Source organism: Medicago truncatula, chromosome 3, assembly GCF_003473485.1.
Source record: "Medicago truncatula cultivar Jemalong A17 chromosome 3, MtrunA17r5.0-ANR, whole genome shotgun sequence".
NCBI lineage: Eukaryota > Viridiplantae > Streptophyta > Magnoliopsida > Fabales > Fabaceae > Medicago > Medicago truncatula.
Window position 1 is genome coordinate 53,838,401 of NC_053044.1, and position 60,948 is coordinate 53,899,348.

Here is a 60,948-nt window from a genome sequence, read left to right on the forward strand (position 1 = left end):
GTACGAGAACGAGCACTTTAGTACCCTACACATACCCTATCCATTGTTATCCCTAGCTAGTACCCACGTTGCTTCACACCCGCATATATATATATATATATATATATATATATATATATATACATATATTTTTATTAATGTATAAATAAATAAATATAATTATTCATTGAAAAATATATATAATTATAATAAATAAAATTTAAATATTAAATTAATCAAGCCATATTTTTAATAAAATATTTTAATAATATTTTTATCTTTTGTGCACATCGTTCAAAAATAAAAACAGCAAATTATAATTCTATATTTTCTATATGTCATTTCATCTCACATTGCGTGAACTTTTTCTTCTCTTCATAGGAGAAAATTTGGTATACAGCATAATGAAACTCACCAAAACTTGTTGACCAACAGGTTAATTAAATTTTTGGTCCTATAAATATCTGCTGTTTTGTTTTTAGTCCCTATAAAAATAAATCACACTTTTTAGTCCTTACAAAATTTTCTGTTAGTGTTTTTAGTCCCTGTTAAATTAAAATTTGTTTAATTATGCTTAAACTTCTAAATTATTGAAAGATTTTTTACATACATATTCATAACATCGTAATACACTCTTTTGTAAAAAAAAAATTAGTTTTTTAACATGTAATGAATTAAATATGAATTTTTCTAAAAGCCAAATTTTCAAGATTATATTAATGAAAATTTGGACTTAATAATAAAATTTTAAGTTACTTTTTTGCAAAGGAACTTTGTATAATATTCTAAGTAAGTATGTGAAAAATATGTTACAAATTTAAAAGTTTAAGCACAATTAAGCAAATTTTAATTTTACAAGGACTAAAAGTATGTGTTGGTCTCTGTTAAATTAAAATTTGTTTAATTATACTTAAACTTTTATATTTTTAAATGATTTTTGACAGACATGTTAAGAACATTATAATAATCTCTTTTATAAAAAAATTAGAATTTTTTAACATGTAATGAATTAAATATAATTTTTTTAAAACGCCAAAAATTCAAGATAAAACTAACGAAAATTTGGACCTAAAAATAAAATTTTGAGCTAATTTATTGTGGCGGAACCTTTTATAATGTTTTAAACAAGTATGTAAAAAATCATTAAAAAATTTAAAATTTTAAGCATAATTAAACAAATTTTAATTTAATAGAGACTAAAAACACTAACGAAAAATTTTGCAGAGACGAAAAAGTGTAATTTATTGGTGACGGAAGTTGTTTGCGATGGAATTTTGTTAAGCTAGTAACGGATTACTATCGTCTCTAATTTTTTATTTTTTTATTTTTAGTGATTAATTAAATGATATTGTTGATGATGCTGAAGTTGAAAAGCATAATATCCACAACTCACATCCCTCTGTGTCCCGTATGAATTTGGAGATGGGGATTCATGAAGATGATATTCGGGATGAACTAGAGAATAAAATAAAAAGGAGTTGCATGTGCCGCACTTAATTTGATATATGAAAGCCATTGAATTAATTTAATTTAATGGTTGAGATTTGGTATAAGTTATCATCAGAAGTTATATATTCTCTCTGTCTCTTAATGTAACCTCTCTTTGTTTTTTTCACATTTTTTAAGAAAAATTGTCAGTGTAATTAATATGTCTGTTTTATGTATTAATATTACCAAATTGTCATTTGTTTGTATGTGTATTAAATTTGACTTTTCATATTTCAAGACAAGTTAGTAGTATTAATTAGGGGTATGTTTAGGAAAAATAATAAATGTATTTAGTAATTTGAAAAAGGTTTTACATTAGGGACAAAACTAAAATCAAATGGATGCTCGCATATAGAAACAGATGAAGTATATAATAAAAGTTTAAATATTCAACTTTTATAATTCATTAATTAAGTTCAACGATTACTTGCTGAGTTGAATTTCTCAAGTTAACTCAATTCATTACAAGCCCTATGTGGAAAAATGTGTGTGACAATGCAGACAAGAAACGAGACCGAGGTGTACTTTAGTAGCCAAAGGAAATGAGAATTTCAGAAATAAGAAAATCTGCTGACTTTTCTTTGCCCAAAATAAAAAATTGGCTACAACAGTCAACAAGTGAATTGGAAGTTCTAAGTTTGGAAATGTGCATATCAGAACACACAATAAGCTGTTACTTTTATAGTTTTTTGGGGTTGAATTATTTGTATAGTTAATTAAATTAATATTAATAACCCCTTTAGAATTTACAAACATAAATATTAGAATTTGAATATATAAAATTAGTTATAAAAATTTAAAATTATTTTCTTAAGTATTATATATATAAAGTTGGTGGTACCCCTTCCCGAATTTGTATATGCAAGAGTTTTAGTGCAACAAACTATCTTTTTCTTTCTTAAGTTAATCGAGTCAGTTTTATAAACAAACTTAATTTTTAACTAAAATTCAGCTCATTTGATCCAGAAACCTAATGGAAGTGAAACTTCAATTTCAATTTATTTACATTTTATGATGCTACATGAAAAAAGTTGATTCCAAATTTTAAAACAAAAATTAAAAAGCAACTCCTCCATAGGAGAATTTCTTTTGTTTGATGAACATACTTTCTGTACGAGATGATTACTGAGATTGATATTGATCTGATTGAAATATTGTTGCAAGGCCAGATAATTTGCTCAGACTTGAGACTCACACTTGATTTGATTGTGTAATTCCATCTCGTTGCTTAAAGGTTTTTTTTTTTTTTTAAGGAATCTCGTAGCTTAAAGATTAACATTTTAAAAAAGGTTTGTCTAACATGTGCAGTATTGCACATGTAAAGGTAACTAAAAGTAGTAACTTATAATTGAAAACCAACAATTATTGATTAAAAGTTACATATTTAATATAAAAAACACAAGTTCCAAGTCAAAGTTACTACTTTAAACTTCTTAGCATGTGCAAAAAACTCTTCCAAAAATTGATGTGAATTTACTCAAATGGGGCACTATGGGAAATGAAGGAATCCAAGCAAGAAAATAAAAAAATATGATCACGGTTGAAGAAAGGAAAAGATTTCCTTCAAATTTTGTAAGCGACGAGAAAAGGAAATGGAGAGGAAATTGCAGGCGCCACACTTTTGATTTCTTTTAATTTAACTAATGTAAATCATTATACACACACATTTGCTAACTTAGACCATCAAAGAACATCAAGGTTCAAAATAGCAAAAATGTATTTTTATTTGAACAAAAAAACTAATATCCACTAATGTAAATCAATTTAAAGTAAGAGATAATTTAGTAAATATTCCTCAAACTATCAGTTATAAAATAAAAGTGGGTCTAAGTTAGCAAATTGGTGTAATTTAACAAATATGTTTTAATCATAAAAAAAAAAAAAAACAACTATGTTTTAATGAAAATTACTAGGTCAAATGAATCTAAAGGTCTTTTAAGTTTTTCATTTTTCCCAAAGTGGTCATTTAAGTTTCAAAAGTCTCAAACAAGTCCTTTTTGTCTTGCATTGTAGATAACATAGTTGGTAATTGCTTCCTTGAACTCATCTTTGGTACCAAATTTGGCTCCTAACACTCACTTAAAATCAGTAATCTTTTTAGGCATGGCAAATGGTGGGTAATGCTCTTTGTTGCTATAATCTGAATCATCACCATCATCCTCTAAAAGGACTTGTTTGAAACGATTCAAAAACTAAAAGGACTTGTTTGAGACTTTTGAAACTTAAAGGATCACTTTGGAAAAAACAAAAAAAAACTTAAAAGACCTTTAAATGCATTTGACCAAATTACTAAAGTAAACCTCAAGTTATTTGTACTAAAATAAAAGTGGGTCTAAGTTAGCAAATACGTTTAAATGAAAATTACTAAAGTAACCCTTAAGCTATTAATTTTAAATAATAAAGATGAAAGACATTTTTGTCCAAATGAAAATGTGCACTTTGCTAACTTGAATCTTCATGTTTCCCGCTCAAAAACATGAAGAAGTTAGCAAGTCTACTTCCACTTATATATATATATATATATATAACTTACTCCCACTCAAAATCATGAATAAGTCAACAAGCCTACTTCCACTTGCTATTGATAAAAAAATCATGTTCTACCATTTTGAACTACTATTAATTGAAGGCTAGTTTTGTAAATTTGTTTTTAAAAACCATAATTGTTTTTTTAAATTCAATTTACTATATCAATTGGACATCGTTCGTTAGACATTGACAATAAGATGTGTTATCCTGTAAGGGCGGATGTATTTATCTTGTAGGCGTAGTTTTATGAAACGGAAATAACTCTTTTGCATGACTAATCAGCATGTGAGAAAGACTCGTTTTATCGGCACCATAACCAAATTCAACATCATCTCAATCTGATAAATGACTTGTCAACATTTGATTGGATTCGTCATGATAGAGACGACACACAATTGATATTAGAAAAATCACTGAATATATATATATATATTCCAAAGATGGATGAGTTTAAATGCTCTGATCTTGCATTACTCTTGACCAATTGCTATTTGTGCAAGAAATTTGATAGGTTTTTAGGATTAAGGTTTAGGATTGTTGATTTCCCATTAACTTTTGAAACATTAATGTGGATTGTTAGCTTATTTTTGGCTTTCTTAATCGCTAGTACTATTGATCTCATCCTTCAAAAAAAAGAAAGTACTATTGTCTCAAAATATGGATGAAGAATGTCTTAACACATGATCCCTCTAATGAGCAATGTTATGGGCAGACGCTTCAACACTCTCCCTTGGCCACCCTCTCTTTGATTGGGCCATGTCTCATACATGTTTTAAACTACTATCATTTTTGGCTACCGGTTCTATACCTGCTCATTAATATATATTTGATTTTTTTTATATTTTTTTTACTGTTAATTTATCTTTTTCGGCTTTCATCCAGCAACCCACAACCATTTGAAGGGTCATTTCAATTAAAAAATAATGTTATAATTGATCTTTGTACTGCTAACAGAGCAAGAAATAAAGCTTCCATTGTCAAAAGGGTGGTTCAGGTTCACCTTTGAAGAACCTGCATCAAATTGGATTCATGGGGAATTTACCAAATCAAATAAATAGAGCACAATGATCACCTAGTAAACAAAGAACCCATTTTTTACACATGCATCAATTTGGACTTTGAAACTTGCTGAAAATTAAAAGCAAATTTCATATGGGTGTGGGTTTTAATTTGCAGATGAGAGAAAGAAAGAAAAAAATACAAAATCCAAAAACCCAGAAGTTAGATGTTGTTTGATTTGGTGTGGGTTTTAATTTGTTGTTTTGGCCTCAGAAGTTAGATGTGGTTCATATCAATTACGTACTTTTTTTTTTTTTTTTTGTAAATAAGGATATAGTATTAAAAAAAAGGATATTGCATTATTCCTCTAAAAATAAAAATATTCTAAACAAAAATATAAATTATAAATCATAATAATATTCAAACGATATCTTATTTTAAATATAAACTATATTTTAAATCTGAAATCTCAAAAAAAATATTTAGCATATTATTAAACATTGTTTTATATTAAAAGTAAAGACAATATTCTATTGATTTTCTTTCAAAATTGAATCCAACTTATCTTGAAGTGAAAGTCTTTTTCTATATATAACGAGTGCAACACCCTCCAAAATAGAAATCAAAGAAATTAATTTTCCTCTTAGTGGTCATGGCACCATATGAATGTTATAGGAATCATGAGCATCCAAGTCCCACAGATTTGTTCAAATTCAATGTCTGTATTCGTTATTACTTTGCTAACTCAAATCACATACACCATGAAATTACCTTCAACAACCTTCCAACCATTGCATGCCGAAAATTCTTCAGGCAAGAGGGTCGACTTTACCTACTGACACATTTATCTAAGGAACCCTTAACCTTAGATACGCTTGATTACATAATAACTCAAATGACATATGCAATTCAACAATCATACAATATTGATTTTGATTATGATGATGATGCTGATGTTGAAAATCATTCGGATAATTCACAACCACGTGAGTTTTCTATGAGCTTGATATTGGAGATTCAAGAATGTGATATTGGTGATGAACTAGAGATGGAACTTGTTAACGATGAAGAAGGATATGAAGAATCCATAGAAGAATTTGGAACTTGTGCTATATGTATGGATGAGTTTGATCATGTCGATATTAATAATGATATTGGCACATCAAGGATATTCAGGATGCCTTGTAATCATGTGTTTCACCAACAATGCATTGTGAAGTGGCTACAAACTAGCCATACATGTCCCTTGTGTCGATACCAAATGCCCACTACTCTCTCTAATAGAAAGAATTGAAATTAACCTTATCGAAGATGAGAAGGGAGAACAAGGAGAGATATTATACTATATTTTATTTTACTTTTTTATGATTTGTAATTTTTATTTATTTTTTCATGGATGCTAAGTTATTTTTTTATCACTTTGATTTTCTTTTTCTTATCTATTTTATTAGTTTGATAGGATAGTGAATACGATATGATATTGATACGTGAAAATTTTAAAATTTAAGATACGATTTGGTTGGAATACTTTAATAAAAAATTCAATTTAAAATAACATATCTTTTTTTTTTTGGTCCAATTTAAAATAACATATCTAAATGCATAATATTAGATTAATTTTTTTTATCTAAAAATTCAATTTATATAAAGTTCATAGAGAATGCACGTTATTTCTCCTTTGGGTGATGGCTCTTTGCATCCCTTTTGAATTGAAAAAAAGAGAATGTAAAAAGGTGCAGTTCTTGAATTTTATAATGAATGAATTGAGCTCGTGACTTACGGTATAGATGCAAATTGCAATCATGCAAATACCCACAAATCTGATATCTAGTACCGTCAAAAGAGAGAAACAGCCAAAAAAAATAATTGATTGGATCTACTCTAGCATGCAATTATTCATTATTTTAATAAACGTGTTTTTGTTGATTAATTTTATTTAAGGGAAATGTTATACGGTATCTTTGGGGCACTTTTTAAGAACCATAAATAGTAGTAAGTATTTATAAAAATATATAATCAATGCAATAGAAATCAAAATATTTGACTTTTTTAAAGAATAATTACTTATTTTAAAATCTTTAAAGAATGCCCTAAAGACACTCGTTAACGAGACCGATTATTTAAAGACAAGTTTAAATCCAATTCTTTTCTACAAACCAAACAAATTTATTTCACATTATGATTTATTGGGATCAAGCACCCAGGTGAGACTCACACAACACTACAAAAAGAAAAGAGATGAATTACAAACACACATGACAGAACACATACATAAGGATAGACACCTACCTAAATCTTAGATGCCATTTGGAATCTTCCAATCCTAAAATGTTTCAAGTCAACCTCATTAGTTTCCCCATCCACCACAAGTTGAGTCAATATCTTACCAATAACTGGAGCCATCTTAAACCCATGACCCGAAAACCCAACACCCAAAACCACATTTTTTCCAAACTCACCACCCAAAAAATCAATCACAAAATCCTCATCTGGTGTCATTGAATACATGCAAGATTGTTTCACCACTGGCTCACTTGAATCAACAACCCCACCAAATATCCCTTCAACCCATTCCTTCAACTCATTCATCATCACAACTGAGCCCCACGGTCTCTTATCCGGGTCACACAACCGACCACCATGGACCGCGGCTTTAATCAAACCCGGATACTCCAAAACGGGTGTTCCGTATACATAAGCCTTACCAAAGCTAGCAAAAGTTGGAAAATCACCACCAATTACGAATTTACCTTCATGCCCTTTTTTAATCCTCCAGTAACAAACATGAGTCTCCACGGGTTTTATCGGAATTTCAACTCCGCTAATTCTCTTAACTAACTTATTCGCCCACGCTCCAACAGTTACCACACATTTTTTACCGCGAAACTTTTCACCATTCGCGGTAAAAACTACAACACCTCCATCGTTTTTGATATCAGTCACCTTTGTGTTGTCTTTCAAAACAGCACCGTTTTTGTAGGCGAGTGTCTGAAACATGGCAGTGGCTTTCGTGGGCTTCAGTATGCCACCGTATTCAGTGGACAAGCCCACCCAGTTTGCCGGTAAGTTAAATTTCCCGGAGAATTTCTCGGCAACTTGCTGGTGGTTGAGGAGCTGGTGAGGGATTTTATGTTTCCGGCAGTTTTCGACGACGGAATGGACGACTGGGTCGTTGAATGGGCCCATGTCAAGGTGCTGGGCTTTGAAATAAACGTTGTAGCCCACTTGGGCCTGGGCTTCTTTCCAAAGTTTGTATGATTCCATCACCATAGGGTAGTAATGGTTTTGAATATAGGTAGCACGAATTGTGCGGGATTCACCGTGGGAAGAGCCACGGTGGTGGAGAAAGTCAAATTGTTCAAGCAAGAGTGTTTTGAGACCCCTTTTGGCTGCTTGGTAGGCGGTGGAACTTCCCATGACGCCGGCTCCGACAATAATCACGTCAAACTGAGAATCCTCCATGGATAGGATCAAGTTTTTAACAAGGGAAAAGGATTGAGGGAGTTGAGTGTTGGTGATGCTGATGCAGTGTGTGTTGGCATTTGTTTAATTGTATGTCAATATATAGAAAGGGTGGAATCTCTTTTGCTGCGCATGGTACTACACGACATATATTTGTTGTTTTTTTTTTGCGTAATTTATAACTAGTGGAAGCCATGCATGTGGTCAATTATTTTCACGTTACAGAAAAGAAAATATGACAATTTGAAGTAATGAATAATAATGACGGAAGTCTAAAGTCTTACATATTCAAGCAGAAAACTAACTTTTGACAGATGAAATCCAAACTCATCAAAGTATATGTAACAAAGCCGAGTAGCAATTGAAGTTGTATTGGAGTATCCTATTCATGATTTTTTTTCCCCATGTGAATAGGTTTTTTTTATTGGAGATTAATCTCTCAATTTAGGTAGTTTTGCAATAGATGACACAATTTTTACTTAAGGGATTTAACACTTCAAGACTGAATTTGATCCGAGATTTTGAGTTAAGTTGAAAGAGAGCTCTTACCATATTATTATATTGCTTTTGTAGACTCTTGAACAATAGAATGTATACATGTTGCTGAACTTCGTCTTATGAGATAGCTCAGGGCCGTATCTGAGGTAAGACGACTGTCCTAGGCCTAAAAAAATAAGTGTGAAATTTGGGCCCAACAAAAAAAATTGGGGCTCATTAAACCCTAAAATAATTACTTAAATTCTAATAGAATGTGTGGTTGTTAGTAATAGGCTTAGTTCTTTGTGACCAATTTATAATTTATTGTGATGTTATAAATTTCTAGCCTTCTATCATCCTAAACTCTTCCGTCAAAATCACTATAGAAATTTGATTAAAATTGTAGGTTCGTCATAGGCCACCAAATTCTCATAACCGGCCTTGAGATATCTATACACATCATTATAATTAAAATAAAATATGAATATCATTTATAAAAGATATCCTTATTTACTTATAAAGACTAGAATGTGTTTTTTTTTACATTTGAGGGACTAACTTTTTTTTTTAGAGGATGCGAGGGACTAACTTGATCATTTTAATTTTTTGGGTATATATAATCCACGTAATCGTTTAAGAAACTATTCAATTCAATTATCAATTTTTTGGTTCAGAAGCTGATTAATGTGTCCCACTGGCCGATTAAAGTTGTATTATTTTTTCAGAGACTAATATGTTCGTATGCCAAATATTAATGAGGTACTAATACTAACAGCTAGCTGTTTTCAATGGTGAAAGGGATATGATATCATAGGGCCCATTATTTACCTCTTGCAATGCTCTTTGTCTTGATGAGAAGAATTGTGGGGAGAGAGTAACATGGTTTTCATGTGCCAAATGAAAGGTAAAGTCACCATCAACTTAATTTAAAGACTATGACATTTGCTTGAGTTACGTACACTTCTTAGCGCATGCATCATATATGTTGGTAAAGAACAGAAATTAGATTGCTGGCCTTTTCTATCTCTTTCATTTTTTTCTCTCCAATTAATCTCATTCGTAGATCATGAAGAGTCTATGCAAGGAAGGTGACATCCACTTAACTAGTTCCTCACATAGAAATAGTTAATGTATGGTGATTCGCATCTGTGTAGTTAACATAGGAGTATATACCAAAATCAATACAGAAAATAAGAATAAATGAATGAAACTGTGCAGTTAGATCATAAATTCAGAAAACTAGTTGTGAGGGGTTTGAGTAATATAATATGCATGATCGAAAATCCAAAGTTCAAATCACACTGTTTCCATTACACAAAAAAAAAATATCGCAGACTGAAAGTATATTTTAACTAGGGTATTATGATTCAATTGCGGTGATATTATATTTTATCCACAACGTTATCATTGTTTGCCATTAAGAAAAACACATCTACGCATGAAGACAAAAGACAAATATTTAGGACATGGCCGTATACGAGTACTAGTACTGATTAGTTTTGGAGGATCATTTTCTAATACCAACACATTAGACGTTGATGGTTTAATTGATTAGGCAGGACCACACAGAAAGCCAAGACAATACCAAGCACTACACTGTACACACACTAGTCATGACACGTAGTAGGTTGAGAAAGTTATTTCATCTATTTCACTGCATTCTAAAATTACAAAAGGCCAAACCCTTACATTTTATTGAATCAAGTTAAAATTAACTTTATACAAATGTCACAAATTCTCCTAAAAAAATATGTCGCAAATTATTCTAGGTGTGTGCTTATATTAATTAATATATCTATATGAACAGATAAGTTTCAATAAAATAAAAAACTATAACCAACCTCCATGATCAGTGAAAGGAAAGAAAAGAAAAAAAAACGAAGGGATTTTACACATTGGAACAATTATTATTTTCAAAATAATATTAGCATTTGCCATGATAATGGAATACCAACTATGCTAACATTTGTCATAAAAATTAGAATTATAATTTACACTAAGCTTTAACCCATGCCCATGCAACTGAGTTTTGTTGGAGTTATTCTAGCTAGTCCTAGTTTATTTTGGTTCAATTACAGAGACGACGGTAACTATGATTACCGTACCTACACTTTCTGTTGTTATTCCCTTTTCACTAAGAATTCAGAATGCTTTCCTTTGTTCCTCTTACATTTCCTTCAATTTCCTTTGCACTGTAATTTTTATGAACCAAAACTTTGACCTTCCAAATTCCTGCAAATATAACCAATATCAACTGAGCTAAGGAAGAAACAGAGCATTCAAATTGAATTAGAATAAGAAAAATGATAATAATAGAATAGAAAGCGGGAACTATAACAAGAGGAAACAAATTCATTTGACCGTCCCGTTATAAAATCCTAGTAATACAGTCTGGCTGGTTTTCAGAATAAGGTTCAAATGTGCTTAAAATTCAAATATTAAATTAGCCTAGAGCATAAACGAGAACAACTTAAGCTATTCTCAATAAAAATGTTGCAGAATGTAACTTTTTAAAATGCAATTGCTACAAGTAAATGTGTCAATGACCTTTGATACAAACACAATTTATTTATTCATCGAAAAAGATTATATATATGTATACACAATTTATTTATTCAAGTGAACAGAATCAGCAAAAGTAACAGCTTCATAAAGCGTAATCAAAGAAAACGGTTAAAGCAGAACCCCTGGGGTGGTGATTTTCAAAGCTAAACCTCTTGTTCCAAAGAAACAAAGTAAACGTTAGAATGATGAGAGCCACAATCCAATTTGCAGAATGATGAGAGAAAACAGCTTAACTGCACACTAATTCTACTTTTTACGGTCATCTATACATTTTAGAAAGTTAGTGGAAGCTAAACACTTCAATCCAACCTAATACTATGTGTGCTTGCCAACTAGCGCCTAATAGATAGTTTAATAGAAAATCCAGTCGTACACATTCATCGTTAACCATTTTTTCTTATTTTTGGAGTTAAAGAGGATTCCAAACGAACAGTTCAGAGATATAAAGTCCCTATAGAATCCACAAAAAATAAATGACTAATTTGAGCTGGAGCTTGGAACCACTACTATATCCCAAAGCTGCTTAAGCATGTGCACAGGAGTTAGCTTCACAATATGTGCGACATATTTTCACTTCCCAATCTAGCTCCAACAAACCTATTCCCAACACCACTCACTGTCAGTCACTGGTTTACGGCTACACAGGGTCTGCACCACAACCTTTGACTTTGAGTCAACACTTAACTCTACTTTCCGAAAACCATATTGCCTTGCTAATTCCAAACTTTCCAACATGCCCTATAGCTCATCAACATACGCAGTGCAGCTTCGAAAAATCACTTAACCATTCACCTTCATCTCTTCTTAATAGTCCTCCCTCCCACCATGACTTTCGCTGTCTGAATTAATTGTAATCTATCCTGCCAAAGGTGGCTGCCAACCAACCTGAATTTGACTGTTTTCTGTCGCAGCAGATAACACATCAGCAGTAGCAACCTGCTTATACTGTCGCGGCGCCCGAGTGACGATCTCAATCCACGGAGTGGCCTTCCAAAATTGTCGCAGTGAATCTCCAAGTTCATCCACATCCTCAATGAGTGTCAAGCTATAGCCCACAAAGAGGACCAATCTTTTGGCTCTGTCATGTTCCTATGGGTTAAAATTAGATGAATCCACTCATAAGTTTACAGAAAGAAAAAGAAAAAAAACTGGTTCCTGAACTCATCTTCTACTAGTCGGATCCACACCCTCAAGCACGTGTAAAGTAGTCTCAAAAGTATCACCTCGGCTCAATGTTTACGAAAAGCTTCTCCCAAATGCAATGTATGCTTCCTATAGTTAGTTCACAAATGATCATGACTAACTAACTATCCGCATAAAGTGTCAAGGACCTGTTTGAAATGCTTCTCAAATACTGTTTTTTTGTTTTATAAAATTGAAAATTTTAAAAACTTGTTTGATGAACGTCTTTCAAAATTTGATTATTTTAAAACTGTAATTTGTTTGTTTTAAAAACTGAAATATGGAAACTGCCGAAAGGTGTTTTGGTTTTCAAGTTTTCTCTCAATTGAAGAAAAACACGGAAAACTTTCATTAATGGCATTTTAGTAAATATTTAAAAAAAATTAAAATACTGAAAACTGATTTAAAAATAGGATAATCAAACATGTCTTTATTCTTAAATAGTGTTTTGTAAAAGTGATTTATAAAATAAAATTTAAAAACTAAAAAGCAAAAGTCAATCAAACAGGCCCTAACTCTTTCGGGCCAACCGCCAAACTTTTCTCCAATCACCGTGTTCGACTAGATTATCAAATCCACACAGCAACTGGTATGTTGTTGATACCTTATATTCCCCTTTTCTTGATCCCAACCAAATACATGCATGCTATCAGTCTCATTGCTCAAAAATCAGGCAAGTTTAGATCTAACGGCGTAAGAGTTGAATTAATCACAAAAGTCTATAATCTTTATAACAAAGTGTTAAATTGCTGGTAGTCATTGAATGAATTGAACTCAAAGCTAACCAGAAATATGGATCGTTGGAGATGAGTTTTGACGAATAAAGGTGCGTTCACAGTCGTGTCTTCAACCTGGTCATTCAAATTCTTATCCTTATGCTTAAAAGCTTTATCACTTGCTATGGGAACATGATTTACTATTACATTTAATTGATGGAGGTTATTGGGTGATAGATCGATGAGCATTAGAACAACCAGCTCCATCAGCATCACTAACTAAAGTAGCATTGCCTTGAATTGTTTTGGAGCTTGAGAGAGAACCCACGCTCCAACAAATCATGAGCTCACTCTCGAACAGACCAAATACAGCGAAGGTTCTTTTTCAGATGACAACGAAAACTTGTGGAAATTTTCCCACACAGAAATCATGACCTATTGATCAAGACACTTCCATAAAGGAGAGAGCTTGATTAAAGGCAGGCCATAAAGATGGTTTATACAACCTTATAATTCACTTGACATTCTTCTTAAGAATTTTTAATAGCAATCTCAACCCCCTTCGTGCACAGGCGCACGAGTTGATTGCTGAAAATATGACATGAGCTATTTTGTCACTCAAGAGTATGAGTAACCATCAAAGGATCAAAGGAGGTTAAGAATGAGACACTAATGTATATAACAAAACTCCATGGTGAAATAGTGGCAGCCATGTAGACGATGCAAACTCAAAAATCTAAGACCCCTCAATCACAGTAGCAAATAAAAAATCCAATAACTAATCAAACGATATTCCTGCAAGAATCATAATCTAATCCAGAAGGCAAAAACCAAAGAGGATCGGTCGCAACTAGATGTTATGCTTGAACATGCATGGTATATCATTTTTTTAAGTAAACTTTGAAATAGTCAAATCCAAAATAACTAAACAAGAGGAATGCTTTTAAATAAGCCACCAACAGGCTATAGAATGTAAATATGTAATAAGGTACGTTGCGGCCTTCAAAAAAGGTTCCCCAATAGTTGCATAAAAATACTAAGCCTGTTGGCCCAAATTTCTAAGAAATGTTTTGCCTCAAAACAAAATATAGATGTAGACATTGTACATATAAGTCAGAACAGAAAGAAACTGCTCAAAAGTATGTGGCAGGTATATAAATTACTACAGCAGGGACCAAATCCGCCATCTCCATACAAATAATACCTACCAAAAAAATATGATCTAATAAGGTAAGATTTCAGAAAAGTCATGTATTGCAATTGATACGAATACCACACTACTTAAACCATCACATCTAATTTATTCACATTGCCGACTGCATATCATTATGATTACATTTACAGTGTTGTCAATTGCAGATCGTAGAAAATAGCGGTTTGTTCAAACTATACTACAATGCTATAGCCGCTATTTGACAACATTTTGTACTAAACGTACCGCAGAATAATAACGGTTTGTTAAAATTCCGCTATGCTACAGTGCTATAGCACTGCTGTAGCTGCTATTTGACAACAGTACATGATTATAAACTTTGTGAAAGAGAAGGATTGCACAAGAAAAACTAGGAATTTATTTACGGGCCAAGAGAGGATGTATCTTGCAGTCAAAACCTTTAATTCAATGTCTATCATACATTTTCAGAACTGGCATCCCAGACCATGAAAATGGTCAAAAATTTAAAATATATACAAACCAATTTTGTAATTTACATTCTATATGGTTGGAATTTCAAATTTAACATTGCTTATCAGCACACGCAGAACAGTGCATTAATATAATCCCTCAACAGTATATAAGTGAGAAGGTCTTATAAAGCGACACAATTTATTGAATGAAATGTTTAACTTATGAATTATGATACAAATGACTTTCTTCAATAAGACTATGAAACTATAAATAAATTGAATAGATATCGAGTTAGCCTGCCCTCAGCTTCAGACATGAAGCTCTGCATCAAGGCACATAAATAAGAAACAACAAATCAAAAAGAAAATAAAAATACATTACTACCATTCTCCGACGCAGGAGGCATGACAGCAAAAAAATTATGCAGGACATTAATTGGAAGCCAATCAACAAGCAAACCTTCATTCCATTCCTATCCACTAAATCCGCCACCATACAGTTCTGCAAATTACTTGGAATGTTGACCTGCATGTTGTCAATACACAGTCCCGGTGCTATCCACTTTTACAGGCGCGTACCAACTGTCCATTACCGATAGACCACGTCACATATTCTTTTAACTTAGGCCATGACTTAAAAAGAATTCTCACAACCACTAATGTTATATAGCCTATAAGGAATTATTCTGAAGTTTAATGCTCAAGTCTCTTATCTAGTCGATGCAGTGCAAATTCGCAACCACTAATCACTCATTTAAAAAACCTAATGTTATATATAGCCTATAAGGAATTATTCTGAAGTTTTTTAACCAATACATGGCTATGTCCTTTTGTATAAAAACTTTGATTTGGACCTTCACTAACATATGACGCCTACCAAAACCTTCCGTGTATCCAGCCGCCGGTCAAACTAAAGGCCCTTTAATTTGACAGATATCTCTAAAGTCATTCTCGGGATAAATCAATCTACAATATTATAGCTTATAAAAAGATGGCAATCTCATGCAACTATCAACAAGTAATACAACCATATACCTCGATTCCTCAAGCACTATATTCCGAGGACTTGCCCTCAGTGACATATGATGCCTAACCAAAACCTTCCGTGTAACCAGCCAGCCAGTCAAACTAAAGGCCCTTTAATTTGACAGATATCTCTAAACTCTAAAGTCATTGTCGGGATAAATATCAATCTACAATATCATAGCTTATAAAAAATGATAATCTCATGCAAATATCAACAAGTAACACAACTATATACCTCAACTCCTCAAGCACTATATATTGTGAGGACTTCCCCTCATGAACACTTCATCAAATAGCAAGGAAAGGAAAATAACGTAGTTAAGTTTACAGTCACTGCTTAATGCGGTGCACAGAAACTCTTAGAATCTTGGTTAGAGGAGCCCCAACCTCAAAGGCGAAATCATGTCTGCCTGAGGGCATCTAGGTTGCACTAAAGCATAGATAAGCATTTCAAACACCATTACAATCTATTGTCAGGCATACAAATGAATACTTTATCCTCATACCTCCCTCAAAAGTAACTATAGCAGGGCACTGAGGGACAAGGTTTATGAAATTCAGTAAGTGTAGTTTTATGGCAGATGTGACACTGTCTTGCTTCATTCCATAAGGATTTCTACATCAAAAAACCTTTAAATCTAATGCAGTTCATGGAAAAACTTCAAAAATTTCCGTACTCATACAAGCACTCATAGACTTGTAACAAGCAACAGCCTTCATAATTTCATGCGGGTTTTACTCATGTAAACAAAACCTCAAATAGCAAGGGATTGAGCAGATAATTCAGGTATATATATTTCTTAAATTTTGTAGACCTAAAATTCAAAATAAATTATTATACCAATAAAAGAATTGAAAATAACGGGAAAAATAAAATAAAGAAGGAAGACCATAAACTCAATTTATCCCTTACTAAAAGAAATTCCGTCCTAAAAATGTATCTTACTTGAGTTGCGCTGTACCATTGCCGATATAACTATTATGACCTTGTAACCTCTAACTGGTGATAATTAAGAATTGTCAAGTGATGTTTTCGTTTTTCTGGTTCATATTTATTCAAGCAGCCAATGAGAAAGTTGTCATAACACACTCAACTATCTATCCCAAAAACAACCACACCTTTTAACTCATGAACTTATTATATCCTCTATAAAACTTTGAATACTATTACTACCGTCATAATTTCAAGAGATCAATCCAACATCAAGCTTCCGATAATACATTTGCAGACTCCAATTGCAATTAACTTCAATAACTTACTATTCCATCCAATAATCACAATTATAACAGATGTATTCACATTCAACACAGATTTTCCTCAATTATTGCATTAGGTATAGCCGAAACATTAAATCTTAATCTCAGAAGAAGAAAAAAATGCAAGACAAGAAAATTACCTAAAGCTTAGAAGTCACTTTTGAATCTTCCAATCCTAAAGTGTTTCAAATCAACCTCATTAGTTCCCCCGTCCACCACAAGCTCGGTCAAAATCTTCCCAATAACAGGAGCCATCTTAAACCCATGACCCGAAAACCCGGCACCCAAAACCACATTTTTCTCAAACTCACCACCCAAGAAATCAATGACAAAATCCTCATCCGGAGTCATTGAATACATACAAGCCTGTTTCACAACAGGCTCGGATGAATCAACCAACCCACAGAATCTCCCTTCAACCCACTCCTTCATCTCATCCATCATCACACCTGCCCCCCACGGTCTCTTATCCGGGTCACACAGGTTACCACCGTGAACTGCCACCTTAATCAAACCTGGAAACTCAAAACTTGGCGATCCATACAATAAAACCCTACCCAAGCTAGCAAACGTTGGAAAATCACCACCAATTGTAAACTTCCCTTGGTGCCCTTCCTTGATCCTCCAGTAACATAGGTGAGTTTCCAATGGTTGAATCGGAATTTCAACCCCACTTATCTTCTTTACTAGCTTGTTCACCCAAGCTCCTACTGTCACAACACATTTTTTGCCACGGAATTTTTCACCTTTCGCAGTTAAAATAACAACGCTACCACCATCGTTTTTTATGTCTACAACTTCAACATTGTCGTTTAACACAGCACCGTGGCTACGCGCCAGTGACTGAAACATCGTTACAGCTTTTGTGGCTTTGATAACACCACCGTATTCTGTTGAGAGACCAACCCAATCATCTGGAATGTCGATCCTGCCGGAGAATTTCTCGGCAACTTGTTCACGGCGGAGGAGTTGACAGGGGAGATTGTTTTGGCGGCAGTTTTCGACGACAGAGAGAATCATTGGATCGTTTGAAGAACCCATGTCAAAGTGATGAGCTTTGTAATAGACATTGAAGCCTGCTTGAGCTTGAGCTTCTTCCCATAATTGGTAGGATTTCATGACCATTTGGCAGTAATGTTGTTGAGGATAAGCTGCGCGAATTGTGCGGGATTCACCGTGGGAGGAACCACGGTGGTGAAGAAAATCGAATTGTTCGAGAACCAGGGTTTTGAGGCCTCGTTTGGCAGCGTAGTAGGCGGTGGAGCTTCCCATGACGCCGGCGCCGACAATAATGACATCATAATCGGAACCTGAAGACTCCATCTTTTTTGATTGATTGATTGGTGAATGTGGTGAGTGATCGTTGATTTGATATTGTTAAGATGAGAAATTGAGAATGAAGTGATAGAATATAGGCTTAATTGCACTTTTGGCCCTCTATGTTTTAAGAAGTTGCGATTTTGGCCCCCTAATTAATTAAAATATAAAACAGCCTCTATGTATTGGATTTTTGGCAGTTTTGGCCCCCTAGATCAATTTTGACTCGGTCACGTGACACTTCAAAGCCGTCAGGTGTGCATTGTTTTAATTAAAAATAAATAAAAAAAACACATAAATTAAAATAATTAAATAAATGAAAAAAAACAACAAATAATTAAAAAAAAAAAATGAAGGAAATCATGTTTCAAAATCTGATAATCCCTCTTCTTCCTCTCATCTCTTTCTAAAACACTGATATTCTCTCTCTCCAAAACCCTTTGTTCCAAAATCTTGAAGCTTTATCACCACCATGGATTTGCTCCGATTGAATATCTCTCGTATTCGAATTGTGACCAGAAACACGAGGAAGTAAAATGGCATTCTAATTTTTCAAACACAGGTAAACTAGTTGTAACATTCAGGAACAGAGTTGATGAGGAAATATAAATAGAAACTATCATTATACTTTTAATAATGTAAACAGTATGCAATTGTTTCTAAATTTTTGGGAGATCATCAAATTGATAATACAGAGAGTTCTTATTCATGCATACAAGGTAACATGTAGGAGTTATTGTGTCTCGGATGATGAGTTTTAAAACACTTTTTAACTGATTCAAGAATATATATATATTCTTACTATTAAAGATTATTCATATATTCTTGCATTATTCATGCTGACACTGATAATATTGCATTTATAACTGCAAATTAACAAATAACTGAGCAGTTTATAATAGATATACAGATAGGAAACGACGGAGTAAAGGAGGAAAAAAAAGAATTTATATGATAAATATATCATGCTATTGGATTGTTAGGGAACAATGGAGGTGTAATTCTTATTCAAGTTATGTATAAGCAACATGCAACTAATATAGTTGCCTTGTTTTATGTCATTTATATATGTCAAAGTGCATGTGATATGCTCCTTTTTCTTTTGATAAAAACGAAACTTTCGTTTCGTTCCGTTCAATAGAACATTATTTTATTATCGTGCTTGCATTGAGCTACTTATCTTTTTTCCATGCTTCTGTCAATGGAGCAGATTCTTGAATCAGTGTTTTAGAGAGATATGAGAGGAAGAAGAGCTATAATCAAATTTTGGAACACAATTTCCTTCCTTTTTTTTCTTTCCTTTTTATTTTTTTTAATTATTTGTTGTTTTTTTCATTTATTTAATTCTTTAATTTATATGTGGCTTTTTTATTTTTTTTTAATTAAAACAATGCACATGTGGCGGCTTTGAAGTGCCACATCAGCGTTGACCGAGTCAAAATTGGTTTAGGGGCCAAAACTGCCAAAGATCCGATACATAGGAGGTTGTTTTGTATTTTAATTAGTTAAGGGTCCAAAATCGCAACTTCTTGAAACATAGGGAGCCAAAAGTGCAATTGAGCCTAGAATATAATGTGAACTGTTTTTTTTTTTTTGTTTAATTATAAACCTTAATTGACAGCAAAAACATAATTTCGTCATAAGTAAATGTCCCCATGAGCTTAACTCATTTGGTAAGGGATAATGCACAATATATGCAGGGGTCGGGGTTCGAATCCCGGACACCCCACTTATTCATCTTTAAGGTGAATTTCTCTAGCCATTAGGCTGCTTGACCAAAAAAAAGAAAAAATTGAGTAAATAGGCAAAAAAAAACCCCGAAATTGTAGCATTTGTCAAAAACCCCTCTGACATTTAAGAAACTTCAAATCCCCTCTGAAATTGTCAAACGTTAGTCAATTACCCCCCTCTGTTTGTTTTGGCTGTTAAACCATATGACGTGGCAAATAAATGTACATGTGGCACCTCCACATTGGCTGAATTTTATGTCACGTCATGGGGATAAATGACTTTTTTTCTTTCTTTCTTCATCTTCCACTTCTTCATCATCTTCAACATCACTTTCATCAATGTTCATAAAAAATGCAGAATTTGTTTTAAGAAACAACATCATCGTCGTCATCATCTCATTGCTTCACTCTATGTGATGGTGGCTTATATCATGTATCATTTTTTATGGTAAATTCAGTGTGGTAAATGCATGCATCATTTTATGAAAGGGTGGAAAAAATTCAGTGTGGTAAATGCATGTATCATTTTATGAAGCTTCATCTTCATCCTTTTAATCTAAATTTTCAGAGAGACTGAGAGAGAAAGAATTGTTTCACCATCGTTCTTCATGAGATTTAAAAAAAAAATAATAATTGAGTTGATGCAAATATAGATCTTGTTTGAGAACATGATATTGGGGAAGGATGGCTCCATTACTTTAGTTTTGAGTTTGCTTGGATGATGGTAAATTTATATTATTGATAATGAGATGATGATGATGTTCTTCGATAGGTTGTAGTTTTTCAAAATAAATTATGCATTTTTTATAAACATTCATGAAAGTGATGTTGAAGATGATGAAGTGGAAGGAAGAAGATGAAGAAGAAAAAAAGTCATTTACCTCTATGATGTGGCATAAAATTCAGCCAATGTGGAGGTGCCACGTGTACATTTACTTACCACGTCATATGGTTTAATAATCAAAACAAACGAAGGGGGGTAATTGACTAACGTTTGACCATTTCATGGGGGTGTTTGAAGTTTCTTAAAAGTCAGGGGAGTTTTTGACGAAAGTTACGATTTCAGATTTTTTTTTTCCTATTCACTCTATTATAATTATTTGATGTCTCGGCATTATTTTACTCTTGTGTTTGTTATTGAACAAAATATCCTTTTAACAGATAAAAAACAACTGATAAAAAGAATGGTTGTAATTTTGTAACAAACGTTTCTTTTATATAGTTTTATTCAAACAAACTAAGTTATTTTTTAAAAGAAAAAAATTTAAGAACAATTTTTTGGGTGTTTTTTGTATGGTTAAAACCGAATTAACCGTGATTTTCTCAAATCCATATCCATGATTTTCTCAGAGTTTATTATATTTAGAAAAATCTGTATTTTTAGTTATGAATCATACGAAAAGTATCTAAAGAATTTATACCTAAGTTTTGTCCTTTTAAAAAAAATAAACAGATTTTTTATAATGTTACGTGTATTTTAATCCGTAAAAAAAGGGCTTTATGAGACCATCTGTTATAATTTTTTAAGAAACAAAATCATTTTTTTTACCACTAAAAAAATCACTTTTTCAGAAAAATATATCACTTTAAATAAAAAGTAGAGTAAATTACACTCCTCTCCCTTCAAAGATGTTTGAATTACACTCCTCTTCTCTCATCTCTTATGTTAAAATATACACTCCTCTCATTTCAAAAGTAAACTTTATACTCCTCTCCTCTGTAAGATGTTTGAATTACAACTCTCCCTTAATAATTAAATATGCACTGCACTTTAATCTATTTGAACATAAATAAATATTTTTATGATATATACTATACTAATTTTGAACCAACATTTAAGAAAAACAAATTTATTTCTTTATAATTTAAATGTTTTCTTTATATATAATATAGATATTAAAAAAATATGGACGGAATATTTATCACCAATGCTTAACAAAATACGAGAAACATATTTTCATAAGACAAATTAACGTCATCTTTGTAATTTTGACATATTTTTAGTTCATCGTTGTATCATTTTAGGAAATATCATACGAGATCCTTTTAAGTTGTATGATTGTAACAAGTGAATATAATTTAACAAATAATATTAAGGATAGTAAAATTGTTTGCTAAACAAAAAAATGGATTTGTTTTTCCCATCTTATCCAGTTCTCAAGCCCCCTATAATTTTTACAAAAATGCCCATGGAATTTCGGATTATAAAATTCGAAAACATCCAAACTGAGTTCTGATTTTATAATCTGAAATATGCTTATATATAATCAAGAATCAAAATTTCTCCAATTTCAGCAGTTTTGAATTTTGCTTTTAAAAACAACCAAAAAATAAAGTAAAAGTAATAAAAACCTGTCAAATAAAATCATTAAAATACCACTAAAAAATTATAGAAATCGAATATAGCTAATGCAATTTTATTTTTATTTTTATGAGAATATGAAAAATTAAACAAATGCAAAAATGAGTCTAAACGATTAAATATTTTGGAATTTGTGGGACGGAGTCTCGTAAGAAGTCCCTTCTAATGGAGTCTTTATCCTTGATTTTTTTTTTATGATTTTTTGGGGAAGTTTCGGAGCAATCTGATCAAGTGGACCGAAAACTGCATTTTTTTACTAAGAATAACTAACAATGACATAAAACAGAAGGATTAGAGTTATAAAGATTAATATGTTCCTTAAACTGATTATGTATGTTACAAACAAACTCATAATTTATGCAGATACAGTTCGTATTATATAATCTGAAATGTTTTCCCTCTAAAAAATGGTGTTATGGGATGTTCATAATAAAAAAATGGTCATGTTAACCGGTGCCCGGACACTGGTTAAGGAAGTTAAAAGAGAAAGTTTTAAATTAAAAATGTCACTTTTTATACTTTTAAGACCTTGAATGCACAAGTTCCAATGTAATATTACTACATTTGACTTCCCTAGCTAGTGCCTCGGAGGCACCGGTTAACATTTCCAAAAAAAAAATCAAGGAACACGCCCTACTTTTTAAGGTTTTCGGATTATACAATATGAATTGGTGATAAACTCATTTTTTTTCATCCCACAGGAAAGAAAAAACTCAATTCGAATCATAAAATCCCAAAATCACGTGATCATTATCGTAAAAAAAAATAAAAATAAGGCGAGCGAAAATTGGTTAAAGTGGAAATAATAACAACCACAAAAAAATTGGTAAAATTGTCTAACCCCGTTCATCCAACCCTTTTTGTCAACTATACTATTAATCAGTATGTAATGATGCGGGCGGCGAACCAACTTGGATAAGCGAGTTAAAACTTTCACTCTTTTCCATTCTATTTAGGGGTGGGAATAGGCCAGGCCGCTCGTCAGGGGCCTATGACCCGACCTACTTAAAGCTCGGCTCGACCTAACTCGTTTATTAAATAGGTTAGACTCAAGTTTTTTAAAAAGCTCATTAATTTAAATAGGCTAAGACTTATAGAAAAACCTATCAGGCTATGTGTAATTATATATACTACTATATTATATAATACACGCGTATTAACCTCTATAAAATACATTTTATAGTATACATGTATTAGCCTCTACAAAATGGACGTGTTAGCTCCGTAAAATTTTAGTGGATATATATGTTAATAAAGTGGGGGAAATGAATGTACATGCTTTACAAAATTTTATTGATTTATTAACCTTTTAGAAAATGTATGTTTATTAGTCTTTTTTGTAAGTATGTCAAATGTTATATTTAAAATTGTTAGTATAAATTAGACTTTTAAACAGGCTAATAGGCAGATTGAGCTTTTAAAAAGGTCAGGTCAGGCTTAAATAAAGTCTTTGACAGGCTAACCTTAGGCTTTAGTTTTTTCAACTAGGCTCGACCTATTTAAGTAAAGTCCGGCTCGACCCGGCTTAATTGATAATAACAAAACATTTGTACAAAAAAAAACACAATTTTGTCAAAAAAAATATATAGAGAGAAATGTGATTTTTAAGAACATGGAGATTGGAAAAAGAAGCTCATTTGCATTAGTGTTTACTTGATTGTTTATGTTTAGATTAGATGACTATGTATATGTAATGCAGGACACGAGCAGGGGCGGATCCACACTGAAACATGGTGTGGCAGTTGCCACACCAGATTATTCCCTTTTTTTTCATATACTTGACTTAAATTATTATATATATAATATAAGTCGCAAACATATCAGAACTTCTTTCTTGGCTCAATGGTATGTGCTGAGTGAGTTCGATTCCTGGCGTGTTGCTATTTTGATGTTTTTTTTTAAATTATTTGTATTAAAAAAGGGTGTTGCTGGGAATCGAACTAGTAACAACAAGGTAAAACGCAATCACCCAAACCACTTATCTATAGCATTTAAGGTATCAATGTTTTACTTTGTTAATATATATAGTTGCTTTGAAAGTTTTGCCACACCAATATCAAATGTCTAGATCCGCCCATGGACACGAGTTGGTCTTTGAGAAAATAAAACACAATTTTACTCTTTCAAAAATTAAATAAGATTACATTGGTCTTTACGTTAAACTTTATGCAAAATTTTATGGGTGCGTTTGATTTGCTAAAAAATGAAGGACAGGACAGAACAACTCCAGTTGTCTAGTGTTTGATTTGTAAAACTGTTTCAGGTACAGGACAAACTGGAGGCAAGAGACATGACAAAAATTGATATTTTTGTGCCTCAACAAACCACAGCACAACTTTTTGTCCTACGTACAAGTTGTCTAAAATATCAAAATAGCATTTTGTTCCCCAAAAATTGTATAAAACAAAAAATTATTCAATGTGATAAAAATTTGTCCTGTGCTGTTCTCCCTTGTATTGTGCTGTTCTTTTTTGTACTGTTCTGTACTGTACTTGCTGTTTTGCAAACCAAATGCACCCTATAAGTGACAGAATAGGAACCTCTTGATAATATATAAGAAACTTGATCCTAACCGCGAAAGTTATCAAATAAAGTGTGACTTTAATCGCGATATATCGATAAAATCAACATTATAAAAGTTCATGATCCAAGAACAGAGAAAAATTTCTCATAATATAGAAAATTGAAATTGATTAGTCTTCAAATTCTAATCTGAGAATTACATGAGCTTCTTATTTATATCCTAAGCTTGAAATACTATAAATGAATTCTCACTACCATGCATTTACCAAATATATTATAAGTGCATGTTTATTACCTACAAAATAGACACTAATATGATTAAAACTCCCATTAGTCGAATATTCTAAAATGGAGACGTATCTGTATCAGATACCGATACTCCGCGATGCTCGCAGATATGTACTCACAGAATATCATAATTAATTATTTTAGTTTAAAATATATATTTTATCGAATACTTATAAGATATTTGACATATACACACATATACTTATAAGATAATTCACAAAGACGTAAAAAAAAAAACGAAAAGTAAAAAAATGAGTTTGTGTTGTTAAAATTCAATGTATATATGATTCAATTTAAAATATGAACCACTATAATTATTTTTATTAACCAATTAAAAATTATGTTTTTGGTGGATGAAAGTAACGAGAGAGGAGATTCAATCAATCAACATTAAACAAACTTTATCTGAGTTCCTTTATTGATGTATTTGTTAATATTCTAACATATAAATGAAAATAGAATATGATTTATACGAAAACTTTACATTTATTTTTATTTTGATCACATATTATTTTTTGTAAATTATAATTTTAATGATTATATAGTATTTAATGTTTAAAAAAAAGATTATATTTTTTTTTTTGTGTCTGGGGTTCGAACCCGAACCACAGACCTTGCATATATTATTATGTATTGTCCTTACCAACTGAATTAAACTTACGGGGATAAATAGTATTGAAGAGTAATCCATGCTTATTTTTTTTAAATATTTTACATCCATATAATCATTAATATAAATATTTTGTTAAATTTTAAAAAATTATGCGTATATGTATCACATCGTATCCACATCCCTAGCACGTATCGGGGCTTCTCAGGTTTGTTCTTACCGAGTAGGAGTTAAGTGGATGCTGTTGTTTTAAATTTGTGTACGTTCAAAAAACACAAACAGTTAACAAAGAAACGTGCTACTGCAGCAGCTGCTGCTAGGGTTTTTCCTTCATTTTTCAATCTTCACCTCTTCGTCTTCAGGTTCAGAAATTTTGTGTTTCTTGAAAACCTTTGTTAATTTCTTAACGTTTTCTTCTATTTTCTCATTCCCTAATTTATGTCTGGGTCGCTTTTTCAGCTGAAACGATGACTCGCGTGTATATTGGAAATCTCGATTCAAGAATTTCTGAGAGGGATCTTGAAGATGATTTCCATGTTTTTGGAGTTATACGAAGGTAACTCAATCACTTTTTTATAAATTTGAATTAGAATCTCCGCATTACAGTGAATTAGGTCAACAAGTAATTTCATACTTCCCAATTGGATTTTTGAATTGTCAGCTTGAAAATTATATTCAAATTAAATTAATGTAACTTCCTGTTAAACTATCATTTATACTTTATAATTATTTTGATTAGATCATAATTTAATTTTGTGAATTTTGTCTGTGTAGTGTGTGGGTTGCAAGGAGGCCTCCTGGTTATGCTTTCATTGACTTTGATGACCGCAGAGATGCGCTTGATGCTATTCGTGAATTAGATGGTATGTTTTGAACCATTTTGACTGGCATTGTTAATTTGTCAAAATTTTCTCACTAATTGATTATTATTTTGTTTCATGCTCATGTACTTTTGTGCTTAATTGTTTAATCTGTTTATGGTGGATGTGTTGAATTTGAAGGGGATATTTTCTCCTTATTTTGATTTACTTTTTTCATTTAAAGAAGCTGTAAGCTTATGAGCAAGTAGATACTCCCTTTCTTCTACTCATCACTGAGAAAACCTGTCCGGACCTATAACCAGTTTGATCTGTGCATCAGATTGGACATGCTATTGAACTGGATCTATGACTGGTTTGGTGTGGCTCAGCTTTTTGCAGTTGATTGATTTAACCAAATGAAATTATGAAAATGTTCCCACTAAGATTCAAACACAAGCTAATATGTAAAAAGAACACGAACCACTGTGCCAGAATATTTTATGTATAAACTTGCAGTGTTTGTTATTTATACAATAATAAAACCAATGCAATGTTAAGGGAACTGGCTTATACTGTTAATCTATATTGAGTCTTACTTTTTTTTCACTATTCTCAATTATTTTTGGCATGAAAGTTATTGAAATCAATGTATACCAGTTCAGCCATACGATTTCATCAGTGTGCTTTATTTTTTTGCTAGGAATGCTTTTTTGTTTCAATTCTAAAATATGGATTGGTATATCCTTCCACTCTATTCAATGGGGAGGCACCTGGGTTGCTTAATTTTCCCTACTATTTACTGTGCCTTTTCATTTTTCTTCTATGGAGCAGGTAAAAATGGTTGGAGGGTAGAGCTTTCTCACAACTCTAAAACTGGAGGTGGAGGGGGAGGCAGAGGTGGTGGTGGCGGTGGTGGTGGTCGTGGTCGGTCTGGTGGGGGTGGTTCTGATTTGAAATGTTATGAGTGTGGTGAACCTGGTCATTTTGCCCGCGAGTGTAATTCTTCTCGTGGTGGCTCTGGACGACGTCGGAGCCGCAGTCCACCTCGATTTCGCAGGAGCCCAAGTTACGGGCGAAGGTGAGATTGCTTTATTCTGAATTTATTGTGATGAAAATAAGATACAGGCTATTCTTCCAAAGTTAAAAAAAAAATGACATTGTTCCTTTATTTTTATTTTTATTGGGCATAACTTGTACCGAGTAACGTACTTTTTCATGATTTGGTGGTAATATTTGTTTTACACATGTTTAAATAAAAGTGTTTCATTTTCACACCTTTAATTGAAATGCACCAGGAGTTACAGTCCTCGTGAGCGGTCCCCTAGGCGGCGCAGCCCTTCTCCTCGTCGACGCAGCCCTTCACCTCGCCGGCGCAGCTATAGCAGGTCACCACCTCCTTACCGTGGGCGTGAGGACGCAACACATGCTAACGGGTTAGGTTCCATCTCTCTGCCTGGATTTACCTTGGTATCACTAGATGGTTGCCTGTTTTAAACTTGTGTTTTCTTTTACTATCTTGATTTTTTTTATCTTAATATCTCTTTTATTAATGTTATATTTAATTTAATGATTTTAGTAAACCTTGTTTTGTAGAAGTCTTTTATATTGTGTGTCTGAGAGGTGTGTTCATATGATAGGTTTCTTGAGCTTTACTCCAAAATGTTGCATTTCTCAAACCTAATCTCTGTTGAAGTGTTCTTTGGTTACATGGAGTTTGATGCTCTGGCATTTTCCCCTCCTCTCCTTTTGTTCCCTCTTTACAAAAATCTTGTGTTTGCTCTAAATTTATGGCATCTTCTTGTCTTTATATGTCTGTTACAAGAAGATTTGCATGGAAAATAAAACTGATGACCTAGAAGATTTGCATGTTTGATTTTTTAGTATGCAATGTTTATTATTCAACTTTAAGGTGCATAAGTCATGTTGTGACAACTTTTTGTTACCTGCTGTCGCAACCAAGATCGCTCTGCAACCCTCGTGCCAAATTATTTGAATTTCTAGATTTTGAATTCTATAAGTGTTACTATGCATTTGTGCTAACATACGATGATGTCCATATTGTTCAGAAATGGGATAAGGGCTGCACATCGAAGCAGAAGTTGATTTTTCAGAGTTGGTAATCGTGATCGCTCAGAAGATAACGGGAATTTGTTAATCTAGTGTTTTCAACTGCAGTATGCATCTGTTTTGTTGGGCAATGCCCTGAGCTTCTACCCTAACCGGTTTAGTTACTTTCTTGATTTAATGTCTTGTGTTTTTTTTTATCTACACCGAATTTTCTAGTAATTTTGCAGGTAAAACAATCTTTTCAACATGATTGCTGTTAGTTTGTTAAAAAGTGTTCCGGATATTGCTAAAATATATGCTTTTTTCTGTGTTGAGGTGTCTTCTGGTACTGCCGCCTTGGTTTTGTGCTTCCACATTCCCTGGAATATCCTCCCTGGACCCTGGCTGTCCTTCTGTGTGATTTTGAATGGTTGTTATTCCAGGGTGGCCACAAGCTTTTTGTTTCATTGAATCTCACCACTTGTGCACACCTCAGACTCTATTGGCATGCTTTTTTAATTATATTATAAGTGAACGACGACATCAAATACTTCGGGCAGGTAATTATATCTATTCTACCGAAGTTAGGCTCATGAGTTTGCCTGCCCTATACACGTGATATGAACATAAATATCATTTGATGGAGCACCAGAAATAAATTGAGTAATTATATTACTGAATATGGAAATCACAGCAATACACAGTTACACATTCCGCGATCACATAGACTCCTAATAAACGACTGGCAGTTATTTTCTTACCATGATTGCCATTTGGCAATTCTGTTACTATTTCATAATTGTACCATGAAGCAGTTACTCATGCTGCTTCCCATGCTTCTCAAAACGGGCAGTTAGTTATATTATATACCAATGGATCAGCCTCTTAAATCCCCAACCCTCTTAAAGATATGCTTATTCTAATGTTGCATTGACAGCTGAAAGTCATTTTAATGCACCAGAATTGTTTGACTGTTGTATTTCCTTTCATAATGACTCGGCTATCTAAAGTTACGTCTGGTTCCACATCATCCGGTTGAGGCTTAAAGTCTGCAGAAAGCCTGGGTTCCATGGTATTAGATCCAACGTGCTTCTCAAGTACGACAGGAAAATTTTGATGTAGGTGGTCAATGCATGTTGTAGAAACTGGTCCTTATTTTTCTATAATCTTGAAAGGATCATAATAGCGAGCCAATTTATGGTCGATGGGCTTAACAATTGATTGTTCTTTATGAGGTCTCAACTTTAAAAAAAACCTAATTTTGTAAAAAAAAAAAAACAGGTGATCATTCATGTTCATCCATATAGAACAATGCTATTTACAGTGAAAACTATTATATTATCACGAACCTAACGCGAATCAATTATGAGCGTTGGATATAGTTAAATGATTCTTGAATTTAGTGAGAATCTCTGTCCCTTTATGTTAAAACTTTTGCTTTTCCTTTAATGACCAAACACCCGTTGGAGGGATTCGTTCTATGAACCAAATGAAAATGTGTACCAGTACCAGTAGTGGCTTGAAGGGGTGTTAGACCAAATAATTCAAACGAACAATTAGGTGAGTTGGGATATATAATAATACATGATAAAAGAAAAAAGAAACTACCATAAAGGATAGAACAAAACATTTCATTTCATTCTATCTGCAAACTAATATCTACATGTTTAAGAAAGTAACTTTAGAAAATATCAAATACCATAAACTTTTATGTGAAGCTTATAAGCATAAAATTTTGTTAACTTGAAGTGACGTCTACATTCGTTTTTGTCTTAGTGTGTTTGGTTCAGCTTTGGATAAAATTAATTCTGACAGAATTGATTTTGATAGAATTGATTTATGTTTGGATACAATAATGTAGAATTGATTAAACAAATTGAATATTGTTTGGATAATTTTGATCAAAATTGATTTTGAATGTATAATTACTAATATGGACATAGCTAAATACAAATAAATGGACATAGTTGAATGTATATATAGAACAATACTAAATGTAGATATATTATTTACTCTAAATAAATAAATTTTCTATATTAATTTAAAAAATAATAAATGTGATCATTAAACCAATTTTATTTTACATATTTGTTCATATATTTTATATTTTTTGATAAAATAAATTAAAGTTAAATAATACTAGAGTTAGTTGCCAAAAATGATAAAATAGAGCGTAAAAGAAAGGTAAAAAAAAAATACAGTAAATTTGAAAGGAATACGGTAAAGGAAAATCCAAAACTTGGTAACTCATACCATAAATATTTTATGGGGGCTAATTTGGTTCGTTAAGTTTTCTGATTAAATTTGGTTCATCAAATTAAATACAAAACAAAAAGAAGGAGAAATGATAAAGAGCAATAAAGGAAAATAATAGGTTGTAATAATAAAAATATAAAATTTATTAGAGAATTTATTCTAGCTAACTTAAAAGCTAGGAATTGTAGTTTCATCCAGAATTACTTTTGGAGATGAGAATTGATTTTGAGAAGTTGAACCAAACATGTCGGAATTGCAAGTTTTCACTTTTAAAGCTACCAGAAGTGCTTTTAAGAGGTATAGAAGTTGAATCAAACACACTCTTAATTAATGGAGGATAATGCGCATCATTGATAAGTGATTAGAGGGTCGAGGGATATAACCATTATTTCTCTTTTCTCTATGAAACTTTTTTTTCTTTAAAATAAACTGGGTAACATATCATTTTTTACTGGAGCTAAAAAAAATATGAAAGAAAAAGACTATCTCGATCGAAAGAGGAAAATTTTTAACCCCAAATCACTGCATAGTGAGCATATGATGATAATAGGTGTAAAACAATATGAATCCCTAATGAAAGAAGTTCGATTAAACTCTTGCTCTGCCTGCTTGCTCCCATTCCATATAGCGATATAGTATAGTAGGCTAAATTACCTTTTTGACCCCTTAATTATTTAATTAGTTTCGGTTTGATCCCTTAACTAAATTTTGATTTATTTTGGTCCCTTAACTTTCTCTCTGTTACACGTTTTGGTCATTTCCGTTAAATTTAATTAAAAACATTAGGGTTTAATAAAAAAATATTAACTGCTGTACACATGTCATTATAACATTGGTTCTGGGAAATTTTTATTATATTTTTTCCTTATCTTCAACTTCTTCATTAAAATTTTCATATCTGTTTCACATTTTCCAGATCTTCATCTTCTCACAGCAAAAAAAATCTCTTTTCTTCTCTTCTCTTTTCAACAACAACATATACCCAATCTCAATTTCAACAACAACAATTCCATCAAATCATTTCAACAAATCATTTAAGCAACAACAATTCCAACAATTTCTTTCTCAAATCGTAAATTGTTAAATTCGTTTTTCCCAATTCTGGAACCCTAATCGTTTTTCCATTTTCCCCAATTTAAGAACCATAATCAATTTCGTTTTCCCCAATTGATATGTTTTCTGTGTTATGATTATTGAGAGTGTAATTTGTGTGCGGTTTGCTGTGTTTATTGTTTTCCTGTGTTTGCTGTCATGGATGTGGTGCAATTTGTGTGCCTCATTTGTTATTTTTCTATTTGGTCTTTGGACTTATGGTTTTGGATTATGATTATTGAGAGTTGAAAGATGATGATGATTATGATTTTTGTTTATGCTTTTGGAATTTGTATGGAAAAGATAATTGGAAGATGAGTAATTAGAAATGATTTTTCTTGTTTATGGTTTTTGTTATAAAATTTGGATTTCTTTTTGTTTATGAAGTTCTGGGTTTGTGAATGAATTTTATGAGTTTCTGAATTTTTTTCTTGTTGCTGTTGATGGTGTTGTTGCTGAGTTTTTAAACCCTAACGTTTTTTAATTAAATTTAACGGGAAGGACCAAAATGTATAACGGAGAGAAAGTTAAGGGACCAAAATAATTCAAAAGAGAAAGTTAAGGGATCAAAATAAATCAAAATTTAGTTAAGGGACCAAACCAAAACCAATTAAATAGTTAAGGGACCAAAAAGGTAATTTAACCTATAAAGTATAAACTAATAATATAATAATGTACATCAATAGTTTATTTTATACAACATACCCTTTAGTTGCCCACATTTCCATTTCCAACTTAGACGTGACTCACGTTTTTTTTTTTCTTCCTTACAATTATAGTGTAAGAAATTGGTACAATATTATAAAAATTAAAAAGCATGACTAGATACATATGCTGCAACTGCAAGTATGAGATTAGACTTTAGAGCTCATGTATTTACCTAGTATTGATGATGATACCGGATTTATGTTCAAGGAAAATAGTATCTTGTGCCTTAGAAGGCAGAAGCCTAAGCTGGCACAATCGATCACATTCTTCCCGTTGATTGAGGCTCAGATATAGCTAAGTGGAGGAGATTCTGGACCCACTCAACTATACATATCGTTATTTTATTTTGATAAGCATGTACCATTATTTTATGGGAAATGTTAAGGGCATTAGAAGCTTAAAGTGTTTGAAACAATAAAAAAAAAAGTAACTTTTTCATTATAAAATTTATCAATTATTTTTATTTTTAATACTTAACAAATGCGTTAAGGACATTTGTTAACATAACCCTTATTTTATGTTTTAATCTGAAGGAGAAATCAATGTCGTCTTAAGTTAGGGGTATAACAATGATCTCCTGATCATAAAAATAACAAGATTTTTTTAGATAAAGAGCATTTACTAACCGCAACAATAATCAAGTCTTGCCTCATCTACATGGATCAAATTACACTATAATATTCTATTATAAATTATGTTTTAATCCAACTTAATAATTTCTCTTACACTAATTTTTTTTAGGTCTTTTTCTATCTATAATGTTTAGATTAACGTCAATTTAATCTACTCTCATCAAATTTGTATGTTCCCTTTACATGTCAAACCATCTAAAATTTTGACAGGTGTACACACTTGTTTGTGATATCAATATCAATCTTTTAACAAAAAAAAATGCAATCATATGCATGTCATCTACAATTACTGGCTCATATTTTCTCAATTAATATGAAATGGTTGTTTATATGATCCGTCAACGTCCTCCTTTTGTGCCGGTAACAATTTACACGGACTGCCTGTTTCTTTTCTCGTAAAGTAACCATTAAACTTCATTAAAAAAGAAAAAGATAGAAATGTTCTCATTTTTTTTAAGGGTCCTGCTAATCGGTGTCTCCGGTGTACTGATTAATCATATCATAAAAGAGAATTATTACCATAAAAGGAAATTGTTTTGACTTTATTATCAATTAATTACACAATTTCTATGCATTAACTACTGTATAATTTTCTTTTTCATATCCCTAACCAGTGTCCCGGGGGCACCGGTTAGCACAAAAGGACTGTGTTTTTTAAACTAATTGATTTTACTGTTTATTTTTTATTTTATTTGAATGACCTTTTTTTACCAGTAAATATTTAAGAATAAAGTTTTATTTTTTTTTGAAGGAATTTAAGAATAAAGTTCTAATGGTAATGTTCTGTAGAATATATATTTAAATAAAAGATTAAAATATAAAACACCAAATTCAACTCTCTTTCCGCATGTTCTAAACTAACATGAAAACCGCACAATCAGCATTGTAAGAACTACAACTAAGTTGTCTTAAAAATTTATCCATAACCCTATCTATATATGTGGTGATACCAATGTTTTTGAGTCATGGATCAATTTGTGTAATTTAAACAATATTTTAAAAATAAATAAAATATATTAAAACCGGTTGAACCGACTTAAGTTTAACAGGACTACAATGTAATTGAGATCAAACAAACCAGCAAATTTGTCGATTCCCGGATGAACCGGCTGGTTTTAAAACAATGATCCATACAATAATAACATAGATGGATAGATAGATAGATCCCCATTGAGCTTAGAATGCTACTTACTTCAATGAAAATATTTCTAGAAGAAAATAAGTGAAACAATCTAAGGATGGATATGTTTTTCCAGCTATATATATGTATTTAAATAAGCAGTTTATGATGGTATGCACGTTGCTGAATACTATTGTAATGTATTGTATATATCTTGAATTCAATGTGCATTATAATATACACACATAGCTGACTATTTGAGCTATGTTAGTGGGAGTCCGTTTTGTTGGTTATTACTTTTTTCATTTTCTTCAATAACCTTACTTTGCCTTCATTGGAAGAAGTTCATAACACGTTTTGTTGATCCAACAAGTAATGTACTAATAAAAAGGAAACAGTTGACTCCATTATGGTATTGCAACATTCCATTATGTTTGAGTGTGAGCATTTCAACAATAATTCTTCTTAAGAATTAATGGAGCTCAAAAATGAGAAACTAGTCAGGTTAATTCTCTACTACTATTTGATTTCTCACTCTCTTTTTTTTCCTTTCAATTTTCAATGCAACTTTGCACTGATTTGATTAGTTGTTTTAAAAATTTACAGGTTCTCCATTGATGGAAAGCATAACCTTGAGAAACCAATGTCAGTTTACAAGATTCAGAAAATTCTTAATCCGGAAGGCAAAATTAGTAGCATTGTTGATACTGATAAGAATGGAATGAATATCAAATTTCCAACTTTTGAAAAGTTTAAGGTTTTCCAAGAAAATCATGAACCATGGAAGAAGAGAATTCTTGATCCAGGAAGCGATATCTTTCTGGAATGGAAAAGGGCTTTCCTATGTTCTTGCATACTATCACTATTTGTTGATCCATTGTTTTTCTATCTACCATCTGTAGCAATATCAACTAATAAGAATTCATCATGCATGGTTACTGATTTGAATTTAGGAATTGTTGTCACATGTTTTCGGACATTTGCCGATGTTTTCTATCTGCTGAACATGGTCATAAAGTTTAGGACAGCCTTTGTGTCACCAAGTTCAAGGGTTTTCGGAAGGGGTGAACTTGTCATGGATCCCAGGTTGATTGCGAGACGGTATTTGAGATCGGAGTTTTTCCTAGATCTTTTTGCTGCATTGCCACTTCCCCAGGTACTATATCAGCAACTGAAGATACTGATTTTGATATGATTTATGTATAGGAAATTTAAGACTATCAATATTTTGTTTATGCTTAGAGACACTTCATCGTGGCGTGAATTGTGAAACAGTTCAAGTTTTAATACCCCATGAGTAAATTTAATGATGAAATAGATTTTTTTTTCTTATTCTAATTAATGGTATTAACAGAATGCCAAAGTTATGTAACTTATCTATTCCTTTTTTGGAGACAATAACCAATCTATTCTTCTATTCTTATATATACAAATGGAATACAAGATTTTGCTGTAATATTTTTTTAACAAATTTTATCTTATCAATGGTTACAAATTATAAATAAAAAACAAATGAATGCAATAGTTAGAAATTTGCGCACAATTCATTAGTTTCGACTTCCGATGATAGTTTCATTAGTTACCAAAATCTTTTGCTTTTATTTTTTGTTGATATTTTAAATTGAAACGAATATTATACAATGAATGTCATAAAATAGACACACTAAACACAATAGAAATGCAGATAAACCTGAATGTGAGTGACAGTTAGGCTAGAGCTTTATGCAACAAGCAATTCATACACATTTTTTGAGTCTATTTGCTTGGTTTTGTATGGTCTTTATATTTTGTCCCTTAAAGAGATGTTATATGATATTGTTAACGCTTGCTTTTCTTTGTTGGCAGATTGTGATTTGGTTTATTATGCCAGCAATTAGAAGCTCCCATGATGATCATACCAACAATGCTCTTGTACTGATTGTCCTGCTTCAATATGTCCCCAGATTGTATATGATTTTTCCATTAAGTTCTCAGATAGTTAAAGCTACTGGTGTTGTCACAAAGACGGCTTGGGCCGGAGCTGCTTACAATCTTTTACTTTACATGTTAGCAAGTCATGTATGTTGAGTTTTCTTCAATCACAAGTTTCCTTTTTTATAATTTAAAGTTAGTTATCGTCTCTGAGCATTCCTGGATATTTTATTTACATTGTTACAAAAAAAATCCTATACTTGTAGGTCTTAGGGGCATCGTGGTATTTGTTGTCAATTGAAAGGCATGCTACTTGCTGGAAATCTGAATGCAGAAATGAAAACTTACCTGTGAAATGTATTCTTAACTACTTGGATTGCAGTACTATAAACGATGGCGATCGCGTGAAGTGGGCAAATACTACTTCTGTGTTTGGTAACTGCAATCCTGAAAGTAGCAAAGTTTTCAACTATGGAATTTTTGGAAATGCCGTGCAAAATAATGTTCTCTCCTCTATGTTTATAGAGAAGTATCTCTATTGTTTGTGGTGGGGGTTGCAGAACTTGAGGTTTGATTTTAGGATTTGTTATGCGATGTTTTTTTCTTTCTCAATTATCTTCCCTTAGAGATGAATATTTGACATGAAAGTTAGTTGTACATCACATTTTTTTATTTATTCACATTCACATTTTACTAATCTCTTCCTTTGTGTATTTTCAGTTCTTATGGCCAGAGTTTGACTACAAGCACATTTGTTTGGGAAACTGCATTTGCAATACTCATAGCTATCTTAGGTCTGGTTTTGTTTGCTCACTTAATCGGCAACATGCAGGTAATTTGAATTTTCAAATCTTCAAAATGTGCATTGTTTCTCAATTGTCTTGTCAAGAACAGGCTTCCATGTAGGCTATAGACATTGAGACATTTCAATCTTTTTGAAATGTTATGTGTATATAAGCATGCTCAACTCAACGCAGACCTATTTGGAATCTATTACTGTGAGGCTTGAAGAGTGGAGGCTCAAGCGACGTGACACAGAAGAATGGATGAAACACCGGCAACTCCCACAATTTCTCAGAGAGCGCGTCCGAAGATTTGTTCAGTACAAGTGGCTTGCAACTCGAGGTGTTGACGAAGAAACAATCCTGAGAGGCCTCCCTACAGACCTTCGTAGAGATATCCAACGCCACCTTTGCTTAGACCTTGTTCGACGTGTATGTTCCTCCCAACAATTAATCTTTGTTCAGTTAATTTGTCATTTTCTCAGCTACTTACGTCTTGTTTTGGAGAGCTTATGAAACAACTTTTGTCATGTTCATAAGTTCTCAAACATAACTCTCGAAAACAACTTATAGTTCAAAACAGTTTCTTATGCTATAAGCAATTAATTAAGTTGTTTATCCAAACATGACTTTGATAGAAAATGTGTTATAATAGTTTCCTTGCATTTGAACTATAATAGTTTATTGTAGTTTATGACACACACACACCATGTAATGACTTTCTCTACCAATTACAGGTTCCCTTTTTCTCACAAATGGATGATCAACTACTTGATGCAATATGCGAGCGATTGGTATCATCCTTGAGTACTCAAGGCACATACATTGTCAGAGAAGGAGATCCAGTTACCGAGATGCTTTTTATCATCAGAGGGAGACTTGAAAGCTCAACCACAAATGGGGGCAGAACTGGTTTCTTTAACTCTATTACCTTAAAGCCTGGTGATTTCTGTGGAGAAGAGTTACTTGCTTGGGCATTGCTTCCAAAATCTACTCTCAACTTGCCTTCTTCTACGAGAACAGTTAAAGCTCTTGTTGAAGTTGAAGCCTTTGAACTTAGAGCAGAGGATCTTAAATTTGTCGCAAATCAGTTTCGACGTCTCCACAGCAAGAAGTTACAGCATACATTCCGTTTCTACTCTTACCATTGGAGGACGTGGGCTGCTTGTTTCATTCAGGCTGCTTGGCGCCGGTTCAAGAAGAGAGCATTGGCAAGTAGTCTTAGCTTGAGGGAATACAAGTCCTTCATTGATGAACAAGCAATATATCAAATGGAGGAACACGAGGAAGAAGAGCACCGCAGTTTGGTGAATTCAAACACCGCACAAGTAAAACAGAATCTAGGTGTCACTATACTGGCTTCAAGATTTGCTGCAAACACAAGGAAAGGGGTTCAGAAGATCAAGGATGCAGAGATGCCCAAGTTGCAAAAGCCTGAAGAGCCAGATTTTTCGGTAGAGCCTGAAGATGATTAAGCTCAATACTACAAGGGCCAACACCTGGAGTTTGATATAATCTTCATGAGTAAAAAGTATCATTCATCTTTTGAATGAGAACAGTCTGTTATATATCTATAATATGTGTGCATCAGTTGTTTGTTGGCGGAAAAGCTCTCAGGTTGTCTTTTTTGAGTGATGATTTCCATCACAGTTAACCTAGTTGAAGGCTTCTTGCAACCAGTTGCTTTTGTTCACGTGGTCAGCTTGTAAATCTCCTTCACAGAATCATTTGTCCTCCTGTATATTAGAATTTCTTGACATACCATGCCACTTGTATATTACACTGCACTATTGTTAGCATATTTATACTTTATGTTCCTGTCTTAAGACATTTTGTGTTTGATTAATGTTTTTGTCTTGTAATTTAAACTTTTGGTGGCATTTTGAAGATTACTTTATTTGATGACTAAAAACGTTATCCTGAACTTTTTTTTGTAATGTTCAGATTAAAGTTTTACACTGTTGTTATTGGTAAACTACTATTTCCTTCTAGGTCTGTGTGACTGGTTAACTATTTGTACAACTGTGAATGCAAACTATATTATCATGACCGACATATATGTCCAAAGAAATGGGGCAAGCCCGTCCCTTAATCATAATAGTGAGGGGCAAGTTGTGACATACCATTGAAGCATATTGGGTCTGGGGTCAGTTGGGAAAATACAATTGATTAATCAATTTTAAGCGCATGAATTAGTTAGAGGGGCCACATTAGTGCTATATGATTATGATCAAATCCACTAGAACTTTTCTCTACTATTTCCTGCCGACACCATTTTATTTACTTAACTCATGTTCACGTAATTAAAGTACAAGTTTAATTGCCAAGTAACAACAAAAAACAGAGAAAAAAACAAAGGGGTCAAACAGAAATGAAGGAATAGAAGCTATTGTTTATATCAGATACTAATAGAATGTACAGAAAGATGAACTTTGCTCAGACATTTGGAATGGTGAAACAGGAAACTAGAATCAGAACTTAAATCCCAAATACAACCAAAGAACAAAATAAAGAAAACTGAAGATTTTATACATCTAAATGTAACAGATTAACATGAATTCTATATCTGTAAAGAGTCCAGTGACCAGTGCCTATATGGAATACTTGTGATGAATCGTTTGAATGAATGAAAAATCGATAGGGTTGAATAACAGAGAAACCTTGTTTTGGTACTTAAAATAAAATATGTTTGCTAGAGCTGTTCTGAGAGTTTCAGAAAGGAAAAAAAGATCGAACTTCACTTTGTTGCTCATTGTATTGCTGGACTGCAACTTATAGTGTGAAAGTGTGTGGAAAATAGAAAAGTCATGTGTCAGCGCACGATTGAATGGAAGCTACATATAGTTGATTCAACACGGGTTCAGCATCCTTGGAACGCGAAACATGCTATTGGATGATTAATCAGCAGAAGATGTGGTGTTCTGAATGAAAACTAACTAGCTCATCTGCTCTCCAATCAAATCAAGGCCTACAAGGAAGAATGTCATCCCTTGGAAAAACAGAAAGTAGAAATGAACTCCTTGTGCAGATAACAGACTTCTGACACAAGCTGTGAGAAGAAGGAATGCCAAAGTCAGTTCTTTTTTATATATCTTGTTAGCTTTCTTAACAGGTTCTGGAACTGCTTCTTTGAGTTCCTTCAATTGCTGTAACTCAACAAGTCCACTGTCAGAAGCTCCTCTATGAATCTTTTGATGTTCTATTGACTCTGTTTCTCTTTCTGCAGCAGCAAGTAAGTCAGACTCTGACGACCTTCCAGCTTTCTTTGTGACAATCCATTCATAAGAGCTTCCCAATTGGAAGAGTCCAGATACCATTGCATTGAATTTAGTCACAGACATGGTGTTTTCAAAAAGGAGGTAAGGAACAATAAAAGGAAAAGATTTAGGTGCAGGAAGAATGTTAAGGATTGACATGCATACAGGAACATAGCAGATCAACCATAAAGGAAGTTCTGCCTCTGGAACAAACATGGTTAAAGGAAGGATTATGCAAAATAAGGTGAAGGAATAAAAGGGAAGGATTAGTTTCCTTAGTAGAAAAAATAGCAGAATTAAGTTTGCTTTCTTCCACGGTGACACCTGCAGTTAAACAAAATTTAAGACCCTTTAGGCAGTACATATTATAACCAATCATTGCAAATACTTAGTACCAGTGTTGTCAATTGCAGATCGCAAAAAATAGTGGCGTGTTCAATTTCTGCTATGTTGTAGTGCTATAGCGCAGCTATAGCTGCTATTTGACAACACTTTATACTAAATAGCATATTGCGGAACAATAGTGATTTGTTCAGATCATGCTATGCTGTATAGCCGCTATTTGACAACACTGCTCAACACTTGCTTGTGTTCATCACTATTCTATTCATTACATCAAGCTGTGTATCAGATGTACCTTAGATTTCAAAATTGCTGGAAGACACAGCCTAAAAAGTTGCATAGGCCCTGAATGCCAGCGGTGTTGCTGCTTCCTGTAAGCTTCATATGACTCAGGAACTTCACAAAGTACCTGAAATTTGAGAGTTTTTCAGGGATCTTTGGTCTTAACACAGAAGTTCGATTTCATGAAGGCGACATAACTATCAGTATTATGCACTATGAAAGAAAGGAGATAAAAGATACGAATTGAAAATAAACTGTCATTTATGATCACCTTGACATCATTTAGGAAGATAAATTTCCAACCATTGAGGTGAGCTCGGACAGCAATGTCCATATCTTCTACAGTTGTTCTCTCCAGCCAGCCCCCAGACTCTTCTAGGGCTTTGATTCTCCAAACACCAGCAGTTCCATTGAAACCGAAGAAATTAAGAAACACCCCATTGACCTGCTGTTCTACTTCAAAATGGAAGCATAAATTTATGTTTTGGAGACGAGTCAGCAAATTCTCATCCTTGTTCACAAAAGACCATCTAGCTTGGACCAAACCTAATTCAGGATTATCCTGTAATAACAAGTCATTTGCAAATCTTAAAACATGTTAACACTTATCGATAATCATATCTGAATATATATGTCATGATCTTCACTTAACCTTGAAATGTGGCACAGTTTGCTTAAGAAAATCAGGGTTTGGTTGAAAGTCTGCATCAAATATTGCAACAAATTCATAGTCATTCACGTAGTCACAGCTCATTGCAGAATTAAGATTTCCAGCTTTATATCCAGTCCTGACCAAGCGATGCCGATAGATTATGTTGATTCCCTTTTGGTTCCACTTAGAGACCTCAGCCTTAATTAACCACTGTATGCTCTCATCATCAGAATCGTCAAGTACTTGAATCAGTAAACGATCCCTTGGCCAATCCATTTGACACACTGCAGAAATTGACTGCTCATACACCTGCATAAAGTCAATTGGTGCAAGATGAACAAAAGATGAACTCCATATTTTGTCAATGTCATTGATTGCTTATAATAGTTAAAAATTCATAAAACAACACAACATCAAATGGAAAGCATTTGTGTTTCTGAGTTTAGGAGGTTGCAGAAAATTCATAAGGGAGTTAAAATCTTAGAAGTATCAGACTCGACGCACACTTTTCTATCTTCTTGTGACATTTGCAAAATCTAAGTTTGACTTAAAGAAATTAGTTAACACTATTACATTGAAACTGACTGGTAGCGTACACATCAGATATAAAAACCTCATAGCAAAAATGGAATGCAGAAGTTCGGTGTCATACCTCTTTCTCATTGCACATTGGAATTTGAACCAAAACCATTGGATAAATGCATAAAGATCCTTCAACATCATCAACCTTGAATGGATCCCCATTGATCATTGGCTTAACCTTCTTGAATTTGATCCAAAACCACCCAAAACAAAGAAGCATACGGTCCACGGATTGGATAAGAAACAAAACAATACAAAACTTTGAAAGAGCCTGAATCGGTGGAGCAATGTAGTCAGCACGAAACGTCAACCAAGCAACATAAACCATATGGAACAACCTTTGGAAATCAGAAGTATGAGGAATGTGCAAATTGGTATTCCCAAAATGCCAACCTTGAAAGTAAGCAACAACCTCAAAAGCCAAAACGGCCAATGAAATTAACAAAAACAAACTAATGATTCTAAACAACAATTTCCCTTTTTCAACCGCCACTCCCTGTCTACGAACCAACCTTTTCTTAATAGCTCCAAGCAAATCCCAAAGAACAGTTACTAACCAGGTAACACAACCAACGGCACGATGAGCTTTGAGAAGCAAAACCCACCTAACTTGTTTAGCATTCTTGCCGCGGTTTTTATCTACTGGCCTAAATGCAGCATCTGCGCCATTAATCTTCACAACTGAGAAATTGGGGTCCTCCATTTTCACCACCACTGGTGTTCCTTTCTGTGAATCCTTCATCCACCAACTTGAAAAATCCAATCTTGGAGCCATTGTAAATCACAGTTTCACACAGACAATTAAACAAACAGTTTGTGTGTATAATATAATATAATATATGAAACAAAAACACTAAATTGATGAATCTTTTCAAGTACACATCATATCATAGTAAAGTAAAGACAGCAAAGAGTAAAGACATGGATCTGAAAAAAAACACAAGTTAAGATTCGTAGTTGATGTTATTGGAACAAAAATGCAGAGTGGAAAGAAAGAGTGAGGATGTTTTTGAAGATACCTAACATTGGAAAAGACACATTATGAGGGAAGCAAAGAATAAGACACAAACTTTCAAGGAAACAAAATATTTACAGTGATCAATCATGGAATCTGTTAATTAAGATAACCAAAATTAGTGACACTGAAATGGGTACTAGGAAATAACGCACCTGAAAAAAACAGTGTTGAAATTGATAGTTTTTTTTTTCTGAAGAATTTAAGATTGATAGTTAAAAATTATTAAAAAAATTCAGTTGTGATTTAAAAAGATATCTATCCATGTTACTACTAGTACATTACAAAAAGATTATTATGTTATGGGTCTACTACAGTAACAGTACCCACCCACTTGTTAGAAGGAATTCAGATTCGGACAAGTTTGGTTATCATTACAGTAATCTTCATTTAGTCAAGATAGCCAGAGCATGTGAAAAGAGGTTGGTTAATTTTTTTAGTTAAAAAAAAAGATAGTTCAATTTTTAAATTTTGATTGAATTCGCTTGGATTAAAAAATTAGTTAGTGACACAATAATTGTCTTAACTCACAATAAAAATCAGATTTTTTTTTCTTTTTGCACCGGTTTCCGACCCACCAATGGTGGGCGACTAATCCGACTCGTGCGTAGAGGCATGCGCACTGGTCAAGCGTTGTTTCCCCTCGGAATCGAACCCACCAATTTTTAATCAGGATTTTCTTTGTACCAAAAAAAAATTGCTTCCAATATTAATGTTAGTTAAATTCATTGAATTTGGATTTGAATCTTTTATGGGATTTCATTTGTCTTGCAAAAGAAAAAGAAAAAGAAAACTTGAAGTACATTATATTTGAGAATAAATGTAAATTGAATCTGCAATGATTAAAATTAATCCAATATTACCATAATAGATTTGGTTATGAATGGTCAAACCCAAAATTACGTGGAAGTATTAGTTCACACCCAAAAGATACCGATAAGAAGAGTAAAATAATTTACTAAAAAAACATAGTAAAATATTACCAATCCACATATAATGGTGTAAATGACCTAAGCTCTCACAGACTTTAGACTTAAGGTCTGTTTGGAACCACAGATAGTATATGGAAAGAAATGGGAGAGGACTGAAAATTTATTGAAACTCGAGCTTCCGTCGTTTGGATCACATGTGATTAGGATAAGAAAGATCATTTTTTGTGGGGGCCACTCCCATATATGTTTCCGCTCAAAACTGAAAAGAAAGTGATGGAAGAGCATCATTTTAGGGAATAGTCAAATATTAACCTTACTTTGAAAGGTTTTCTTTTTTAATGTTACTTTTTTTAAGCATAACTTGATAGTGTAATGCTAGCATGTCCTATAAATATACAAATACATAGTATAATATAATTAAACAAACTTATTGTTCCGGAATTACTACGTTTATATAAATGTTTTAATTTTGTAATTATATATATTATATTAATAGTCATATTAATTTTCCGAGGTGTAATAGTTATATATATATAAGGGATAAATGCATATATTTTTTTAAGGGATAAATGTGTATATTTATTGGCACATACGTACACAAATTTCATATTATATAAGAATATTTTCTTTCACCTTTATATTATATTGTATTTTACTTAAGGGCATGTATGTCATTTTACAAATATATCTCTTTCTTTTCTCTCATTTTCTATTCTCTTTCACTTAAACCAAACAACCACAAAATCATATCACTTTCCACTCACTTTCATTCCTTCAACATTCTTTCCTTATACTTTCTTTCCTTTCACTTTCTCTTCTCATCCAAACAGACCCTTAGAGCCTGACTAAACTATTGCTTTAAAAAAGAAACCTATATTCGGATGAGTAGAGTTCCCTAAGGATTAATGTACATTATTATTACATATATCGATATCAATGTAGAACATTATTTATTGAGAAATGGCAGCTTCTTGGGGAATATACCTTTATTCTTTTTATTACAATATATTACCTGATGCCAAAAAAAATATACCAAGGTACTGCACACAAGCTGTGATAATGCAAACAGATTATATGGAGTTAAACAAAGTCGAACTCCAATTAGTTTTTTTTTTTTTTTTAAAAAAAAAAAAGGAGGAAGAAGGTTCACGGAGACACTAGTATAACTTCCTCCTTGGTGGTGGTTGCCTCTCTCTAGAAGAACTGTTTCAATCAATGCTGCCTAATCCTAAAAGAATAATAAAGTGCCACACCACCATTTTATGTTAAGCAAATAACCAACTAAGTATTACACTTGCTTAGCTTTTTCATCATAATTAGGTTCATAAAAGATGGATTTTGTTAACGAGTTTCGTGTGGCATTATTTAAGGATTTCAAATTAACTAACTAAGTAAAGGTTTATTTCAAAAAAAAAAAGTGCTAAGGTTTAGAGAAACACTTATTATAGATATATTTAAAAGTATTCTCAAAAAATAAAATTACGAGAACTTTATATCGATAACTAGTGCAATTGTAGAGTATCTATAAATCAATTGAGTACTTACGCAATTGAACCAACCTTTATTGACATGAGATAAATTATTAAACATTAATTTTGTGATTTTAAAAGATTTATATTTTGCCACGATGTTTTTCCCCTAAAAAAAAAGAGATAACGTTAATAGCAAGCGGGTGGACAAGAGAAGACATGGAGTTTCCAAGTAGAATTGACGTATTTTCAATACAACTCTAATTATTAAGTAGAGTCAATAATCTTAGAGATTGAACTGATCTCTCTTCGTGCTGTGCATGCATGCATGTGACCACTTAGATTAGATTTCCTCCGACAACATAAAATCTTGACAGACGACAATATTATAGCTGGATTTCAAACGAGGGCAAGCGTGTATATTGTTTCATGCAAGTTTTGTTTTAGTCATCACAAAAAAACATGAAACTCAACTTTTGTTTCTTACGGTATATAATAACAATTATTTTTCAATCATAATACAAGGTGAAACACAGGTTCATCTTAAAGAGTAAGGAACAGTGACGAAATACTTTTCCCCTACACAAGTAAATGGGTATGACTTGGATAATTCTTATCTTCAGATAAGAGGAAAACCTGTTATCGGTTTTAACTCAAAATTCTTCTTCTTCACTAAAAGGAAAAGGAAAAGTGGAAAATTCGATGGTATCAACTACCAACCAACCAAATACTCAAAACGATTATTATTATTATTATTATTATTTTATTTTTTTTTATATTTTTCAAAAAAATATGTTCGATATTTTTATTGTGCTAACACGTATAAACTATGAGCAATATTTTTTTTATAAAATTTTGATTTTTATTAAATTATAGGTATTGATATTTGTGGTTTTCAACTTGTAACAAATGATGTTTTGTTATCTTTTTCAATAACCCAACAATATAGCATTCTAGACAAATTTATTTAGGGACATAATTGAAATTAAAATAGACACCCAAAAATCATTTATTCTATTTATATATTATAGATTATCTATTAAAAATCAAAATGATGATCTATGAACCAAACACTACCAGAACATCAATTGAGATTTTGGATGTATGTTGCTCTACTAATTATCTAAATAATATAATTATATTTTCATTAATAGTTTGCTCTAGTAATAGTTCTTTAAAATTGTTTTCGTCGATAAAAATTGAAAAAATACTCTCTTTTTTTTTTTTTTATAAGTTATAAACATTGAATGTAAAAAGTGAAGAGAAGTGAAAAATAGTGCGTTCGATAGATGGTTTAATGAATGAGGCGCTCAAGTTTCTATCCTATTTAATGAAAAACAACAGTTTTCAGCTGAGTTAAATTTCACTTTTATTTCCTACTTTTCTTTTAAGGGAATTATCTACCTTTTTGTGTGTTTAATTATCTGAATATAAAATAAATTAGTATAGTGACCCGTGCCAAGCACGTGAAATAAAAAATATTTTTGATCAAATGTATATATTTTATATTATGTTATCTTAAAGTTATAAGTGTGGTTATAATTTAAATTTGATATGAAAAAAAATATCATCTTAATTTTGTTAATATTGTATATATTTTGAAATATATAAACATTGCACATAACGATTAAAGTATTTGAATTTATACTTATACTAATTATTTGTAGTATAAGATGTACTCATTGTTAAACTTAGCATATGTAATATTTTTGAAAAAATACGCCAACGTACTATATATTATTATTAGTTGACATAATGTATTTTATTTATCATAAAAACTAAAAAATTTGTATTTTTTTATATAATAGTCAGTGTCAGATGTATATACCTAGTCTGTGAATGCAAACGTTAAATTTTTTTACGGGTGTGTATAAATATAGTTTGGGCTACAGAAACGCCGATTGTTATTTGTTTTCATTTTTTTACAAAACCAATGGTCTAATGTAAATATTGTATTTTAAGGTAACAACGATGTAAAAAAAAAAGTTTTGCATATTTTTATACCTGAAAAGTGCACCAGTTAAAAGTCAATGGCAGGAAGATATGCTTATATATAAATTGAATGTCCTGTAATGACCAGTACGCCTTACAAAGAAATTAAAAAAAAAAGAAAAAAGACTTCCAAACAATATGCAACTTTAGTTTTCTAAATTATAACAACAACAATTCTAAAAATAACCAATGATCATACTTTTTGAAAAACTTCACAATACACAACATTTGTGGTCTCCTTGCAAACATTATTATATTTATCCAAGATGAGCAGCTTCAAACCTTTTCTAGAAGTAACTCGATTGACAACGACATAGAGTTGTCCATGCGTGAACACGGGCTTAGGAAGATAATCTCCCACTCGAGATAAAGATTGACCCTGACTTTTATTTATTGTCATTGCAAAACAAAGCGTCAATGGAAATTGTTTGCGCCTAAATTTGAAGGGTAGTCCTAGATCACTCGGAATAAGATTCATCTTGGGAATGAATACCCTGGTACCTGCCCTTTTTCCTGTAATTATGGTAGCAGCTATCGTGCTCTTCCCTAGATGTGTAACGGTCAGCCTCGTACCATTACTCAGTCCATTGGTCTGATCGATGTTTCTCATCAGCATAACTGGACATCTCACCCTTAGTTTCAACCAGCGATTTGGAATTCCAGAGCTCTTAATACCATTTAGAAATTCCGCTGTGAACCACTCTCATTGGACATCAGAATTTTCACCCGATCGACAAAGAGAATCAGAGCTTAAATACTCTTTCTCTTCACCTGGAATCAGTGACATCATATATTTGTTAACATGCTCGACTGAATCAAGCGTTGGTGCGAGTATTCCCCTTTCTTGAAAAAATAGTGGGTCGCCAAGGTTATCATTCAAATCGGGATACACAAAGTCTATAAGTGACATCAGCGGATTTGTTGTGTCCGATATGAGAAAATCTTCAGGAATTTCTTCATTTCACCATTCTCATCCAAAGCGTCGTTACCGTCTCTAATTGAGAGTATCCACTTGCCAAAATTAGCAATTTATTCCTGCTCTACAGGTACCGAAGATGCACTCAATCTCATATTAACAGTAAGCCTCAACACATTAGAATAAGCCAATATCTTTGATGAATTGATTGAGGCATCAAAAATATCGTGCCTCGTTGCTTTACGGACAACAGGCAGTATCTGCCTGAAATCACCACCTAAAACTACTGTCATTCCACGAAAAGGTATAAACTCGTTTAGGGGATCATTCTTGGACATGATATCACACATTGATCGGTCAACTGCCTCAAAACACCATTGGTGCATCATTGGAGCCTCATCACAAATTATCAACTTTGCAGCACGCACCAGGTCTGCCCTAGGACTATCCTTTTCCATCGTAAGCGATGATGCCTCCTTAATCTCAATAGGGATTGCTAGTGTCGAGTGCGCGGTTCTTCCACCTGGTAATAGAAGAGCTGCTATACCGCTGGATGCAGCATTCAATACAATTAACCCTTTCGATCTAACAGCAGTCGACAATGTTTTCCATATAAAGGTTTTTCCAGTAACACCGTAACCATATAAGAAAAAGAAACCACCGTTGTCAGAACCAACAGACTTTGCCGTCTCGACGAAGAATAATATTTGCCGTCTAAAAAAATAGTGAAAAGCTCTCTGGTGTGTTTACTTTGTTAGGTAGCCTTGAATTTATTGCGTTTTTTTTTTCTCAAAGAAATATGTTCGATATTTTTATTGTGCTAACACGTATAAACTATGAGCAATATTTTTTTTTATAAAATTTTGATTTTTATTAAATTATAGGTATTGATATTTGTGGTTTTCAACTTGTAACGGATGATGTTTTGTTATCTTTTTCAATAACCCAACAATATAGCATTCTAGACAAATTTATTTAGGGACATAATTGAAATTAAAATAGACACCCTTATTCTATTTATATATTGTAGATTATCTATTAAAAATCAAAATGATGATCTATGAACCAAACACTACCAGAACATCAATTGAGATTTTGGATGTATGTTGCTCTACTAATTATCTAAATAATATAATTATATTTTCATTAATAGTTTGCTCTAGTAATAGTTCTTTTAAATTGTTTTCATCGATAAAAATTGAAAAAATACTTTTTTTTATTTTTATAAGTTATAAACATTGAATGTAAAAGTGTTGAGAAGTGAAAAATAGTGCGTTTGATAGATAGTTTGATGAATGAGGCGCTCAAGTTTCTATCCTATTTAATGAAAAACAACAGTTTTCAGCTGAGTTAAATTTCACTTTTATTTCCTACTTTTCTTTTAAGGAAATTATCTACCTTTTTGCGTGTTTAATTATCTAAATATAAAATAAATAAAAGACATCAAATCCAAATATATATCCAGCATTGGTTTTCAAGAGAACTGCAGACAGTACACGAAAAAGAGAGCATAGATGGCATGGCTGAAGTGCTGAACCTTAATCACATGTAATGTAATGTTATGTTTTCTTTTTTTGAATCAATATCATGTGTTCATTAATTGCTACTTTGTGCTTACTGCTTTTTGTACTCCAGCCTCCTTGGCATCACGGGAGATGTCCCTCCCTCCCTCCCAATCCCTTTGCATAATAATTTCTTAGTAATAAAATAAGGGAATTTATACGGTACACTCACAAAATGAGGTGTATCGGTACTCTTTCTTCATAATTTTATAAATTAATGATATTTTTTATGAATTAAATAATTATTTATCAATATTTATATTTTATAGAATATCATTTCATAAGAAAAAACATCAGTTCATTGTTTATAAGAATCATAGTAATTTTTTACATATTATCGTAAAATATAATCAATATTCTCAATTATGAGTGCTAAAAATTCAAAAAAAAAAAAAAAAAAAATTCATTAACACTTTTGATGAATAAGATTTAGTTATTATAAATATAAATGATAGAAAATAATATTTTTCTTCAAAAAAACAACTCATTTAACCATTAATTTAAAAAGTAAATGTACCGGTACACTCAAATATATTGGGTGTACCATAGAATTTGCCAAAAGTTAAGACATTAGTTAAGAAAGCGAAAAATAGATATTTTAAATTGGAAACAACAACATTTGACTTCCAAAAAGTTGAATACAACATTTTCCAACATAATTTTTTTATATTTGTATTCTTAGACAATATCTGAAAGATACTTTTTTAGTATTTTTCAAAACATAAATATGAAGAATAAGAAGGATGACCTACTTAACAACTACTTAATAAAGGTGTCAATAACATTGGACTGTAAGGGACAGGACTTACGAGATTTGGCCCAATGCATTGTATATCTCACGTTCCCTTGCTATCAATTGTCAACAATGGGTGTTGAACCAGGATCATGCATGATCCTACATTTAATTCCTATAGTGATAGAAAAATTATTCATTTTCTGCTAAACATGTATTAGAGTGAAGTATTCTTCGTCGAAAAATCTAATTGGCCACTTTTAGTGTAATTTTCCTTTCCAACAACATTTTTTCTTTTACAATGTTCGAACTTAAAACTTTTCTTAAGGGATCCTAATTTAATTCAGTTCCATTCGTATCAATTTAAAGTTTGAAAATTCTTGTAGTGCTGGAACAAACTGGGTGATTGATATTTACTTGAAAATTATTCATTTAAAAGGTTTTCTAAATTAATTATTGGAGTAAGTAATAAATACAAAACATTATATTTTTTTGGTAGAAATATAGATTTTTTTTGGTAGAAAAAAACATTATATGTTTATATATTTTGAATAAATTCTACATGCTTACACAAAAACGTAATTATAGTTTTGGGTTTTTAGTTGATTAATAACTCTTACGTGGTCTATTGGTAAATTAACGTTTTGAATCTGGGGAATTTTTTTCTTTTACGGCATTGGATCTGGGATACGTATACAAGTTTAAGTTAAGGAGCAACAAAATGGATTCTCTCCATCGAAAATAATATTGAAGAAATGATGTGGTGATCTTGACCATTATTCTCCCTCCTCATTATTTTTTCAACAAAGAGAATCTAGGATCAAAATAACCCTACGAACAAACTTGGTGAAAGGATGGTTTTACAAAGCTAACAAACAACATTTTCTCTTCTCCCTTTTTTTCCTTCCAAATTCATTCCTCAACTTTTCTTCATAAACATAGGTGGAGTCTAAGTTATTGTGATGACATCAGACGTGCAATCCTCCAGAAGTCAAATATCACTTTTTGCCATAATGGGTGCTTGCATATGTGCCCCACAGTTTTTTCAGAAAAATGATGAATTTTAGAGTGAGGGTTCTAACAATTCCCTCACTAGTGAACCACATAAACAACAATTGATATCCATTAAATTGATGGATCATATCATACACCATACACACTATATTGCAACCCTTCTCTCTTTCTTTCTCCCTCTTGTGTCTTCCTCCCCTTCTTTCTTTTTCATCATGATAAAACCTCTCAAAAATCAAAATCATATTTTCTTTACCCAAATACTAAACCACTTTGACTAAATCTTCAATAATCTCAAAAATTAATTCAACCAAAAGAGTCTAATAAAAACATAATTCGTGATTGTGAGGGATTTCAACCCTAATCTAATGGAGATTAATGTACCAAGTTGATAACGTTGCTGGAAAGTTCATTCCCAAACATCATCAAGTAACTAAGGAGTTATATTTTACAGAAGAGAGTTGAGTTTGTATGGATTTACTTTTATGGATGAAAATCAAACATCCAATCTTACTTGCACTTGCAACTTAACACATCGAACTTATATATTTTAATAATTAATTTTTGATTGGGATATGATATAAATTTAGATCATATACAATAGTAGTAATAATTTTGAAATGGTTTGTCAGGTCTTATGACTCTCTGCTTCTGAGTAACTGGAATGGTGGTGCGACGGAGAATGGAAGAAAAAGATAATTAAAGAGGGAAAATGAAATGTGTTATCCGGTGTATTTGGTGTACAATAAGACACGTGAGTTTGATCAATCCTAATGGATCTTAATTATTATTCATTATGGTCCACTGATGAGGGACTTGTTAAAACCCTCACCCTAAAATCCACCCAGAAAAATATAATAAAATGGATCAAGAGATAACCGTCATCCAGCTGAGCTTCCTGAGCAGATGTAATATTCTCCAACACTTTTATTAACACTCCCAATTGTTAGATGGAATCATTGTAAGTTTCACCATTTTGAAAATAAATGTCATAAAATGATGGAACCCACATAAAACTTACTCAATATGAGAGTTATTGCAAGCTGTTCTCATGTATCAGATTAAGCATTTAAAAATCAACAAACCAAAACCACTGATAACTGTCAAAATTGGAAAGAGGAGCCACGTTTTAGTGTTTTACTACAAACCAGAGAATTGAATAATTCACGTTCCAAAGTCGAGATAAGGGCATAGACGTTAAGAGTCCAGACAGACAGGAATGAAATTAAGTTGATAATACCAAGAATGAATTTGAAGGTAAATTAATAATGCCAGAGATGCATTTGATAATGGATCCAGACATAGACTAACTTAATTGACATTTTATAATTTTAAGTGTCATTATGGAACGTTGATGATGTGAGGACTAAGTTGATACATCCATACAATTTCAAGGACCAACTTGGATTTATTCATAATGCCCTAATCGACCATGTACAATGGCCTATTGAATCTGACATTCAATAGGTTGAAACCATTGCAATGCCTTGTTGAATATGAGGGAAGAGGAGAGAGGTGATTAATGGATTCAACATGTTTAATATCTGACCGAGGGGCCACGCGGCGCGTTTTCATTTGGCCACGCACAGCGCGTGCAATACACGCGCCGACAGGGCGCGTCGCTGAAGGAAGACGCGGAGAGAGAAACGATTTTGGGATAAAGTGGGACACGTGGTCCAATCTGATTAGCTGGCTGGATTTTTATCTTCTTAATAATTTGGACTCAATTATTTCATTGCAAATATTATTATTATTTTTTTATTTTTTCACCAAAATTCATGATTTTTTTTTTCCTCTATAATAGAGATTTGGATCATTTGATTTGGACACAGAAAAAAAACCATAATTTTCACTCTCTTAATCTTATTATTAGCATTTCTTTTGAAATTTTAGTCTTTATTTAGTGAAATGGATCCCACTAACAATCAATTCAACACCCAAAATTCTTCTGTATTGCATTTTATGTTAAGAAAATAAAAATAAATTATTTAAATAAATTTTATTTTTACAAAAAAAAAAATTGTAAGTGTTTCTTCATTTTAATTTAATTATAATCGATAATTATAATTTTATGTAATTATAAAAACAAAAATATAAAATTAAATAAGAATAAGAAATAAAAGGTGGTGGGGTAGGGTGTTGAATGAAAAAACCATTGGAGAGGTAAAAATTGAATGGGTGTTGAATTAAGAGAGAGAAAATGATGTGGAGTGTTGGAAATTGAAAAAGTGGGTGTTGAAGGTTGTTGAATGTATTTTACCATTGTAAATGGTCTAATACTCTGCTGTATATGCAACAGAAGTACAATTATGAATTATTTTTATTGAATTTTGAATATCGTGTCAGTATACAATACCTCTGAGGCTCCAACTATGTGATTTACCGGAAAATGATGAGAAAGAGAGGGGGGGCGGAGGGAGCTACAAATACAACCATACAACTAGTAAATTAAAGAAAAAGAAACATTTATCCAGCTGCTATAGCTTTTGCTGTAAGTCGTCAATACCACTTCTATTTACGATGAGCCTCCACATCTGTAACTACCTTCACTGTCTTACTTTTTTTCTGCTGATATTTAGCATATGAATACCACACGCCACCAGCTGTATTGATGACCAATCCAGTCACATTCAAAGCATGGACTTGAACGCCACCCAGTAAGAAGAAACCAAAGGTCTGAAGAAACAATAAGAAACAGATTTGTGTTTGTATTTATTATTCAATGTAATAAGTCACATAAAATACAAACAAAAGATGGATGGATTATGCCTATGTATCAATATTAGGTTCTAGTGACAGAAAATTCTAGGCTGCGGTTATGGTGCATAAGGAAATCCTTATGCACCCTGCATAAATCCAGAAATGGTTTTGGAGTACAATTCACAAAAACCATTTCTGGATTTATGCAGGGTGCATAAGGATTTCCTTATGCACCATAACCGCACCCAAAATTCTATGGCAAACACAGGATCACTCCTAGCTTACCGTGGAACCAACTCCTTTAAGAACACCCACAATCGTTGTAGTTAAAGCAGAATTAACAATAGTGCACAAGAACATGGTGAAGTTGAGAACAATGCCCATCACCAACGAAAGAATAAGGATCACCAGAAATGAAAAAGAATAACTCTGCGAAGGAAAAAAAAATAGTTAAGTTAGATGCTAGCTTTCACATCAATATAACACTAAAATAATAAATGACACAGCCATGTCACGTTATCAGATATATGCAAACTTTTAGTCTTTCCCAGATATGTTGAAAGCAATGGTTTCTGATGTTAACCATCACAACAAAGTTTATACAATCTATAATTTATTCTCATTTGAGAAATACACTTAGCCTGATATAATTTAGAACTGAATAAACTGTCAATTGATCTGACAATTAATTTATAATTATAGAGCATCTAGTTCATTATCATAGAATAGACAAATAGGTACTGGAAAAGACCCGTCTTATCATGCCAAAATTAAAAGTTATTCTAAGCGGAAGTATTAAACTTGCTTTCCACGACACTCAAGTAATTGCACACCCTTTCCCTATTTTTCTTTCAACAAGATTTCTGTTTCATGCCCAATCCCGAGTTCCCACAAACTTAAATTCTCTCCAAACCTCAACCCCCCCTCCTCAACAGGTAGGTGTTATTTTGAGTGAAAAAATAGGTGGAATATTAGCATAAAACTACTCAAACCAGACCGAGGAGGGGAAGACTGGCGCTGACATAATTGATAATTCCCTTTGAGTTGCCCGACAACTCGGAAAGACAAGCACAAGACAATGAATAAGCACAAAACATTTAGTATTAGGGATAACCTAATAGTAAGTAGATCAAAATCAAACAATAACCAAGACTTTTAGCAGTTTATCTTGAAAACATTATATTTATTTATCAGATTGTGTAGATCAAAAGACAGACTTTTAGCAGTTAATTTTGAAAGCATTGTATTTATCAGACTGTCTAGATCAAAAGACAGAAAATGCCAACATTCAAAACATGGTAGCGCAGAATCAATTTTGATCCAAAGAATAACGTTAAGAGTCTGACCTTTGCAAATAATACAGATAAAGAATATGGGAATTCCCCTGTGGCTATAATAAGAAACATCAAAAACGGAAGAGATAAAAAACTGTTGTAGAACATGATTTCCACTGATGAAAGTCCATTCTCAGCACCAGATTTTTCCACCAGCACAAGGTACATGGTCTGCATAGAAGAGTAGGCAACACTATGAGAAAAGCATGCTCATTTACATTATCTATTACTCCATTTAAAGGATTATGGACAACAAAATATCAGCATATCACCTGGAAGAAAACAGAAATGAAAGCCATGCTATACCCAAAAAGGTCAAAGGAAAAATCTCCAAGGGCTGCTATGAGAACTCCAGCAGCAGTCAATATCACTGAGAGAGTCACCTGATATATGACAGAAAGGAACACCACTTCTATTCAGTGTAAACTTTACTAAAATTGGTAGAGAAATCAAAACAGCCCCCGCAAAATAAATACAATCGTAGTTTAGATTGAGATTCCATAATGTCTACTCTACCAGAAATTCATTAAGATAAAAGCAAATGACGATAAATCTAAACATCAAAAGATTTTTTGTCAGCTTAAGAGAGGGATATAATATAATGCTAGCAATAGTCTTAGTAGGCAGAAGGCACCCAATCAAACAAACATAACATTTTGATACTGTTCACTACTGTTATATAAGGTTCCTTCCCTTCTTCAATTTTCAGAATCCATTTTGGGAATAATGTTTCCACACGAAGATCAAAGTTGTATTACCAGCTTAAACACCCTCTTCATAACATTAACAAAGCCCTGTTGCCAATGGTTATTCTTCTTCTTCTTCTTTAAAAGCAACAAATGCTTTTTCTAATAACCCTCTTTGATATTTGTTGACCACAGTTTAATCACGAGATTTTGTTGTTTATCGTTCATAAACTAGCTTAAAAGGTGGCAGAATAAACAAAGCTTTGACATTAACAAACAAAAAATTAAGAAAACTACAGAAACCATTACCTGAGTTGTAGGTCTCCCCTTCCCCATGAAACATCCAGCGATAAGTACAGCAAGCGGTGTAAGCCTCTTTATGGCAATATACATTGGGATATTGACTCCTTTCAAACTGGCCAAAGCAAATGCGACATTAGCATTATAGAAAAACGAAACCGGGAGCAGTTGCTTGGCCGTTGCCAAATCTACTCCTCTTGCTCTTGTGTATCCCATTTTTCGACCAAAGTGTATAAGCAAGGTGGTAACCAGTTGCTAAGAAAGACAAAAAAGCAATAAATGAATGTTAAAAAACAATATTATATCTGACCCTTAATTTAAACCTACTTAAATAAAAAAAAGAAAATCAAATTATTAGATACTCCCTCGAGCCTTAAACATAAGCAAGAAAAGTATATGTAAACATGATTTGGACCAAATATATATACTTTTTTTCTGATTATATTTAAGGTAGGAGGAATTACATTTATGATTTATCACTAACAATATAAGCATTTTGGAAAGGTAAAGTTTATTCCTAAATATAAGTCTGTTTGTCCCTAAAAAAAAGTCTGTTTTAAATTACTAGATTAATTTATTATTATTATTATTTTAAAATAAATATAGACATAATAATTAATGATGCATGCTAAGTGTCTTGGAAGATATAAGTCAGAATTGAAGACATGCATATCAATACATAAAAGAGAAAGATAGATTAAGCATGCAATGCAAACCTGCAAAGTGAGGAGAGTCATTGAATGTGCATACTGCATGAGAACAGCTTTATTGATAAAAACCATTGCCATTGAAGCAATTCCATATGACACTGCCGCGATTAAACTGCATCAACATTTACCAATTAGATTAGCTGTTAATTAATTGATTAATTACACATTCTAGCTTGCGATTGAAGGAAGAAAACCTTGAAGAAAATGAAGTAGATTCTGCATCGGTTCGGATCTCCATGGCGGAAGATGAGATCGATCGATCGAATCCAATCAGTTTAGGATTTTACTTATTAATAATAAAACTGAAAGTGAAAATTGAATCAAACAGTCACTGAATTGAAGAATATAACCGAATCAAGTAATCAAATCCAACTACGACGAATAAAAAAAAAGAAGTGGAAATGAAGGTAATACCTGGTAAAAGTTCGTTTACATGTCTATGAGAAATTTAACACAAAAAAAAATAAAAAAATAGAAGAGGTAGTACAATGGGTGAAGAAAAAGTAAAGAGGTGAAATTGAAAAATGGAAAGAAAGCGATGGATGGATAGATAGATAGTTAGTTAAAGAGAGAGTGAGGAGTAGTGGTAAAATGAATGAAAGTGAGAAGAAAAAAAAATAATAATAATAAATAATAAAAGTGATTTGTGAAACACAGCTGGCGTAAGAAGAGAATCGGCATCATCGCAACGCAAGGTGTGGTTGGTGGTTCCCTAAAATCAGAGCAAGATGGAGACTCCCGTGTGCTTCACTGCACTGCCGCTAGCCTACTCTATTTATTAATCACAACGTTTAATGAGTGTCATTCGCATTAATTAAAGTATTAAAATACTTTGAGTGTCACTTTAACTAAAAAATAAATTGTTTAAAAATAAATGTCATTTTACATTTTTAATACAACTTTAATTTTTTCTTCCAACTTTACTTTCAATAAATACTCTAACTTTTCTCTCGCGCAATTTTCAATGCAACTTTAAGTTTGTGTTATGTCAAATGATTATTTCATTCTATTTTTTAATCTGTGTGTCAAAATCTTAAACGACACTTATTTTAAAACGAATGAAGTAGTTAAATTTATATAAAAAAATAGTGTAATTATTATTAAAACAAAAATAAGAATTTGAATTTCTAAGACAAAGTTTTTATTAAATGATTCATTAACTAATATGGTTAGAACACTCCTTATCAAAACATTTTTTATAATTGTTTCCTATTTTATGCACTCTCCATTTTTTTTTATTTTAGGGTTATGCTAATCAGGGCACTAGTTAAAGAAATTAAAAATGAAAATTTTGCATTGAATTCAACAATTTTTTAACTTTTAAAAAGTTAAATCTATCACTTTTTATTTTTTTAATAATTAAAAGAAATAAGAAATTGCACATGTGGCGTCCACGTCAGCATTGATTTGGTCAAAATTGACCTGGGGCCAAAACTGCAAAATGGGCAATACTTAGAGGGCTAGATTGTGTTTTATTTTGTTAAGGGGTCAAAATCGCAACTTCATAATACTTAGGAGGCCAAAACTGCTATTAAGCCTTTAAATTTTGACAAGGTCTTCGGTACACAGCTCCCCCGCAAACGTAATTCCTCTTTCACCGTCTTGTGTTTAGTATGAATGTGGTGCGTGAGTTTCAAGCATCATTGTGTTGTCCTATTAAGTTTTGACTCGGTTTGAGATCTTTGATACCCACGTAATCAGTCACTAGACCTGAGAAAAAAAAATCCAATTTTCACACTCGGTTGTTTTAGCCTTCTCATAACCTTCCATCGGCTGAGAGGTTTCCTCGCATAAACCTTAATCGTTTATCCAACATACTTGTTTTTAGATGTATACATGATTTAGCTAGGATTATGACATAGTGAAATTGAGTTCAAATTTAAGCATAACAAAACATATGATTCATTTAATTAAACGACAACAAGTACAAAATTATGACGTGAGTTTTAAATTTGTTTTAAAACAATCAAAGTCAAAACAAACTACTATGAGGAAATTAGAAAAACATGGAGATTTGCGTAAATAGAAACATAAAAAAGTTAAGAATTAAGGTCATGCTTTGACGATTTACTCAGTCTTTTGCTTGTTGATGAAGAATGCCAACTTTGTCTTCTACCTTCTCAAGACGATCCCCCACTGCCTCTATCCTGGTAGCCACTGTCTGCTCTAACTGAGTGACGCTTCCCTGCAGCTTTTGCAAAGCATCCAATACCTGCAGAATTGTACTTTGATCATTTGTTCTTGCATCTGCATGTCGTGGACCTTCTGATCCATGTGTTTCTTCCTCCATTTCAGTTGTATTTGATTGGTATAGTTCGATGGTAGTTTGGTTAACTTGCAGAGGGGAAATGTTTGGAGCAGGACGAGAGGCAGATCGCATCGATTGAATCTTTCCTTTATTAATGACATAAACTGTGCAAAAATTTGGTGCCATTTTTGACACTGTTCCAGGAATATCGAATACCTTGAATCTTCTGATGATGAAAAAAATTCATTCAGAAATTAAGTACACAGTGATATAAAAAATCAATTATCCAAGCGAAAAGTGTGAAGTTGTCAGAAAGTATGGTAGAAAACTAGAAGCTAAAAGTAAACTTTGCAACATGCTATGCTACTTATAAAAATAGATGCATACTCAAGCAAATTAGCTCTTGTTGAGGAGCCAAGAACCAAATGCTCAATTCCCGTCCGAGAGGCATATTCAATCAATGCTTTTGATACATCTGCATCTTCCAGTAGTACACACCTGTATTGTATCTTTTCCACCAAAAGAAACACACAAAAATAGAGACTATAAGACTCCATAAAACACTTAATTGATCATTATTGCCAAAAATACTCGTTGTATTTCAATTCCACAAACATGTTTAATCCCTAAATTGAGAATTGTAGATCGTAGACAATATTGATATCTTCAGTTATATTTTTTTTTGTAAAAGAAATGCAACTCACATCTTTGTGTAGACAAAACACGCAATATGGCATAAAAA

The 60,948-nt window shown here is 32.4% G+C and overlaps 7 protein-coding genes across 13 annotated transcripts; 2 read left to right on the forward strand and 5 right to left on the reverse strand.

Moving 5' to 3' along the window:
* Positions 1-7,114: 7,114 nt before the first annotated feature.
* Positions 7,115-8,592, reverse strand: LOC11442282 (probable sarcosine oxidase). Its single transcript, XM_003603502.4, has one exon. It carries the CDS (start codon positions 8,455-8,457, stop codon positions 7,285-7,287), a length of 1,173 nt encoding a protein of 390 aa, XP_003603550.1. The 5' UTR covers positions 8,458-8,592; the 3' UTR covers positions 7,115-7,284.
* Positions 8,593-10,841: 2,249 nt separating this feature from the next.
* LOC11432002 (probable sarcosine oxidase) lies at positions 10,842-18,702 on the reverse strand. Of its 4 annotated transcripts, XR_005645351.1 has the most exons (3): positions 17,447-18,702; positions 15,409-15,605; positions 10,842-11,166 (listed from the first exon to the last, which is right to left on the reverse strand). XR_005645351.1 is itself a non-coding variant. In XM_024779853.2 (2 exons), the coding sequence occupies exon 1, from the start codon at positions 18,627-18,629 to the stop codon at positions 17,454-17,456; it is 1,176 nt and encodes a 391-aa protein (XP_024635621.1). In that variant the 5' UTR covers positions 18,630-18,702; the 3' UTR covers positions 10,842-11,166; positions 17,447-17,453. The 4 variants fall into 4 exon arrangements, 3 of the variants coding, with proteins under 3 accessions (XP_024635621.1, XP_024635622.1, XP_003603552.1); XM_024779853.2 differs by lacking the exon at positions 15,409-15,605; XM_024779854.2 differs by lacking the exons at positions 10,842-11,166; positions 15,409-15,605 and adding an exon at positions 14,377-14,601.
* Positions 18,703-26,330: 7,628 nt separating this feature from the next.
* Positions 26,331-29,449, forward strand: LOC112419871 (serine/arginine-rich splicing factor RSZ22A). Its single transcript, XM_024777920.2, has 6 exons — positions 26,331-26,498; positions 26,596-26,692; positions 26,911-26,999; positions 27,768-28,014; positions 28,232-28,369; positions 29,003-29,449. Exons 2-6 carry the CDS (start codon positions 26,604-26,606, stop codon positions 29,037-29,039), a joined length of 600 nt encoding a protein of 199 aa, XP_024633688.1. The 5' UTR covers positions 26,331-26,498; positions 26,596-26,603; the 3' UTR covers positions 29,040-29,449.
* Positions 29,450-34,988: 5,539 nt separating this feature from the next.
* LOC11433038 (probable cyclic nucleotide-gated ion channel 14) lies at positions 34,989-39,407 on the forward strand. The gene is made up of 7 exons (XM_003603506.4): positions 34,989-35,294; positions 35,397-35,946; positions 36,636-36,848; positions 36,968-37,269; positions 37,422-37,533; positions 37,679-37,915; positions 38,221-39,407. The coding sequence occupies exons 1-7, from the start codon at positions 35,266-35,268 to the stop codon at positions 38,956-38,958; spliced, it is 2,181 nt and encodes a 726-aa protein (XP_003603554.2). The 5' UTR covers positions 34,989-35,265; the 3' UTR covers positions 38,959-39,407.
* A 448-nt stretch (positions 39,408-39,855) lies between these two features.
* On the reverse strand, positions 39,856-43,787 carry LOC11427352 (probable xyloglucan glycosyltransferase 5). 3 transcript variants are annotated; one of them, XM_024778224.2, is made up of 6 exons: positions 43,769-43,787; positions 42,669-43,362; positions 42,017-42,325; positions 41,636-41,926; positions 41,378-41,491; positions 39,856-41,064 (listed from the first exon to the last, which is right to left on the reverse strand). In XM_024778224.2, the coding sequence occupies exons 2-6, from the start codon at positions 43,338-43,340 to the stop codon at positions 40,420-40,422; spliced, it is 2,031 nt and encodes a 676-aa protein (XP_024633992.1). In that variant the 5' UTR covers positions 43,341-43,362; positions 43,769-43,787; the 3' UTR covers positions 39,856-40,419. The 3 variants fall into 3 exon arrangements, with proteins under 3 accessions (XP_024633992.1, XP_013461923.1, XP_003603555.1); XM_013606469.2 differs by lacking the exon at positions 43,769-43,787 and adding an exon at positions 43,618-43,762; XM_003603507.3 differs by lacking the exon at positions 43,769-43,787 and having other exon boundaries at positions 42,669-43,762.
* Positions 43,788-54,517: 10,730 nt separating this feature from the next.
* Positions 54,518-58,710, reverse strand: LOC11432496 (UDP-galactose/UDP-glucose transporter 7). Of its 2 annotated transcripts, XM_003603509.4 has the most exons (8): positions 58,373-58,710; positions 58,153-58,260; positions 57,965-58,070; positions 57,258-57,503; positions 56,535-56,645; positions 56,275-56,433; positions 55,214-55,357; positions 54,518-54,904 (listed from the first exon to the last, which is right to left on the reverse strand). In XM_003603509.4, the coding sequence occupies exons 2-8, from the start codon at positions 58,194-58,196 to the stop codon at positions 54,740-54,742; spliced, it is 975 nt and encodes a 324-aa protein (XP_003603557.1). In that variant the 5' UTR covers positions 58,197-58,260; positions 58,373-58,710; the 3' UTR covers positions 54,518-54,739. The 2 variants fall into 2 exon arrangements, with proteins under 2 accessions (XP_003603557.1, XP_024633404.1); XM_024777636.2 differs by lacking the exon at positions 58,373-58,710 and having other exon boundaries at positions 58,153-58,337.
* Positions 58,711-59,909: 1,199 nt separating this feature from the next.
* Positions 59,910-60,714, reverse strand: LOC120579367 (uncharacterized). The gene is made up of 2 exons (XM_039831389.1): positions 60,594-60,714; positions 59,910-60,432 (listed from the first exon to the last, which is right to left on the reverse strand). The coding sequence occupies exon 2, from the start codon at positions 60,390-60,392 to the stop codon at positions 60,030-60,032; it is 363 nt and encodes a 120-aa protein (XP_039687323.1). The 5' UTR covers positions 60,393-60,432; positions 60,594-60,714; the 3' UTR covers positions 59,910-60,029.
* Between the last annotated feature and the right edge of the window lie 234 nt (positions 60,715-60,948).

Excerpts from the sequence above, each read along its gene's own strand:
- LOC112419871 (XM_024777920.2), top strand. The coding sequence starts at position 26,604 with ATGACTCGCGTGTATATTGGAAATCTCGATTCAAGAATTTCTGAGAGG. Across the intron at positions 27,000-27,767 it reads TGCTATTCGTGAATTAGATG|GTAAAAATGGTTGGAGGGTA; the intron begins GTATGTTTTGAA and ends TCTATGGAGCAG. Across the intron at positions 28,015-28,231 it reads AGCCCAAGTTACGGGCGAAG|GAGTTACAGTCCTCGTGAGC; the intron begins GTGAGATTGCTT and ends GAAATGCACCAG.
- LOC11442282 (XM_003603502.4), bottom strand. The coding sequence starts at position 8,457 with ATGGAGGATTCTCAGTTTGACGTGATTATTGTCGGAGCCGGCGTCATG.
- LOC11432496 (XM_003603509.4), bottom strand. The coding sequence starts at position 58,196 with ATGGAGATCCGAACCGATGCAGAATCTACTTCATTTTCTTCAAG. Across the intron at positions 57,504-57,964 it reads TGACTCTCCTCACTTTGCAG|CAACTGGTTACCACCTTGCT; the intron begins GTTTGCATTGCA and ends TGTCTTTCTTAG. Across the intron at positions 56,646-57,257 it reads AGGGGAGACCTACAACTCAG|GTGACTCTCTCAGTGATATT; the intron begins GTAATGGTTTCT and ends GTCATATATCAG.
- LOC11433038 (XM_003603506.4), top strand. The coding sequence starts at position 35,266 with ATGGAGCTCAAAAATGAGAAACTAGTCAG. Across the intron at positions 35,295-35,396 it reads AAAAATGAGAAACTAGTCAG|GTTCTCCATTGATGGAAAGC; the intron begins GTTAATTCTCTA and ends AAAAATTTACAG. Across the intron at positions 37,916-38,220 it reads GCTTAGACCTTGTTCGACGT|GTTCCCTTTTTCTCACAAAT; the intron begins GTATGTTCCTCC and ends TACCAATTACAG.
- LOC120579367 (XM_039831389.1), bottom strand. The coding sequence starts at position 60,392 with ATGGCACCAAATTTTTGCACAGTTTATGTCATTAATAAAGGAAAGATT.
- LOC11432002 (XM_024779853.2), bottom strand. The coding sequence starts at position 18,629 with ATGGAGTCTTCAGGTTCCGATTATGATGTCATTATTGTCGGCGCCGGC.
- LOC11427352 (XM_003603507.3), bottom strand. The coding sequence starts at position 43,373 with ATGGCTCCAAGATTGGATTTTTCAAGTTGGTGGATGAAGGATTCACAG. Across the intron at positions 41,927-42,016 it reads AAACTGTGCCACATTTCAAG|GATAATCCTGAATTAGGTTT; the intron begins GTTAAGTGAAGA and ends TTGTTATTACAG. Across the intron at positions 41,492-41,635 it reads TCTTCCTAAATGATGTCAAG|GTACTTTGTGAAGTTCCTGA; the intron begins GTGATCATAAAT and ends CTCAAATTTCAG.